This window comes from Cygnus olor, chromosome W, assembly GCF_009769625.2.
Source record: "Cygnus olor isolate bCygOlo1 chromosome W, bCygOlo1.pri.v2, whole genome shotgun sequence".
In the NCBI taxonomy this organism is placed as follows: Eukaryota; Metazoa; Chordata; class Aves; order Anseriformes; family Anatidae; genus Cygnus; species Cygnus olor.
In genome coordinates, this window is record NC_049199.1 from 1,057,785 (window position 1) to 1,129,873 (window position 72,089).

Genomic DNA, 72,089 nt, shown 5'->3' on the forward strand with positions numbered 1-72,089 from the left:
ATGCTGATGTTTTAATTGTTGCAGAGCAGTGCTTACACCAAGCCAAGGACTTTTCAGCCTCTCGCTCTGTCCTGCTAGCGAGCAGGCTAGGGGTGCAGCAGGAGCTGGGAGGGGACAGACCCAGGACAGCTGACCCAAACTGGCCAAAGGGGTATTCCATACCATCTGACGTCATGCTGAACAATATATAGGGGTGGCTAGCCGGGGTGGAGGGGGGGCCGGCTGCTCGGGGATAGGCTGGGCATCGGTCAACGGGTGGTGAGCAATTGCACTGTGCATCACTTATTTCGTACACATTATTACTATTAATACTATTATTATTATTATTTTTAATACTATTATTATTATTATTATTATTATTATTATTTTTCCTGTCTTAATAAACTGTCTTTATCTCAACTCACAGGCTTCACTTTCCCGTTTCTCTCCCCCATCCCGGAGAGGGAGGGGGGAGGGTGAGCGAACGGCTGTGTGGTGTTTGGCTGCCAGCCGGGCTAAACCACAACACCTTCATGGGACAAAACACGAGGCCTTGTCCCACATAGCTTGTCCCTTGCTCGGTATCAGTGTCTCGTAGGTAGAGACTAACCCATTGCAACAACAGAGTGAAATAACTTCCCTGACAAAAAACTCACATCCTCAATCAGATAAGACTAAGAGGGAAAAGTAAGGTGAAATAACTTGGCTAAGTTTGTAGAACAGATCAGTCTTGGAGAATGAGAGCCGATTTCCTGGTCGCCTACACCAATACTCAGCTGCCAGACTGATTCAGCTGCCCTCCAAAAATACCAAACTACTTGTGGAAGGACAGTGTGGTTTCCTGTGGTTTTTCATTTTCCTCTCCTTCTTTTCCCAACAAAAAAAAAGCCATGAATATTCTATCATTCCTGCATGTAAAATGCAGTTGCTAAAATGGTTTTGCACTTAACAGCCTCCAGTTGTAGACTAAACTGATGACACTTAAAGTGTGCCCATGAGCCACAGCAGAACAATCCAATTACACTGCTCTAGCAATGTTGTCTTGGTTTTGAAGGTTTATATAGCCCAGTTGTGAATACATTCTCCAGGCTGAAACCAGTTGCAGTGGAATTTACTCATACAGCGAATCATATGGCTTTTTCCCCCTTGTACTTCGGATCAGATTTGTTTCTGGTTCTTTTAAAAATACAACACTAAAAAAGAAGAATAAGACATCCCTCTGTTGTGATGCTATTAGGAACCATGCTGTATTTCAAGCTGGTGCTAACCTATCTCAGGTAAGGCCTATGTCACTGTAATATCTGAGTACTCCTCAGTCTTTAACGTGAAGGGTTCCTGTGCTGCTTTCCCTGCTTTACAAAGAGAGCTGAGGTCTTGAGGGAATTAAATCATGTCTACCTGTGGTAGATGGCGGGACTGGAGCAGCATCTCTGAAGGGTAAGCTGACTCAATAGACACCGAACCACTTCTCCCACCTGCTGTAAAAAACGTTCAAAGTATAGCTTGAGTGATTTCTCCCCTGCACAAGGGATTTTTTTCTTCTTCTACTGTAGTGGGTTTACGTGGCAAGGTTTTGGTAGCAGGGGGCCATAGGGGTGGCTTCTGTGAGAAGAATCTAGAAGCTGCCCCATGTTAGGTAAGGGCCCCACTAGTCATCAGAGCTGAGCCAATAAGTGATGGTATTTTGCACCTCTGTGAGAGCATATTTAAGACAGGGGAAAAAAAAAAACGCTGCACCACACACAGCAGCTGGGAGAGTGAGAGGAGTGAGGAACAGCCTTGCAGGCGCCAAGATCAGTGAAGAAGGAGGGGGAGAGGTGCTCCAGGCACCGGAGCAGAAGTCCCCTGCGGCCTGTGGTGAGGACCATGGTGAAGCAGGCTGTCCCCCTGCAGCCCATGGAATACCATGGTGGAGCAGGGTTCCATGCTGCAGCCCGTGGAGGAGACCACGGTGGAGCAGGTGGACCTGCACCGATGGAGACTGTGGCCTGTGGAAGACCCCTGCCGGAGCAGATTCCGGGCCGGACCTGTAGCCCGTGGAGAGGAGCCCACGCAGGAGCAGGTGACCTGGCAGGAGCTGCTGCCCGTGGGGAATCCAGGTTGGAGCAGTTTGCTCCTGAGGGATGGACCTCGTGGTACGGACCCATATCTGGAGCAGTTCTTGAAGAGCTGCTGCCTGTGGGAAGCCCACGCCGGATCAGTTCAGCAAGGACTGCATCCTGTGGGAGGGACCCCACAGCACAGGGGACGAGAGTGACCGAGAAGGAGCGGCAGAGAAGAAGTGCTATAGACTGACCATAACCGCCATTCCCCCATTCCCCTGCGCTGCTCAGGGGGAGGAGGTGGAAGAGGGTGGATGGGGGGGGAAGGTGCTTTTGGTTTCTTTCCTTTGTTTCTCACTTCTCTAGCTTGTTAGTAATAGGTAATAAATCTTACTATCTCCCTATGCTGAGTCTGTTTTGCCCGTCATGATAATTACTGTGTGATTTCCTTTTCCTTATCTCAAGTCATGAGCCCTTTTCATCGTATTTTCTCCCCGTTCCTCTTTGAGGAGGGGGAGTGAGAGAGCGGTTGTGGTGGAGCTCGGCCGCCCACCCAAGTAAAACCACCCCATCTACAAAGACCGCTTTGGTTATAGCTTTATTTGACAAAGTTTTCTGAGTGGCTTCTGGAAGGTATTGTTTTCAAAACTGCTTTTGATCTACATAATGAAACTTTAAACCCAAGTTATATATATACACCTTAGGCTGCTGCTGTCTCTCACCAATCCAGATGTGTACGCTCAAACAAGAAACTCACTAAATGGGATATAACAAAAAGTAGAAGGATATAACAAACAAAAGGCTGTTTAGATGGAGCAACGCAAAAAATGTTTCTATCAGTATGGTCAACTCAATAGCAGAACGGGCTCCCAAGAGAAAATCTGGAATAGCCCTCACACGAGATGCTAGAAAACTCAAGTGAACAAGTTTTGTGCGAATAACTGATGTCATAACTGGATATTTGCTGAATGCAGAACCACCATACTAGATACAATTCCAGAGAAGTGATCTGCTGAGATTTAGGACCTCAATTTCATCTTGTCTTGACATTGAATCTGGTACAATGAGAGTAAAAAGGGGGGTGCAAACTGCCACCATTCTGCTCGGGTAGCATTTTGCACCCACACTGCAATGAGCGTGAAGTGCTCCACAAAGCTGCCAGCATAATGCCCTAAGCAATGAGCAGGTCTTTCTCTCCATCTGCCACCCTCCGCGAAGCCTTTGCACTTTCCTTGCACCTCAGCCTCACAGCTCTCAGCAGCTCTGTGCAGGCCGTTCAGCTTGCATGAACCTCCAAGGAGATGAGATATGGATTCACATTGCAGCTGTCATCCTAAAGGTGGCTGACTGACACTGACCCTGCCATGGTGTCTTCACACGCTGGCATCCACTAAGGGGAAATGGGAACAAAACGGAGTGGGAAAGGCAGTAAATGCAAGCAGGGTGACAGAGAGTGACGTGGAAAGATAGTCCTGAGTCAACTGTAATCAAACGGATTGGCCCAAACCTTCACTTGCACCTTTTCCCAGTTCACCTGCCTGTGTTCCCTGCCCTGATTGCATCTCCTCTTAGCTTCTACCAGGAGGGATGGGACCACTTGGAGAGGTTCAGCAGTGCAGCCTCTCACTTCCAACTCTCTCCATCTACATCCGTATAGAGAGATCAACGAAGGCAACAAAATAGTTATTAATGCTCCCTTGGATTGCAAGCCTGAAATTACATGGAGACAGCGTTTTCTTTGGCTGCTTTAGTTCTCTTTTAGCACACTCCATGTTTGCGTTTGACAAGTATAAATGACCCTTTCACATTTCAGGATTTGAGTCTGATGATAACAATTGATAACACTAATTTTTTCGCATGTGAAGCACTTTCCATTCAGAGGGCTTTCAAATTGCTTTTCAGAACTGCATAGCTTCCCTTCAGCCACCACTGAACCGTCCCTAACTCCGAGCTGGAACAAAGGACCCATCGATGCAAGGTGGCAGTACACAGCAATTGAAGGCAGGAAGCAAAGAATAACGTATCCCACCGAAGGCACACGGTCAAGTCAAGTTGGCAAACACATTTCTTGAATTAGAACCTGGACAAAATCTCAGCGCCAGGACTCTCATACTCCAGCTCAGGCAGGAAAGTGCCATGGGGTCAGTACTCACTAGAGAAGGTCAGAGCCCTAAGTTTTACATCTCGAGCAGGGGCCGGACACTGTGTTAGAGCATGCATTCAGAACTGCCTCAGAAGGAATAAAAAGCAATTTGCTGTCTGTCATTTCTGAAGCCTTTCTTGCAAAAGGGCACTATGCATTTTTTGGTCCTCCCCCCTCCTTTCCTGTAGCAAGGAAAGGCTCTATTGAAATTCAGGCTACACTGTGCTACGCTTTACAGGAAGCCCAACCCAGTTTGAAATGAACATGAACTGTAACAGGAGACCATGAGGTAGAAAACTCTTGAACTAAGTACAAGACTATTCATAAAGTGAGTGAGAAAAGCAAATAGGTGATTATAAAAGGTCATTAGAAATGTCAGCTTACCAATGGCATTGTATGGAGGGAGGTATAACCCGCTGCAACACAAGCCTATTACGGCTGAACTTGTAAAGGACACCCATAACCTCTTTTGTTCAGAGGCTGACATTTAGGAAGTTTCTTTTATAACACTATCCCTTCAAAACCTACATAAATTTCAAGAATGGGGATTTAACCATCCAACTTCGATTTCACAACTACTTTCACTCCACACAACAGATGAATGAAAGCAAAAAACTTCCAGAGCCACCAGGAACGCAGGTGCTTAGCACTGGATCCAGCGATTACCAAAGCACAACTGCTCTGGAAATCTAGAAGGTCCAGACAAATCAGAGGTGGTGATTCAGGTGGTGAATCAGGTGATGTCCTGGTTTCAGTTAGGGCAGAGCTAATTTTCCTCCTAGTAGCTGGTAGGGAGCTATGTTTTGGATTAGGATGAGAAGAGCGCTGATAACATGCTGATGTTTTAATTGTTGTAGAGCAGTGCTTACACCAAGCCAAGGACTTTTCAGCTTCTCGCTCTGTCCTGCTAGCGAGCAGGCTAGGGATGCAGCAGGAGCTGGGAGGGGACAGACCCAGGACAGCTGACCCAAACTGGCCAAAAGGGGTATTCCATACCATCTGACGTCATGCTGAACAATATATAGGGGTGGCTAGCCGGGGTGGAGGGGGGGCCGGCTGCTCGGGGATAGGCTGGGCATCGGTCAACGGGTGGTGAGCAATTGCATTGTGCATCACTTATTTCGTACATATTATTATTATTAATACTATTATTATTATTATTATTGTTATTATTCTTTTCCCTGTCTTAATAAACTGTATCTCAACTCACAGGCTTCACTTTCCCGTTTCTCTCCCCCATCCCGGAGAGGGAGGGGGGAGGGTGAGCGAACGGCTGTGTGGTGGTTGGCTGCCAGCCGGACTAAACTACAACAGTCCTTTTGGCGCCCAACGTGGGGCACGAAGGGTTGAGATATCGACAGATTTGACCAGAGTGTGTTAAACTAAAATTGGTATAAGTATTCGACCTGCTTAATAGTTGCTAGTCACAATGTTGATTGCCTTAATCTCAAGTCTGCTGTGCCTGTTTCCCAAATTGAGTTTTATAGCAAGTTACTTTCTGTATGTGCTCCCTGTCGTGCTGTTTATCCTTTCCGGGCCCTGGTTTAAGATTGTTATGGTACTGTGTGGTGTAACGATGGCTTATGAAATGATGAGATTTCTGGTCATGACTCTAACCTGGTATTTGTACTCAGCACTGTCGTCGACTCTATACTTCGGAAACCATATCTCAGAAACTATTAGCAATTACACCTATTGCCTTTTTTCATCAGGGAGTCAGTCTCTGGAGGGGACAGGGGAAGATATTTTTTCCTACCTGTTCACTCTCCCTTCCTCCTTCACCACCCTCTTATCCCCCGAGCTAGTTACGGTAGCTCTCCAAGATGTTGAATATCCTTGGGATACTCAGACCAGCATGTTCCTGTTGTTAAGTCTCCTGAATGCGCTTCAGGTTTTGTTTAAGGTTAAACAACTACTTAGGAATCTCATCCGGAGATCTGTCTTGAGGCGGGATAGTTGCGAGTGGCAGGGAGTGTGGGAGGATATGGGCAGGTTTCTAGAGCAGTGGGCACCTCCAGTGTTTTGGACATTCACCCCTGAAGAACTGCAAAATCCTAAAAAACTGGTAGAATGCTTGAAAAAAAGGTGTCATGACTCTGGCAGTTCCAAAGTGACACAAATCACTGTGGCGTGCTGGGGTCTGGCTTGTGCCTATCGAGCTGCAATTGATGCTACTGTCAACCTAGTGACAGACCCTGCGGCCGTTCCAGTCCCGGCTCCCGCAGCCGCTCCAGCTCCAGCTCCCGCAGCCATTCCAGTTCCGGCTCCCGCAGCCGTTCCAGTTCCAGCTCCTGCAGCTGCTCCAGCTCCTGCAGCCCCTCCCACTCCTGTGGCTGGGTCAGAGAAATGAACTGTAGCAGTGCAAGTTGTCCCTGCAGAGGGTATTCCAACCCCTGTGGCAGACCCTGTGGCTGGGTCAGAGAAACGAGCCGTAGCAGTGCAAGTTGCCCCTGCAGAGGGTATTCCAACCCCTGTGGCAGACCCTGTGGCTGGGTCAGAGAAGCGAGCTGTAGCAGTGCAAGTTGCCCCTGTAGACAAGGTGAAAAAATGGTATAGAAACTCAGGTCGTTTAGAACGCAGAAAGTCTTCTGCTAGGTCTAGGTATGGAGAAGACGAGGCTGGGCCATCAAGTGTGCAGGAGGATGAAGATGAGGATGTCGAAAAATCAACAGTAACTACCCGAACCCTATACCAGCGTGAGCTACGAGATGTGCGAAAAGATTTTGGTCGCTGTATAGGTGAGCAGCTTGTCACCTGGCTGCTCCGGTGCTGGGACACTGGAGCCAATGGTGTGGAATTAGAGGGCAGGGAAGCCAGGCGGTTGGGATCCCTTGCTAGAGATGCAAGCATTGACAAAGCAATTGGAGATGGAGCACGATCTCACAGCCTCTGGAGGCGTCTCCTGTTAGCTGTGAAGGAAAGGTATCCCTTCAAGGAAGAACTTGTATGTCTACCAGTCAAGTGGACCACCATGGAGAAGGGAATTCAGTACCTGAGGGAATTAGCCGTACGGGAAGTAATTTATAAGGACCTAGACGACGCACAAATATCCACAGATCCAGATGAAGTCCAGTGTACCCGACCCATGTGGCGGAAGTTTGTACGGAATGCACCATCATCGTGGGCCAGCACATTGACAATAATAACCTGGAAAGATGGTGAAGACCCCACAGTGGGTGAAATGGCTAAACAACTCCAGGAGTACGAAGGAAATCTCTCCTCTTCCCTACAGGCCTGCGTCTCGGCTGTGGAGAAACTCTCTGAAGAGTTCCACCAACTTAAAGAGAATTTATCTTCCCCCCCACCTGAACAAACCAGTGGCCACCAACTAAAAGAGAATACTTTGGAGAAACTTTTTGAAGAGGTCCACCAACTTAAAGAGAGTTTATTTTCTTCCCCACCTGTACAAACCAGCGTCTCGGCTATTAGGGGTAAACGTGCATCCGTGCAAAGAAGACAATATGGTGGGTACACACCCCGCGCCACCCTGTGGTTTTACCTACGTGACCATGGAGAGGACATGAGAAAATGGGATGGAAAATCTACTGAGACCCTAGAGGCACGGGTACGTGAGTTGCAAAAGAAAACAATCGGGAGAAAGGGGTTCTCTGAAAAGTTTGCTGCTCCAACTTCCAGCAGGCAGTCCTTTAAACACAGAAACGAAGATTCTGACCAGGACTAGAGGGGCCCTGCCTCCAGCCAGGGGGAGGAAAGGGACAATCGAGTTTATTGGACTGTGTGGATTCGATGGCCTGGCACGTCTGACGCACAGAAGTATAAGGCTTTAGTAGACACCGGTGCACAATGTACTCTAATGCCATCAAGCTGTAAAGGGCCAGAGCCCATCTGTATTTATGGCGTGACAGGGGGATCCCAGCAGTTGACTGTATTGGAGGCTGAAGTGAGTCTAACCGGAAATGAGTGGCAAAAGCACCGTATTGTGACTGGCCCGGATGCTCCGTGCATCCCTGGCATAGACTATCTTAGAAGAGGATATTTCAAGGACCCAAAAGGGTTCCGCTGGGCTTTTGGCATAGCTGCCTTAGAGACAGAGGACATTAAACAGTTGTCTACCTTGCCCGGTCTCTCAGAGGACCCTTCTGTTGTGGGGTTGCTGAGGGTTGAAGAACAGCAAGTGCCAATCGCTACCACAACTGTGCACCGGCGGCAATATCGCACCAACCGAGACTCCCTGATTCCCATCCATAAGCTAATTCGTCAACTGGAGAGCCAAGGAGTGATCAGCAAGACCCATTCACCTTTTAATAGTCCCATATGGCCAGTGCGAAAGTCTAATGGTGAGTGGAGACTAACAGTGGACTATCGTGGCCTGAACGAAGTCACGCCACCACTGAGTGCTGCAGTGCCGGACATGCTAGAACTCCAGTACGAACTGGAATCAAAGGCAGCCAAGTGGTATGCCACAATTGATATTGCTAATGCATTTTTCTCCATCCCTCTAGCAGCAGAGTGCAGGCCACAGTTTGCTTTCACTTGGAGGGGAGTCCAATATACTTGGAATCGGCTGCCCCAGGGGTGGAAACACAGCCCTACCATTTGCCATGGACTGATCCAGTCTGCGCTGGAGCAGGGGGAGGCTCCTGAACACCTGCAGTACATCGATGACATCATTGTGTGGGGTGACACTGCAGAGGAAGTTTTCGAGAAAGGGAAGAAAATAGTCCAAATCCTTCTGAAGGCCGGTTTTGCCATAAAACAAAATAAAGTTAAAGGACCTGCACGAGAGATCCAGTTTTTAGGAATAAAATGGCAAGATGGACGTCGTCAAATCCCAATGGATGTGATCAACAAAATAACAGCTATGTCTCCACCAACTAGCAAAAAGGAAACACAAACTTTCCTAGGTGTCGTGGGGTTTTGGAGAATGCATATTCCAAATTACAGTCTGATTGTAAACCCGCTCTACCAAGTAACCCGTAAGAAGAATGCTTTTGAATGGGGCCCTGAGCAACGACAAGCCTTTGAACAAATTAAGCAGGAAATAGTTCATGCAGTAGCCCTTGGGCCAGTCCGAACAGGACCAGATGTAAAGAATGTGCTCTACACCGCAGCCGGGGAGAATGACCCCACCTGGAGCCTCTGGCAGAAAGAACCTGGGGAAACTCGAGGTCGACCCCTGGGGTTTTGGAGTCGGGGATACAGAGGATCTGAGGCCCGCTATACTCCAACCGAAAAGGAGATATTGGCAGCATATGAAGGAGTTCGATCTGCTTCGGAAGTGGTCGGTACTGAAGCGCAGCTCCTCCTGGCACCCCGACTGCCGGTACTGGGTTGGATGTTCAAAGGAAGGGTCCCCTCTACACATCATGCAACTGATTCTACATGCAGCAAGTGGGTTGCACTGATTACTCAGCGGGCTCGAATAGGAAACCCCAGTCGCCCAGGAATCCTGGAAGTGATTATGGACTGGCCAGAAGGCAAGTACTTTGGGATATCATCAGAGGAGGAGGTGGTCCGTGCTGAAGAAGCCCCACTGTACAACAAGCTACCAGAAAATGAGAAGAAATATGCCCTGTTCACTGATGGGTCCTGTCGTATTGTGGGAAAGCATCGGAGATGGAAAGCTGCTGTATGGAGTCCTACACGACGAGTTGCAGAAGCTGCTGAGGGAGAAGGTGAATCGAGTCAGTTTGCAGAAGTGAAAGCCATTCAGCTGGCCTTAGATATTGCTGAACGAGAAAAGTGGCCAGTTCTCTATCTCTATACTGATTCATGGATGGTAGCAAATGCCCTGTGGGGGTGGTTACAGCAATGGAAGCAGAACAACTGGGAACGCCGGGGCAAACCCATCTGGGCTGCTGCATTGTGGCAAGATATTGCTGCCCGGGTAGAGAACCTGGTTGTAAAGGTACGCCATGTAGACGCTCATGTGCCCAAGAATCGGGCTACTGAAGAACATCAAAACAACCAGCAGGTGGATCAGGCTGCTAAGATTGAAGTGGCTCAGGTGGACCTGGACTGGCAACATAAAGGTGAATTATTTACAGCCCGATGGGCCCATGACACCTCAGGCCATCAAGGTAGAGATGCAACATACAGATGGGCTCGTGACCGAGGGGTGGACCTGACCATGGACACTATAGCACAGGTTATTCATGACTGTGAAACATGTGCTGCAATTAAGCAAGCCAAATATGAAATACAAATATGGAGAGGCCTGGCAGATTGATTACATCACACTCCCCCAAACCCGCAACAGCAAGCGCCACGTACTTAAAATGGTGGAAGCAACCACCGGATGGCTGGAAACATATCCTGTGCCCCATGCCACCGCCCGGAACACTATCCTGGGCCTTGAAAAGCAAGTCCTATGGCGACATGGCACCCCAGAAAGAATTGAGTCAGACAATGGGACTCATTTCCGAAACAACCTTATAGACACTTGGGCCAAAGAACATGGTATTGAGTGGGTGTATCACATCCCCTATCATGCACCAGCCTCCGGGAAAGTTGAACGATACAATGGACTGTTAAAGACTACACTGAAAGCAATGGGTGCTGGGACATTCAAAAATTGGGATACACATTTGGCAAAGGCCACCTGGTTAGTCAATACTAGGGGATCTGCCAACCGAGCTGGACCTGCCCAATCAAACCTGTTACGCACTGTAGAAGGGGATAAAGTCCCTGTAGTGCACGTAAGAAACATGCTGGGTAAGGCAGTCTGGGCTACTCCTGCCTCAGGAAAAGGCAAACCCATTCGTGGGATTGCTTTTGCTCAGGGACCTGGATGCACTTGGTGGGTAATGCAAAAGAATGGGGAGGTCCGGTGTGTACCTCAAGGGGACCTAATACTGGGTGAGAATAGCCCATGAGTTGAATTGTAGTATGTTAATTATTATATAACACTGTATGTCATCGCTACCATGGTTGCTATATATCATAGATGAAAATGGTGATTAATTAGAAGGTATTGGAAAGAGTGTAACCTGAGCATGACATAAACGGTATGGAATAAGGAGTGGATATCTGTCCTGGTTTCAGGTAGGACAGAGTTAATTTTCCTCCTAGTAGCTGGCAGGGTGCTATGTTTTGGATTAGAATGAGAAGAGCGCTGATAACATGCTGATGTTTTAATTGTTGTAGAGCAGTGCTTACACCAAGCCAAGGACTTTTCAGCTTCTCGCTCTGTCCTGCTAGCGAGCAGGCTAGGGATGCAGCAGGAGCTGGGAGGGGACAGACCCAGGACAGCTGACCCAAACTGGCCAAAAGGGTATTCCATACCATCTGACGTCATGCTGAACAATATATAGGGGTGGCTAGCCGGGGTGGAGGGGGGGCCGGCTGCTCGGGGATAGGCTGGGCATCGGTCAACGGGTGGTGAGCAATTGCATTGTGCATCACTTATTTCGTACACATTATTATTAGTAATACTATTATTATTATTGTTATTATTCTTTTCCCTGTCTTAATAAACTGTCTTTATCTCAACTCACAGGCTTCACTTTCCCGTTTCTCTCCCCCATCCCAGAGAGGGAGGGGGGAGGGTGAGCGAACGGCTGTGTGGTGTTTAGCTGCCAGCCGGGCTAAACCACAACAGTCTCTCATTCAAATACCTCTCGTTTCAGGTCAGATGCCACTAAGAGGAAGAAATTATCAGTTAAAAAAATATATCTGAGTAAATTTTGTCCAGCATTTTGGTTCACCGAGTGGGCCTGTTTCCTCCCTACAGCACGGCCAGTAACAAGAGAATTGTGATGGGTGAATGGAAAAGCAAAGTCAGCCCACCTGGCTGAGACCAACGCTCACATCATTAGGGGTAAGAAGACCTAATCCAGTGGCAGGAACAAGATGCAGTGATTATGTGAGTATTTTGGAAAGTAAAAGACTAATGGTGGGATGAGGGTAATGACAGAGCTACGAGTATTACTTCTGGTAATTGCATTTTAACCAGTGCCAAAATGGATGTGTTAATCAGTGATATAATGTAGAAGTTGCCTGAGATCTCAAAGGACTGGATGATCTTGGAAAGTTTCCTATAGTCCTAAGTTCCTTATAGGATCACTTAGCCTGCTTCATTCAATAAATGAAATATTTTTAAGGGTGCTTTACTGCCCAGACACCTCAGACAATTAATGTCCTCTCTCTTTGTATTTTACTTTTTTTTTTTTCTTTTTATAACCCATGCAGAATCCAATGATTTTTCAAGCAGAGATTAAATCTCTGCCATTAACTCAGAGCAGGAGATATAGGCTTACCTTCACTCCCCTAGTTCTCTCCTTCTTTCTTCCACCTGTGTATTTCCAACTGTTAGCCAATGCTTTCATTTATTTTTATTGCTCTTATTCCTTTTAGCGGAGAGAAACATTAACCATGGGGGTGTGATCCAGACTTGCTCGGATGGAGTGTGGCGGTGGGAGCCTTTGCACTCCCTCGTTTCATGCTTCAGCACATTTCTTGCTGACAAGTGGATGAATGCAAGGCAGAGCCACTGAAGCTAAGGCAGATTCCCCAAACCTGGTCTCAGCCCTCTGCTACACCCTCAGCAGACTTGGCAGTGCCATCTGCCAAAGGAACTTAGCTCCAACACAGTTTAGGCCAGGCCAGTTAGCTATTTAAAGAGGTAGGTTTATTTATATACTTTTTACCCTCCTTTCCTCCCCTTGAGCTCCCCCCCCCATTTTTTAAGATGGGAAATTACCAGTAGCCCTGAGCACGTAAAATTTGACAGCAGTTTACCAGATAATTTTGTATTGGGCCCTTTGTCTTTGCTGTTACTTTTATTCTTCAATAAATTCCTTCAACCATTAAACAATGTTACTCCCACAACAACTTTGGCAGAGATCAAAAGAGTGTGGCAGGTTTGCTTCAAGTTCCTACTGCTACCCTCCAGGTACCAAAGAGCTAGACAGACAAAGGATGTTCTTTCCCTGCTCTCTTCTAAAGGGTTTTGTCCTGGATTTAAGAAGTAAGGCGAATTTGGGGGTATGGGGGTTGGGAAGATGATTAGTTTCAATACAATATTTCAATCATTGTCCTTTTGCTGAAATTCTGATGACAGCCACTCATAGCAGTGCCTTACCTTACTAAAAAGAACTTGTAGTGCTAGGAAAGCCAGAATAAACATGAATTAAATTACTGTCGTATATCTGACAGAGCAGATCTCTGGTGTCACGAGCAGTAAGGATGGATATATGTATCTGAACTTCTCACAGCTTTGCATCCAACATGAACCTGACCACACACCTCAACAGCGCACTGTTTCTTCAAAGAATCCAGAAATCCTCAAAAAGGTGGCTGTTTTGTGGACTGTTTGGGATGAGCGGCGTCCCAGAGCTGAAACCTGCTGCGGCCACTAGTTTAGACATTAAAATCTTATCCTTGGTAGTAGACCGCAAGGATCTGGCCTCCACATGCTTTAGGTTGCGCTGGGATCTACCCAAATTCAAAACCAAAAACAACAACAAAAATCAGAGCAGGCAAATAAAATAAAAAAACACCAGAGAGATTATTTCATCCCCAGCACTGAATTCAACCTTTGGAAGGAGGTAAACTCTCAGGAGGCTTTGAAGGAAAGGAGGACACTCAGATGAGGCAAAGAAGCCCCCAGGGGAAGTTGCCTATTTAATTTCTGGAGTGTGGGCCGGATGCAGCTATTTTTGATTTTGAACCGAGTTCCTCTGCCCCCTGCCAGCAGTCCTGAGCCCTGTGCTGGTGCAGTGAGAGCAGAGGCCCAACCATCCCCTAACAGACATTACTTCTTAATACAGAACAGCATTCGGGCAAGGGATGTGGTTACTGTCAGAGGGGTCACGATTAATAATGATTAATCTGATCCTTGCCAACACGAACTGGATCCATCATTCACTAAATAATTACTTTGCAGCATGGATACTGTTTCCAGAGGAGACATGCATTTGTCATATTAAAACCAAAAACACACAGAAAGACAAGGAGGACCCAAGCTTTCAGTAACACTTGAACTCACACAAGCCACCAGAAAAGTTAAGCAAAAAAGAAAAAAAAAAATCAAAGAATAAGAGCAGTTAAACACTGATGAGCTGCCTACAATTTGGGAGAAGCAGGGAAAAATAAATAAAAGTAAACCCCACAAAGGCAAAGCTGCATGTGTTGAGAATATGGAGCTCTTTGCTACTTCTGGTTCTCAGCCTTGTGTGTACCCTTAATATACACACTATTTGTCATGCCACACAGTTTTCCCTGTTCTTAAATGATGTTTTGCTTTCCTTAGAAAGTACAGAAGTGACACAGCCAAAATCATTCCCCAGGAACCATTTTTCCTGCTTTATGTTAATATACTGTTTAGCACAAGGAAAACCTAGCCCAGGATTGCCATTCTTATGCAACAACGCACCTCAAATAATAAGCAACAGTATAATAATTTATGGGGAGGCATAAATTACTGGGAAACTAATAATCACTCTGAAGAGCATATATGAACCTTACAATTACAGTAGGATGTCTGTGGTGCAGAGACTTGGTTCTGGGCCTTGGAGCACAGATGAATTTCACTCCCACAAAACACACAGACAACTGGAAGCGGTGCCAATGGTAGCCAAGGACACGGGGGTGTTTGCTGCCAAGAGGTAGCCTTATTTTGGGACTTCTCTCAGTCATCCCACTCCACCAACCCAATGCTTCATCAAGACCATCCATGGCACAGAAGGAAGATGGAGGACGGGAATCCAGTGCTTTAGTGTGCTCAGCTGTATTCCCTTGGAGGTTACCAAAGGTTTTGTGGTATTTATATTACACTGCTTAGCTTTTCACCTCTGCTTGTAGGGTTTCATTTGGACTGGGAGGCCATGCAACTTAGTGCGGGGGTGTGGCCATGGGGGTCGACAAGCCCCATGGCTGGTGATAACATCAGACTCTTAACGATGAGGCCATCAGGAATGTAAAGAGTTTAGAAGAAACAAAGAAGGGTGATTCAGGAGACGCCTTGTTGTCTTGGACTGCTTGTTCTCCATCCGTTAAGGCATGGAAGTTGCTGGGTGTTTGCTGTTGCCGGGCAAAGTTGTTGACCAACGAATAGTTAGTGGAAAAGTACTGCTGTGGGGCGATTGGTACAAGAAGGGAGCCTGTCCTCAATAAGGAAGATGAAGTTATGCCCTCGATAAGAGAGAGTTGAAGTTATGTCATCAATAAAGAGGTAGCAGTTACTGACCCTAAAAGAACCCTGGTGTCTATGTCATCATTACGCCACAACTTAGACCACTGGTCCCTCTCCTGCTCTGGTGAAAACCCAACTTGAGAGCTGAGCTCCTTGTGACTGTTGGGAAATCCCAGCCCCATGTGAGCCTGTTTGGGCTTCTGCCCTCCACGATGACAGGGTCGGGATTTACTCACTGGTGACTGGCACCCTGGAAACCACCATACAGATAGGTGCTTTTGGATGTCAGGCCCAGGGATGCAGACTCCAAGTCAAGGAGTTTAAGGTGTCTTCCCTTCCAGAGGCACATTGGAGAAATAGCAGTAAATGAAATCATCAGCAACAGAGCTCTCCAAAGCTTCAGCCAGAATGTAGGTGGCTAGTCCCAATTCTTTATATAGCTCATGGTATAAAAACCACACACCTGTTTATGTTTACATTCAAGAAAATGAAAATTAAGTTGCATTTTCACAGAAAGTTGCAATGGCCTTAAGAGAAAACATAAAGCAAGACAAAAAAAAAAGTAATAAAGAAAAGAAAAAGATCCCAACAACAATTATGAAGGTAAATCTTTAAAACCTGAGACTGTGGGCAGGGAGGGAAAGACCTCAGCAAACAAAACTAAATCCAGCGTAGTGTTTTTCCCCTTCACAAAGTGAAACAATCTGTTCCTAAAATAAGGCTTCCTTGATTTTCTGGCAATTAGTGCCCTGAAAGATTAGCCTACAATCGTTGGCAAGTGTTTGCCTTTCCCAGCCAATGTCACCATAAAACTCGGTGTTTACCTACAAGGCCCAGGGGATAATTTATAAGCTGAGCTGAGGTCCCGCATTCACAGACAAATGTTCCACGCTGCCACCCACCCTCCTGTACAAACTTCCTCCCCATCCACCCACCTCCTGTCCCCTGAAGTCCTGGCAGCATCCTGCTAGAGGCATGACGGATGCACTTTGCAGCCTCTGCATCAAGCGTTTGCTCAACAGTTTATGCTGATGTAGCAAAAAAAAAAAAAAAAAAAGTTACTAAAGTTACTGAGGTGGACAACACGTCATTAAGCATCTGAAGTTAGATTTCAGAAATTAACCAAATGCAAAGAGGAATTCATTACTGTCCCACAAAACATTTATGAGGCTGAGATTATTTCTCCCTTCAAAAAACTATTGCGTGCTCTATAATTAAATTATTGTGGTCAATGAGGTTTAGGTCCTATGCTCAGGATTTGTTAGAGACGGTGTTTTGTAAACCTCTCCTGCAATCAAGATGTTCCCTTCTCATTTTTAATCTCCACTGCAAGAGGTTTGAAACTAATCTAGCCCTGTTGTAAATCAAGAGTGATTCAACCAGTGTACATCAGAATGCAAAAGAGTAAAATTGGTGAAAGTGTTTCATTTCTAAATTAATTTTCTTCTTATGTATTAGAACTTCAACATGAGAATATTAAGCTTGTATTTGTGAGAGTGGGAAGTATTGCTTTAAAGAAAACTCATATGAATCCTTGTCTCGATGGTGAACTGATAGTATGGTGCATGACAATGAATTCATTATTTAAAAATACTACTAAAAAAAAAAAAAGACTCAGTCTTCCAAAGCATTTATAAGTGTGTCCAGCATTCCTCACAACACAGCCCACCGCAGGATAGACAGATCAATTCTCAGATCTTCTTAGGTATTAACAAAACGAGGCTCAGGAACACCATTATTAATTAGGGTTGAAGAACATGCATGTTGAAAATGAAACATTTTCCCTCATAAGAACTCAGCCTTTTTCCCATTGACAAATTATCTGAAGCTCCTGAAGCTTTGTGGACACCGAATTTGCTTCAGGTCTATACCTGGTCATAGTTGTTCACAAGCTGCACCAGAGACCCCACCACCAGTTACCTGATATTTGAGATCAGCTGCTTCCCTCTACCACACTGAATATTGGATGACACAGTATTTATAAAATGCTTCTGCTCAAACCACTTTTTGTTTCATCTTCGGAACAAATGATCTCTGTATTCAAACCTCTCTTTAGTTACAAAGCCAGAAGGCAATAGCCACCAAAAACTTTGACTGGGACAAAACTCAGCTGGCCTGAAGACGTGCAAACTGGTCAGAAGAGCCCATCAGTTGGCTGTCATCCAGAGCGCAGCCCACCTTGCTTCCAATGGCTGGTCCCTGCAAGTTGCCCCACTGACATCAATTAGACCAATTTTAGAATAAGGGGCCAAGTAATGAATATTGAAACCTAGCCATCAGTTTTCAGTTTGTGAACAAGTTTTTACATGTCTATCATGAATAACCTCAATAAGGAATGTTCTTTTGATGGTGTCACTTTGGAACAAAAGCATGCAACAAATGGCACGTTTCTCTAGCGCGTTCTCTGTAACAATCACACGTCCAGGCAGCTACAGTTTGAGACCAAAGGTTGCGTGCATTTAGCCAGCAAGGAAGTGCAACAGTGTTTAAGAAAGGCATTGCCTGGAGTGTATCATTATAAAGAAATAGAATTCATGAATAAACAAACCAGATGGGAATAAATCAGGCTAGGGCATTCACAGCTCCTAGTGCAATGAAACCCTGATCTTGCTCAAAAGTTTTTTCCTACAAATAACAAATGCAAAAACATTAACGTCGTATCATTGTCAACCATGCCAGAGATTCCATTTGCATCCAGAAACCCCAATATGCAATAGCACAGTTCAAATCAATCAAATATTAACATATTCTTCATATTCTTTTATTTCTCTACTAGTTAAAGTACAGATTGACTGACCTGATCCGAGTCTTTCACTTGAGCATTTTTCCCTTTTCTGCAACCACAACTCATGAGCAGTTTCACATCTCTGATGACTTTTCCCTACAAGAGAGAAGGCAAGAAAAATATCACCACAATCTGAACAACCGAAGAACAAGATGCTTTATGATGAGAAGCATGGCAAGAAAGGGCATTAGGGAAACCTGCGGACTCATCCTGCACTGCTGGGAGATCCCCTTCCATGAAACAGTAGCTCCCAAGCTGCTAAGGAGACTTCCCCAATCACTGCATCAGGGAAGTCACACAGGGGCAGAAGGAAACCAAGGTGTGTAGAAGAACATAGTGGGAATATGCACAAACCAGGCTGAAAAGGAACAGGTTATTTTAGCCCAATGTTATGTATGTTATCATAAACATACATGAACAGGAACAAATCAATCATGTTCAGGGAGCACAACTGCCAAACTGGAATGGCTTGAGGCAAAGCTCATATACCAGTATTCATGTTCCTCAGACAGTGCTAATTTGCTTCTAGTGTAGCTAGATTTGGCAAAATGAAGACCTACAGGTATAATTTACCCACATTTGGGCAACTGGTCCATATAACCACCAGCAAATACTTGCCATGAATTCAACAACCCGCCCGCAACATTTCCATCTGCATCCACAACATCCATACTGTGCTTTGTCCAGGGGAGATCTCCAGAGAAACAGAATCCCCTCAGCCTCCCTTTGCCTACAGCCAGCAGTTTGGGAAATAAGCTGAGTCCAGCCAACTCCTTTTCACTGCCAACCCATCAGGTTGATTGAGCACGGTCTGAGCAGCGGGGTCCTCACGATACCCTGGTTCTTTTCTAGTGATCATTTGGGTCACTTTAGATCTTCACCAAAGTTTTTTTGGGGCTTATCAGGACCTGATAAAACTTGATAAATCCCCATGGCAGAAAGGGGCTGGGATTCTAGGTTTGGACACAATGCTGCTTGAGCTCAAACAATAACACAGCCAATTGAGTCCCCATAAACCCATCATATTTACACACTTTCTCACAGACATGCACCAAGACATCACCTTCCCCCCCCCCCCCCAACTTTTGCTGTCTGCAGCTGAAAAATAAACACTCAGCATCTGCTGGGCAACAGAGGGAGAGTCGCAAGATTTCATCAGGATGAATTTATATGGAAAAGAAGACCACAACATTAAAGTGGTTAATGAGTTTAGCCAAGTGGAAGCATTCTGCCCTAAATGATGAGGAAGGGAAAGGGCATGATCAGAAGAAATTGCAGCCATTGCTCAAAGTCAGGGCACAGCAGAGAGCTGACCCTCAGTGGCAGGAATTACAAACAGGCAGATAAACTTCAGGACACCTTGGGAGGGCCAGGTGTGGTGGGGTCTCTCACTCGGTGACCTCTATATCCCATAAGCTCCAGGAAGACCAGATGATATGCAAAAGTTATCCTTCCTCCTCTTCCCAAAAAATACACTGAAAAATACGACACAGAAAAGGCTGTGCCTACTCCTTCGGTGATTCAGTACGAAGCATCTTAAATTCTAGAAGTGTTCTCAAGAAAGAAACAAACTAAAATTTAAAGCAATTGTATTAAATTATTACATTAGAAATGGGAAGCCAAGGTACAGGGAGAGACTCTTTTGTCTAAGCAAAGGAGCCTTTTTAGACACCTGGAGTATCTGAGACAAGTTAGAGACTTGTTAGAGACAACAGGACCTAAGGGAGACCCACACTTTTCCTGAAAGACAGCTGATAGATGGGCAGGATACCTCAGGGTGCCTACAGCAAAGCACATACCTGTGTTTAGGCACTGGATCCATACATCACTAGCTGTTGGTCACCTTGTCCTAGTACCCACTGCAAAGTCACTACACAGGAAAAGATTCTCTAGCCCTTTTTATAACATAACACAGAGAAAAAGTCCCATTTTTAGACCCTTCTCTGGCTCCTAGGATACGCACCCATCCAGCCCAATTTCATGGCAAACCAATGTTTTTCTATAAGGTTGGAAGTATCACCAGCTTTATTTAACAGAGAGAAATCGCAAGATGCTGATCACAATCACTTAGACAATCAAGACCTTAGGGGGAATATTAACCCAAAACTTGACAGTGCATTTGGATTTATTTATTTTTTCTTGACAATACAAGAATGCAGGGGCTTTTCCAGTCCCTAAAAAGCAATCAAAAACCACCACACTGGCTGAATAATCCCATCTCCTTCCCCATCTGCAGATGCACCTCTCTTAATGGGCATCGCCTGAGTTAGCTACTACCTCCACCTTTTTAGGAAAGCCTTTTATGAACAGATGCTTAATTTGGGGATAGGTGCCTAACATTAGGCAACTAAGTTGAAAGGCAACAACAACAACAAAAAAAGCATATGGACATTTGCAGCCAGTCACAACTCCATTTAAGAGCAGATGGAGGCCTTGTCATTCAGGGGTTTCCTCGCATACACCAGGCAGTTCAGTGGGGATATGGGGAAAGGAGCTTCTGTTTGGATGCTTCTGTCTGGAACCAGATTAGAAGAAATCATGCTTTCCGCAGCACGCGCCTTGTGTTACATTAAACATGCATATGCAACTTCAGCTTTTATTCAGCAGTCTGAAACAGAGCCCTCCAGGGTGCTAAGGGTCAGTGAGATTTTGTTTATTTGTGTATTATTTTATAGTTTCTAGTGCACAAGGAGTTTGTTAAGAAATTAAAACACCTCACTGGGGCTATCCTGCTGTGGTTGTTGCCTCCTAATATATCCCTCCCTGCTCTGTCCAGCAGCACAGCCCTGTGCTCCTGATGCTTGCAGGGGAGGAAAAAGAGCTTCATCTCACCAGGTGCTACAGACATTTGCTCTTAATTTATGGAGCATCATTCCCATGTTCCACGGCCTTTTAATAACAGGACTGGGGAGGAACACAATGATCTTGAAAGCTCACAGATGTATTGTTACTCCGTGTTCCTCTGCTGCTTGCTCTTAATGCGATGCTGTGGCTTAGAAGCAGGTAGGCACAATGATTTCTAGAGGAGGAGCTCGCTTTGGCTTCTGCTGGCTCCCACTTTTTAAATCAGATATCCCCTTCTCAAGGCAAGGAGCAAGAAGACTGATAGGTGAGCACAGAAGAGGAGAGCACGCGGGTCCTGTCATCCCACATTTGACAGCCCTGCCATGGGGAGACCTGCTGGCTTCACCATCCTCCTCGCACCACGGGCTCCAACAGTTGGCCAAAGTTTGCAGGGGAAAAAAAAAGGGGGGGGAAATAATAATAATAATAATAATAGGGTTAATTATCTCAGCTTCACGGGTGACGGGAACTGATCTGTCACCAGTTTTAACAGCCTGTGGTCGAGACACGCCGAACTGCGTCACCCAGAAGTGAAATGAGGGCCAGTCACAACTCGCTTCACGCCAGCGGCCCCGGAGCACACACAGCTCCCCAGCGCTGCCAGCCTCATTTAAAGGAGTCAGACACAATGAGCTTGGTTTCATTTGGTGGCAAGCACCCAGCTCACGTGCTCCAAGCCCCACAACACAAGCACCCAAAGCTGACCCTTCTGAGAGGTGACAAAGTCACACAAAGCAGGTTTTACACATCCCAAGGTTCAGCAAGCTGCATTAGGGTTGTCCTCCCACTCTCCCAAGTCTGTGGCCAGACAGGTGGGCCCAGATCAGCAGCACCATGTCACTCGCCTTGCAGCCACCAGCAAGCCTGCCTGGGCTTTACAACTATCGGGACTCTACCTACTTGGTTCACGTCAGATTTCGCTGCATTTGAGCAATGGCCACTGAAAATACTGGCAACAGCCTCACCCCCAAGGCACTAGTGCAGCCCTTCTCTTGCACCTCCAAAGACCTCTGAGCAACAAAGCTGCAAATCCTTCCAGAAGGACGGTGTCAGCAGCCGCCAAGGTCCGGCACACACAGCATCACTTTTAAATGCCCACAGCTCTGCTCCTGCCTCACCAGCCAGGGCCAGGCACACACACAGCCATGCCTCACGCTTCCCTGGAATGACATGGGGTTGGGGCTTCTCCATCTCTCCAGCTTTGCAATGCCCTCAGAACATCCCCCAGATGAAAACAGGATGTACAGCAAGGGTCACTGAGACTTGGGCCCTGGAAACCTGTGGAAGGACAAAGCTTTCAACATGGGCTTTCTTTTTATCTTCCTGCTGCAGCAGCCTTGCTCTTTGCAGAGAAGCACTTTTCTGAGAGCTCTTGGTGGAGATGAGCTCAGCAGCACTTCACAGCCTCTGTGCTGTTTTTCTTCTCCTGCCTTGCGCCACCAACACATCTTTCCCACGATACCCACGTGCCCACAGCGACTGTCATGCCTGCTCAGGGATGACAAGTATGTAAGGGAGGTGACACCATCCTTCTGACTCCTTCCCCATCCATCCAAATATCCCAGCATTTTCAGCCCAGGAGAGAGCTTTTGTGGCCACCTGTTGTGGTTTAACCCGGCCGGCAGCCAAACACCACACAGCCGTTCGCTCACCCTCCCCCCTCCCTCTCTGGGATGGGGGAGAGAAACGGGAAAGTGAAGCCTGTGAGTTGAGATAAAGACAGTTTATTAAGACAGGGAAAAGAATAATAACAATAATAATAATAGTATTACTAATAATAATGTGTACGAAATAAGTGATGCACAATGCAATTGCTCACCACCCGTTGACCGATGCCCAGCCTATCCCCGAGCAGCCGGCCCCCCCTCCACCCCGGCTAGCCACCCCTATATATTGTTTAGCATGACGTCAGATGGTATGGAATACCCCTTTGGCCAGTTTGGGTCAGCTGTCCTGGGTCTGTCCCCTCCCAGCTCCTGCTGCATCCCTAGCCTGCTCGCTAGCAGGACAGAGAGAGGCTGAAAAGTCCTTGGCTTGGTGTAAGCACTGCTCTACAACAATTAAAACATCAGCATGTTATCAGCGCTCTTCTCATCCTAATCCAAAACATAGCACCCTACTAGCTACTAGGAGGAAAATTAACTCTGTCCTAACTGAAACCAGGACACCACCTTTGCTGTCACCCTGTACAAGGTAGGGCACGCAATGCATCCTGCGGTGGTGCTGCTGAGCTTCATAGCTACTTATAAATTGAAATCACTGCTGTTTTGCACTACTTTTGCCTATTAAGTAACAAGCCCTGGGGGACATGGCAATTTTATTTTTTCTAGAGCCATAGTTCACTCTTTAACCAAGAAGAAAATGCATATAGCACCACAATGGTGAACCCTTAAAAAAAAAAAAGGAGGTGGGGGTGCATAAGTGACATTGAAAAGAACAACATATTCAGCATTTAAGGTTTTTACGCTGTTCTGTAAGTGTGATGAAAAGTCTTGAGGAAACCATGCCCAAGAGCCCACAGAGGAACGCAGTAGAGTGGGAGAGCAAAAGTGGGGAACGGAGGGAAATGGGAATTGAATCCAAGGTGGAGGCAAGCAGCAGTACAACAGACAGCTGGTGTTTGGGTGGTGGTAAATCACCCTGAAATGAGCCTCTTCCCTCAGCTCAATGAGGCCTAAACGACAAAGGAAGGCACAGCTTGCAGCCGGACAGCCTGCTAGCCAACCACAGACACACATGACAGCTTCATTCAGGAGCCTGGAGTCAATACAAAAGCTTCGAAATCAATCCGACATCCTGTGACCTCAAACAACGCACCAAATCTCAGAATTGGAGTCCCAAATGAGGGGGAGCAGCATTCAAGGGAGATCAAACCGCAGGGCTGGCACTGAAAGGGACTAAAAAGGAGAAGAATGTTCCTAGTTTATTAATGGTGAGGTCTGGCCGGCTGCATCCCAGCCGCCATAGGTTACATTCATTAAAGGGCAGCGCTTTGCACTTATTATGCAGAAACCAGCCAGTATGTGTGCCTGTATGTGCAAGCGTGCCCCTCACTTTCGAGAGATCAAGATGTGCCTTTCTGCTTAGCACTGTTGTCTTCATCATAAATTCCTCCTGTGTGAACCACAAACATGGGTTTTCCCCACTTGAGCAACTGTATGCGTCTGTGTATGTGACACAGACGCACGCACGCCCTCGCACATATGTACGCTCGCTCTCAGCCTTGAGCCTGAAAAGCATAAAAGAACACAGGCAGGCTCTTTCCCAGGAAAAAAAAAAAAGCCCGGCCTTTCCCATCTGAGTAATCCCCCTTCCCTCCTGGCCATGCTTTCAGCTCTCACACACACAATCTACTACAAAAGGCTGAAGAATTACAGATGGTTGCCACTGCAGACAGAGTTGATTGCTCCATAAACACTTGCACGCACTTAGGAGCCGTAAAGGACCTGGTCCCACATCACAGCAAAGCCCCAAAGTACAGAAATAGAAAAAAGAAGGACTTCAGTCCCATGAGCTGCCCCCTCCGGATGGCACTGGCCCCTCTAGGGTAATTTCACCTGCAACATCTGTCTCGCAGCACCGCATACAACCGGCACCCTTACCCCATGCATGTGGCACCAGCAACAAAAAGGCCAAACAAATCCTTTTTATCAGCTTCCCTTTGAAGGCAGGTGGAGATGTAGAATATAGACACAGACACAAAAAGAGAAAAGGATAAATACCATTTGCAAAAATACCGTTTGGATTTCCCTGTCCTAATTATCTTCTTTTCAGCTGCCACATATTTGAAAGAGTCAGACCTTGCAAGTTTTCTCCTCCTCAGCTGCAGAGCCCAAGACAGAGCACTTGCATTAGGAGGTCAGACTTGAAAAACACTCCCTTTTTGTGCTGAAATGGGAGTAGATGAAGAGAAAGGGCTGAATTTTTCAAAGCTGTCTATGGATTTTGATGCATATTTCCCATGTGTTTTCACTGAAGAAGTGTTGAAGTCCAATCAATTTTGCTTTTAAAGTGTCACACTGATCTCATCAAGAATAGATACGGTTGTAGGAGCTAGTAATCTCTATCAGATCTGGAGAAACTTAGGTGTACAGAAACTGAAAACAATAAACATTCCCTAGGACCTGATTTCAACAGATTTTTTTCCTCAAAAGATGGAGAACTTAGTACTAAGGCTCCACAAAAAAAAAAAAAAAAAAAAAAAAAAAAACACACACTAAGACAAGATGAGGTTATATTCAAACCCCTTCAAACCCCATGCAGGAAGACCGGAGAGGTCCCCACCTGTTTTAACAGCAAAACAAAAAGCCTCTCCATTATCATTCATATAAAGAGGAAAACTGCAGCCAGCTTGGGCAGGTGCTGTGCTGGGTCGGGCTGGGATGGAGTTAACTTTCCCTGCAGCAGCCCACACAGTGCTGTGCTCTGCACTTGTAGCTGGAACAGTACTGGTATCACTCCAGTGTTGTGTCTATTGCTGCACAATGTTGGCACATTGCTGCCAGGGCAGCTGACCTAAACCGACCAAAGGGATATTCCATACCATATGATGTCACACTCAGCAATAAAAAGTGGAAAAGGGAAAGGGTCTCTCATGGTGGAAGCGTCTGTCCTCCCAAACAACCGCTACGCGTATTGAGGCCCTGCTTCCCAAGACATGGCCAAACATCGCTCATTGATGAGAAGTAGAGAGTAACTGCCTTTTTTTTCTCCTCTGTGCTTCTGCACAGCCTTTGCTATTTTTTTTCCCTCTTTTTTTTTTTTCTCCCTCTCCCTTTTCCCTTTAATTAAATCATCCTTATCTCAAACCTTGGGCTCTCTGTGTCATATTTTCTCTACCTTCCTCTTTGAGGAGGGGGAGTGAGAGAGCAGCCGTGGCAGAACTCGGCTGCCCACCTGAGTAAAACCACCACAGGTGCCCAAAGATGTGGTAGTTGAGAGGCCGGAAATGATGGAAGGCTGCAGCAATTTGTAGCAATGCCAAAGGAACAGAGTCTGCAGGGATCAGATGGTGAAAGATTCAAGGTTAAGTTTGATGGTGGGAAAAGGCTGAAGTCTTTCATTTTCAAATGTGTTTTTCTTCTCATTGAAATAGCCCTTTTGGTTTCAGCTATCCAGTAAGCGCAAATATAAGTTCTTCAAATTCAGGTAAGCCAAGCTCTTATTTGGATGATTTCTTTCTTTTTGTCTTCCCTGCCTACTTTAAACTCTGCTATTTGAATAATTTAACAATCTATCTTAAATATTTCACTAATAAATCATAGGCTGGTGTTTCTATTCATGTTAGAACTAATCAGTGGAGGAATGCCTAAGCTAGAAGTTAAAATTCTGCTCCACCAATTTGGCGATGCATAATCATTTCTCTGCAGACTCTCCAGCGAATAAAAGCTTCTCTGCAGAATTGATGTCATATAAAAAGTTCTTCGTGCAGACGTGGAGCACAACCGTGGTCCAGGGCTGTCTGTATTCTGCCAACAGGGCTTGATATTTCCAGACCTAATTGGTTTGTAGAGGTTTCCAACCCCACCAAGGGCGAGCATGGAGCTCACAGCTGAATCCCATCCACGGGCACGCAGAGCCAGGGTCCCACTCCACCACTCAGGATGCTGACAGGACAGTTTTCAGAGATGGAAGCAGGTACCAAGGAACCCCAAACTCCACTGAACATCAACAGGAATAAAACTTGGAGTTCCCAAACACATTTGGCAACTACATCTCAATGCACTTTTGATGCAAAATTAACACATTTATAAAAACTAAGAAAAATCAACCACCCTCAGCCCATCTCCAAAACTCACAATTCATCAAAATGAAGCCAGTAAGCCTCACACAAACACAATTTAGTTCAATTAAGTCTAATTTTGTCCCTAAATCACTGAGATACATTCAGGGCAAGGCCCACTGTGGTGTCCCTCAGCAAAACCCAAAGTGCATGACCTGTGTGAACAGACAGCAAGAAGTTCATAGCTAACATTTTGAATTCCAAAAGTAAAACAGGAGTAAACAAACACCAAAAGAGGAGGGAAAGTGAACAACTGTAAAATACATCACTACTAAGCTGACTTTCATTTTGTTTTGTGTCAATTTACTTGGTTTTGTAACAGAACCTACAGAGCAACGCCTTTTCCCCCAAAGAAGTCCACAGTGATCTGCCATCAGCAATGTATGAGCACAACGCACCTGCAGATGCACGCACACTCCTGCATGCCTACACAAACAGATGCACAAAGAAAAACCACCATGGCCGATGTGATTCCTCTCCTGCAGCTGGGAGGACTTCTCCCTGTCCCACCGCCCAGCAGCAGTGAGCTTGCCTGCGGGAGGGCGGCGAGGTGGAAATCGGACCCACCTCCTCCTCCTCGTTTAAGGACAGACATCTCTATCTTTCCTCCCTGTCTGCAGCTGAAAAGACTTCCTAGACAAGCTAACACGGAAACAGCTAATGTACGGCTTTGTATCAGGAATGTGGCCAGGGCTTCAAGTCCTCTGCACCCCAACTCCCTCAGCTGGGCTGCTTCATCCCCAAAAGGGTCGCCCCTTCCTCCTGCTCCTCCCCTCCTACTCCTCCTACTCCTCCTCTCCTGCTTTTGTAACTTATCTCCCTGCAAGCGACTTCCCAACAGGAGCTGAAATTAAACAGGCTGCCCATATGCCACAGCTCACTTGTTGTCTGTTCCCCTCGCTGCCATCTGGCCTATTTGCTCAGCCGGGGGGGGGGGGAAGGAAGGGGAGTAGGAAAAAAAATAACGTGTAGGGGGGAAGAAGAAGAGGGATAAAGCCAGATACAATGAGAATGAGGAGGGAGGTGATGATACTATCTCTCACATCTGCTCCTTGGCCAGACTCCCAGATAGATCAGTAATGGAGAGCAGCAGAACCAGTGACAATTAACCGAAACACACTCCTGTTTATTTAACCTGTTCAGAGGGATCAGCTCGTGCTGCTCCCCTGGCAAGGAGGCACCGCGCTCCAGCAAGGAGCTTCCCACTGAGAAACCCCAGCCAGAGGAGGCAAATGGAGAGCTGCTCTCCAGACCCAGGCTGGAGAAGAAGAAAAAAAATAAAAAGAAAAAAAACTGCAGAATACAATTGTGCTGAGGCTTTCCTTAACTCTCCAAATCACTTTTTTTTTTCTTTCAATACAGCAACACAAGCAGATAAGCAAGGATGTAACTGGGTGTGGGAGGAGTTGCAGGTCTGCCCTGGTTTTGATACATACCAGTATCAAAATCAGAAGAAAAAAGAGATACCAAAAAAGAAAAATCAAAATGATCCTGAAACACCCAGTTATTTCTGCATTGCTTTCCTAAACACACACAAGTTTCAAACCTTACAAATTGTTGAGTGCAGAGATTATTTTAGAAGGAAAAAGTAAAGAGGAAAGCTCAAGAAACTGCATGGCCAACCATCAAAGATTTGTGCCAGGCTGGGGAGAAAGCAAAGCTGTGGGAATAGCAGAAATTTCATGTTTTCCAAGCAGAAATGACAACCTCGAGATTAAAAAGGACAAAATTTAACTCGGAAAATAATTTTTAAAAATGAAAACTGCAAAGCTATTTTCTGAAAAGGGAGTAAGAAAACTGCATTTTCAACCCCTTTTACTGCTATTTTTTCTTAATTTGCAATGACACATTGCTTACCCTTGAAAAGGCTGGTGCATGCGGTGATAAGGAATTTAATTGCATTCCAGTCCTTTTACCAAGTTGCATGTATATTTACCTACAAGAAACAGAAGCAGAATTCAGCTTGTGTTTGTCTGCAGAGTGCAAACTGCGGGTAGTAGAGAAGAGTGTGCGAAAACACGTGCCTCTCACTGAGACAGGTATCAAAAGCCATATGCTTGGTTCATCTCAAGGCAGGCACCACTGAGCCATGAGATGATGATAATTACCATTATTGCTCCATGAGATCATGGTGGGGAAGCCCCTCCGGGGAGAGGCAGCTGGGAAGGAAGAGCAGACCTCCTCTTCCCGAGGCAGCAGGGTTTGCATGCAGGCACAGAGAAGCCCCAGGTGCTTCCCAGAAGGAAAGGTGTCACTGCAGAAACCATTAGGGAAAGAGCCCTTCCATTAGCAGTGTGCCTACACCTGAGTCCTCCACAGAGGAGGAGAGATGCTCCTGCCTGCTGATGGTACCTTCTGATTCATGCTTACATTTTCACATTGCAGCCTGACTCTACAGCTGAGCAGGGTGATTTTTTTTCCATCTGTGATCATTCCTCTGCCTGCAACTATTGAACAAAAAGAGCCTGTCTTAGGCTCCTCATTTTTCTACTTCATCTGCACATGTATGTAGGTAACATGCATAGTGTGGCACCAGGTGCTCCAAAGCAAAGGCTACACTGATTTTTCCAGCAATTGCGTTTGTGGTTCCTACTAATACAAAATGATTCTTTCCTCATCCAAGAAGCCTACTTGCAGCTTTTAAAAAGGAAAAGATGTTTTGTGAATGCAAAATGCTTTGTGATAGTGGAAATAGAAAGCAGAAGATTGCCTAAAACTGAAACACAGCAATGTTTCTGTCTTTAACACTGCTGCAGCCACTCCACAGCAGGGCCTCCAGCTTTGGGAACCAATCCATTAAAAGCAGCAGCAACAACAGTCAGAGAAGTCCTCTCCCACCCCAGAGAGGGATTCCGCTGCAGGTTTCGGCTGACATCACCAGCTGATCCACATGCTGCTCCTGTGGTTTATGACCTCACCACGAAGCACCTCCATGGACTCATTCCCTTGTACCTTAATGCATCCTCTACCTAATTGCTTCCACAGTGTGGCTGCAAAAGAAATTCCTCCTACAGCTGAACATTCGTATTCCCAAGAGTTGGCACCTGCCACCAGGTCAAGTTCCAAAGTCTTTACATTTGATTTTACTATAGAGCGGGAAGATGTTTCAGTGAACAGAAAAGCGCACAGAGCCAGCAATTAATCTGATTCCTCCACTGGATTTTCTTTTAAACAAAAGGGGACTTGCCAAAGATCATCTCACATTATTCTGTGAAAACAGCATGGAAGGAAAGGAGAATGGTGTCAAGCACAATCTGTCCAATATACCATTAAATCAGAATTCCCCAGTTAATAACAACAGTGAACTGAAATGTTCATGAACTGGTGTGTCTGGCTGGCCAAGGAAGCCCAACCACACGGCCAGTACAATGCATGAAAGATGTGAGAGCAGCCTGAAGGCCCGAGTCCCTCTGCCCTGTGAGTCCCACCTGACTGCCACCATGCCCCCAGGCACTGGGGCTTGGCAGCAGCACTCACCTGAGCCAGCAGATCTCATTTTACTCCCTTAGGCAGTTTGAAGGCCCTTTGTCCTACCTCAAATCCTTGTAACAGCTGCTCCGGCATCCAGTTTGGAAATTCAGAGGGAAAAATAAATAAACAAGGCTTTGAGTTGCAGTAGGCTGCAAATCCAATGTGAGAAGTGGCCAGCCAGGACCTGAGCCTCCACGCCAGCAGTGAATGGCAAGAAAAGCCACAGGACTTTTGCCTCATATCTCCACAAGAGCCAGACCTAAAACTACCAGAATTAGGGCAATTATAGGCAAGTCAGTGGCAAGTGTGCATAGAAGGCCAGCAGTCAGCCTAGCTTGTGGCAACAGAGACCAATCACGGCTAAAAGTCCCTGAATCCCTGGGGGGGTGGGGGGCAGCCATTACGGTTAGGCCTGCCCCTTGGGCCTGCCCCAGGCTTCAAAGGCCCGAGTCAAACCCACCAGAGGAATCCAAACCCTTATAAATCTTCCGTTTGGACTGGGTTTCCAGTGCTGTTGGTTAAAAAAAAATAAAAAAAATACCCTATGCTCACTCAGATCTAGCCAAAAAAAAAAAGCTACTTTATTTTCATATGAAATTTCTGAAAGTAATGTAGATTTTCCTGTGGATGTCCAATGCCTGAAAAACGCTCTGATTTCTGCACTTTTCATTTTTTGTAAAAAGAATTATACTTTTTTTGGGAAGACAGGGATGACTTCTTTCATTCAAAGTCTGGGGGAGATCTTCCCAACCAAACTTCAAACTTTTCCTTTCCTTCAATTGCTGCCCATGTTACTTCACTCTATTTTTAATGTGTGATATTCACCTACACTCTTCCATCATATTTGCCTCACATGTTACAAATACCACGGGGGAAGGATAAAGCATATTTACAGTTTCTAAAATATCCCAAATAAACGTCCTGTAGGAAACAGGAATGGATAAGCCACTACTCTAGCTGCAAAAAGCTACAGAAATGGGCAAGCAACTGAATTAATAATATCACAGTACATATCCCTTACTGTAAAACACCATCCCTCCTTTTGGCCCCAGATGTTAGAAACTCTACTTCTTTGAACTGTTATCACCTGTTCCTCCCACCCACCCACTCATTTGAAAAGATAAAAATCTGATAAAAAAAGTCTGAGCTGCTGAGTCAGGTTACAAACACCCAAACAAGATGTTTACTCAGACTTGTTTTCAGTCACTTCTTTACTGAAACTCTGTATTGTGGGTCTGGCAGAAGGATTTGTTAACCTCCTCCTAAGAAATGAGCCACTGAGAACCAGAAACCATGCAGAACAAGGGGAAAAAACTAAGATTTCCTTTGTGAACTGGGTGAGTTTTAAAACTTCTGGTCAGAAGCTGGTTCTTCTCAACACAAAATCCTGAGTGACTGGGTAAAAGACCCTGGATAATAGCACTAGCCTGTAAATTGTGAAATTTAAGCTTTTTGAAACAACAATATACTGTACAAATAGCCTCTAGAAACTCAGGTTAAAGCTCTGAGCCTCAGTTTCCCCTGAGACTGATTTCCAGAGTGGTCTGGCTCTCCACACAAAAAACTCTGAGAAAATATATTGATATTATGGGTGTCATTTTAGAAATCAAAACCTTTGATGGGGAGCAGACTTACCATTCCCCTGAGGAAGGCTCTTCTGTTTCTGCTGCATGAAGTACAGTTCTCCACACCAGGTTTAGCTCAAGCTTCATATCGTCACAGCTGAAGGCACCCCAGCAAAGCTCAGACTTTCCATTTGTCTTGGGCTTCTTCAAGTCTCCTTTTTAGTTTCAATTTGTATTTCCTGTTTCCCTCCCCCCCCCTTCTTTCATTTTGGGTCCTCAAATTCAAACAAAAACCAAAAGCATCGCTGACTCAAGATCCTTTGGTCCGCTCTAGTTTCTAGTCAAAACTAGAGAAATACAAACAAAATGAAACAAGACATCACTTCAGTGTTCAAAGTGATTGTAGATCTTAGAAACTACCTCCTTTTTCATAGAAGATGACCTGTGCTGTCATATCCCTGATTTGCAGAGAAGGAAATCAAAACAGAGGAACTTTAATGGCTTAATATTTTCAATTTAAGCACAAAACCCATATGTTTTCGGTTTTATGGTTTGCATACTGGATGCACATGGGCTTTGAGGTCCCTTTGGAGTTTAAGATCCACACCTTCATGCAAATATAATGCAGCGTGCACAAAAAAAAAAAGCTGGTTTTTTTTTGTTAGCTAATTTTGATTGACTTTTCATCTTCCTGCTCATTTTTTTTTCCCTTGCTCTTTAGCAATTGCAACTAGAGATATTAAAGCTCTCTTGCTCCCTACTCCATGAGGAGCACAGAGGAGTGCTCTCATTTCTCCTAATTTCAGCACCTAGGAATTATTCCCTGTATCCTGCAATTTTGACCTCTTTTCCTTTCAGTGCCACTTGCACTCAGAAAGCAAAATTCAGTCCCAGGAGAATATACAGGATGTTTTCACAGGACAACACTTTCAGCACTTTGTTTTGGGACTGAAAAAGCAGGCAAGACAATCACCTGCTAGAGTGAGCTCTTTGGATGAGGCAAACAAGTATCACTTTGTTCTCACTTGTGCAACCCGGGCAGCAACCAAGAGGGGTACAGGAAGGTCAAGACAGACCCACGATTTAAAGGCAAGAGGATGGCATGGCTGGGTAACTGAACGAGCTGGGGCTTCGCTTTCAGCTCTTGTTGATACAGAGATTTACATAGAGAGAGGCTTTTTAGTGCCTCAGTTTCTCTACCATGAGGTGGTGAACATGCTGCCTACTCCCATCACAAGGCTCCTAATAAAGGACTCCCAAAACAAGACACAGGACTGCAATGCTGAACATCCAATACTCCAGCCACTTTGTGGCTGTGCAAGCTGGAAATGTTCCTTGACTTGTCCCAGGAGCAGCAATATTACTCCAACCAGGTCATCCACACTCCAGGTGTAAGGCAAAGCCAGTAGAAGGGAATCAGACCTCAGCATACCCCCATTTGAAGATGATCCATAAAGCAAGGCAAGCTTTCTTTCCATTTGCTTAACAACAGACAAGTTTTGGACCTGTTGATGAATGTTAACATCTGTAACCAAGCCCATACTGACTATAAAAAAAAAGCTTACGAACTTCTCTTGGGTATCTTTAAGGAGCATAAGCCTTTGAGGGACCAAATGCAACATAACTTGCTGGCCACAAATAGAATACGGCCCTGCCAAAATCTTCCTCAGCTGCAGCTTGTATTAGCAGCTATGGCATTTTCAAAAAAAAAAAAATTAAAAGCCCATCTCTGAGTTTTATGGCATAAGCATATAGAAAGAAATGTAAACTCTGCTGACCCTCATGCTGCTTTTTGGCTCAAAGAACTTCTTTCTACATCTTTCCCTTCTGCTCACCTCCTTAACTAACCACAGATTTCTAAGTAAAAGGAAATGATGTTAATTGAAACCTTCTCAGGACATCATCAGCTTTAGCAGGAGCATTTGAGTAATGGTGAGGCAGAAGGCTTAGGGCAGAGGGGATGTGAGTGATTAAATAGCCCCTTGGAGAAAGATGTCAGGGTGTGAAATGCCAATGGGGTACCTTTGGTCAAATCAGCCCACACCTGGATAGAATTCCTTTCTCCCAAGTGCCACCAAAGCCTCCCATGTCTGAGAGCAAGCAAGAGAGACTGCAGTGCTGAGCTGAAGCAGGAGTTGGTTCAGCTGATCTGTGACGCACCAAACAAAATTTCTCTCTTCGCTTGGACTCAGTTTCCTGCTGCAGAGCAACGTGTTGGCTGTGCCACGCTTTCACAATGACTATGATGACTGTGCCCATGTGCAGGCATCATGCAAGTGCTGCTACAGGGCCCCTCACCACTAATGGCAAAAAGCAAGTCAGTGCATCTCCGTCAGCACCAGCTTTGACTTTATGACTGTATAAGCAACAGCTGAAACTGATGCCACCACCCTTACCAACACAAGAAACACAACTGAGGGATACGGTCACCATGAAGTCCCTTTGGTTCCACCTTGAGCTACCCCTAAGGACAAATGCTGCTCCCAATCCCTTTCTCCCTGCGTAATCTCATTTCAAATTGAGAAAGTTATTGAAGAATGTTTCATTTTTCTGACTTCAATAATGTCTACATGGAATGGATGTATTCAAGGGTTAAATGATTGTCATGTTTTACTGACACAATTAGATCTCATCCACATTGTTGTGGTGGTTTTACTCAGGTGGGCACCCGAGTTCGACCACAACCGCTCCCTCACTCCCCTCTGCTCAAAGAGGAAGGGGGAGAAAACACGACACAAAGAGCTCAAAGTTTGAGATCAAAATGATTTAATTAAAGGGAAAGGGAATGGAGAGAAGAAAATAAAAACAAAAAGAGCAAGGCCACGCGGAAGCACAGAAAGAAAGGAAAAAAAAAGGTTATTCTCTACTTCCCATCAATGAGCGATGTTCGGCCACGTCCTGGGAAGCAGGGCCTCAAAACACGTAACGGGGTTGTTTGGGAGGACAGCCCCCTCCCCCACAAGAGCCCCCCTTTTAATTGCTGAGTGTGACATCATGTGTTATGGAATAACCCTTTGAGTGGTTTAGGTCAGCTGCCCTGGCTATGTCCCCTCCCCCTCACTTGCCCACCCCCAGCCTGCTGGCTCTTGGGGGCTTGGAGGGAGGTGTGGTGGGTTTACATGGCAAGGTTGTGGTAGCAGAGGGCCATAGGGGTGGCTTCTGTGAGAAGGATCTAGAAGCTGCCCCATGTTAGGTAAGGGCCCCACTAGTCATCAGAGCTGAGCCAATAAGTGATGGTATTTTGCACCTCTGTGAGAGCATATTTAAGACAGGGAAAAAAAAAAAAACGCTGCACCACACACAGCAGCTGGGAGAGTGAGAGGAGTGAGGAACAGCCTTGCAGGCACCAAGGTCAGTGAAGAAGGAGGGGGAGAGGTGCTCCAGGCACCGGAGCAGAAGTCCCCTGCGGCCTGTGGTGAGGACCATGGTGAAGCAGGCTGTCCCCCTGCAGCCCATGGAATACCATGGTGGAGCAGGGTTCCATGCTGCAGCCCGTGGAGGAGACCACGGTGGAGCAGGTGGACCTGCACCGATGGAGACTGTGGCCTGTGGAAGACCCCTGCCGGAGCAGATTCCGGGCCGGACCTGTAGCCCGTGGAGAGGAGCCCACGCAGGAGCAGGTGACCTGGCAGGAGCTGCTGCCCGTGGGGAATCCAGGTTGGAGCAGTTTGCTCCTGAGGGATGGACCTCGTGGTACGGACCCATATCTGGAGCAGTTCTTGAAGAGCTGCTGCCTGTGGGAAGCCCACGCCGGATCAGTTCAGCAAGGACTGCATCCTGTGGGAGGGACCCCACAGCACAGGGGACGAGAGTGACCGAGAAGGAGCGGCAGAGAAGAAGTGCTATAGACTGACCATAACCCCCATTCTCCCATTCCCCTGCGCTGCTCAGGGGGAGGAGGTGAAAGAGGGTGGATGGGGGGGGAAGGTGCTTTTGGTTTCTTTCCTTTGTTTCTCACTTCTCTAGCTTGTTAGTAATAAGTAATAAATCTTACTATCTCCCTATGCTGAGTCTGTTTTGCCCATCACAGTAATTACTGTGTGATCTCCTTGTCCTTATCTCAACCCCTGAGCCCTTTTCATCGTATTTTCTCCCCAATTCCTCTTTGAGGAGGGGGAGTGAGAGAGCGGTTGTGGTGGAGCTCAGCCACCCACCCGAGTAAAACCACCACAGGAGTCCTGATGCGGTGCCAGTACTATGCAGCAATAGACACAACACTGGAGTGATACCAGTGCTGTTCCAGCTACAAGTGCAGAGCACAGCACTGTGTGGGCTGCTGCAGGGAAAGGTGACTCCATCCCAGACAGACCCAGCTCAATTGTGCACTGAAACAACTCGTTTACTTTCTGACCAACAGATGATAGCCAGATCCTCAACAACACCCCAATTTTTTCATGCAGACACCTCTAATACCAATATTGTGAGCAGTACAAACCATGCAAAAAGCTAGACTTACAAAGCAAGTCTTCTGTGACAGCAAAATAAAATCAGAAAGGGGTCAAATTCTCCTAGGGAGACCTTTTGAGTTCACAGTAGCAGTATTTTGACATTGCAATCACAGGAAAAATGACCAAGCAAACTGCAAGCATCGGGCTCCAGGGATTTCCATAAGCATAAGCAAAAAGTTTCTGGAAACAGGTTCAGCTGGAGTGGTGTTTCGACAAGTGTCCTCCCCTCCTCTCCCTCCTGTATGGACCAGCTGGCTGACTTTCCCAGAGTCTCATTTTGCAGTCTGACTGAATACCACTCAAAATATTTTCTCAATTAGAGTAGAAAACAGGAATTTGCCACTTGTCTGCCTCTATTCTGTTGCCTGTCAGCATTCAGCAGATATTTCAGTCACAGCCCTTTGCATGCTGCTAGCCCCACTCATTTGACCTTTGGCCCTTCCCTAGGCTAATCCATCAGCCTTTACCTTCAAATCTTTACAGCCAAGGGCTGACTGTGGGACAGGCTTGCAGGGAGGGGAGGATGAAAGGAAGGATAACTTATGACAGGCTCCAATACTGCAATTGGGGAGGGGGGGGAGAGGGTGCAAACCCCTGACCATGCTCCTTGAAGAATTCAACCCCCTTTACGTACTGGCAGCTGGGATTTGTGCTTCCACATCTAGAAGGTGATGAGAGTAATTAACATATTTAAAAAAAGGGGGGGGGGAAGCCTCCTTCATCTCATCCCTCCTCCACACGGCCCACAGCATCCCAAGGCAGGTATCCAATAATCTCCAGAGCCTTTGCTCTGCTTTTCCCACCTCGACCGCTCTTCTCCGCATCTTGTGTGTCACCGAGATTAATAGCTAACAATCCCGCTGTCAAAAGCGCATGTGATGAAAATAATGCCCAGAGCACAGCCTGTCAGCCTCAAAAGCGCCTGCTCAACTTTGACAGCAAAGCTGCGGACAGCCCAGAAAGCCCATGCCAGCCCTGCTGCCCCCCCCAAGCATCCTGCACCGCTCTCCTGGGACCATACCCAGCTGCCCACTCTGTGAGAAACCGCTGACCCTTCCATCACATGGGTGCTTTAATTGTTCACATCAGTATTTTATTTCTCCCTACTGTAAACAGTTTGCTGTCTTATCTGTCTTTCATACGTAATTAATTGTGTTGTCTCTCGGCTCATTAGAAACAGGCCCCTCTCTTCTCCTCCCCCAGCCAAGTCACAGTGTGCATTACTTAGGTTAAATCATGTTTAAGTAACTACATAAATAGTAGGTCTAGTTTGCCTTTTGTCTAGGCTGCGGCTGTAGCTTGGCTCTCTTCTCAGCGTGCCAGATCAGGAAAGCCCTTATCGCTCAAAGCTCCCCAAAGGGAAGCCCTGCCGGGGACTGCGAGCGCAGCACAGGGGAAGGCAGCGCCATCTGCCCACCAAAAAGAAGGCTGGGGCAGTGGGTAGCAAGAGTGAGCTGCCAAACTTTATAAGGCAGACATACAAGTCAGTGCCACAGAGCAAAATCCTGCAAAATCCAGTGAAATGTGCTTCAAATGACATCACACATCTTGGGTCACCTGCTACCATACTATCCATGCAGACCTCTCCTGCAGCTAGCACTGAAACTCAGATGCGATGCAACTGGCAGACTTCTGAGTTTTTACTCAATTAAAAATGAAATGAGACTGTCTGAAGTGGGTTCCCTCTGTGCACTGGTTAACAGAAAATAATTGAGGATGTGGGTATACAGGTTCAAGCAACCTAAAAACCAACATGAATCATCACCTTGAACTCAAAACCTGAACCAAACTGTCTTACAGGGTCAGGGTAGTTCAGCTAAGCCTGAGAAGTTCACTTGCTCACATTTCTGCACTTCCTAGGCCAAAACTCAAAATCCTTGTAGAGGATCTTCCTGTGCAAAAACATACTAATATCAGCTGATGTAAAGATTTAAGAATTTAAATATCTGCTTCTAGCTAGGAATAACCACTGACAGAACGAGCATGGGAAAGCTTATTTCCATGAGATTTCCAGCTTAGTTGAAGAGATTTAATCATCTGGATGAGCTTCAGGCGAATCACCTGAATTTTTAGGTACTGATTCCAGCCAAGACCTCCCATCTTCTTTGTGTATGCACATCCTCACTGATAGACCAGGGCTAGCCAAGTGCTTTAACTGACTGGACCAGGTTCAGTTTTGCTGGATTGCCTGCACAAAGGTTGTGAAGGGCTTCGGTGAAGGTTTCCATATGAAAAGCTCTACAGACATATCCAACGGTATTATATTAAGCTAAATTACTGCTTGAGAAAATTGCTTATACCAGGAATGCAAGGCAATGAAGTTCTCTCTTCCCAGCACAATCTAGGCACAGACGATAGTAGAACAAAAGCCTTCCACACTGCCTAAGACCAACAAATCTCACCAGTGACATGGGAAGACCACCACGAAGAGCCAGGGCATAGTTCAGTTTTCCAGTCTATCTACAACCGGCCCTCTCCACCAAAAGGGCTTAAAGACCACAGAGGTCATAAGCACATGTCACGCAAGTCACTAAAGTTGTTTTTGTCAAAGACCCTCAATCTAAACTTTCTGCCTGGGCTTGATGCAGCTGCCAATCTACCAGGAAAAAGTGCTGCTATTAAGCTGAACCCACCAAAACAGCAGCCTTGCTTTCCATCCCTACCCAAATTGCCCTACCAATGCAGCTTCAGGAAGAGGCAGCCCCCCCGCAACTTTTTCCGAGTATAGGGAGACAGTAAGAAGATGCCCACAGTTTAGTATGTCAGAAACACACGTAGCTTTCAGAGGATGCTGTATTATTAACATATGCTTTTTAAAAAACGTTCTCAAGAAGGAAGGGGGAAAGGAAGAAAAACATACACGAGTACGGAGGGAGGGAAAACAGACAGTCTGAGACTTTCAATGGGAATGTCCAAGACAGACAACAATCTGAGACTTTCAATGGGAATGTCCAAAAATAACACAAACAGGATCTCCCCTGCCATCTGCTCCAATCCTCTCTGAATGGCTTTCAAAGCAAAAAGCCTTGCCAAAACCTGACAAAGCACCAAGCTTCAGTTTTAATGGAATACCAATACAGTGTCCCCCCCCCCCACATATACACACACCTTCCACACCCCTCCAGTTGCCAAATAAGTGACACCATGCAAAAAAATTTGCTTCAGTTACGAAACTGAATAAACAAGGAATAATTTTGCAAGTGTTCCCATATGTCCCTGCTTACAATGGACACTAATAAGATCTGCCATAACTAATTAATTCTTTCACACCATTACCCTATTCTCTATCTTAAAAAATTAAATTCTGCCTATCCCATGTCCATTTTTCTACAACTTTCACACAGTTGAAACACAAGCATTTCAGTAGCAGAGCCCACCCATCACAGAGCAGACATTTGCAACTTAGTTTAGCCCCCCCCCCCAGGAAGGTTTAAAGGCACATTTTACTGAAGCTAAAGAAATAGGAAAAGTGTTGGTTACTTTTTCTTTAGTATTTTGTTCCCATTTAAAAAAAAAAACAACACAAAAAAAAACAGTTTAATGAAACTGATGGGGAATCAGAAGGCATAGGAGAGCTATTTCAACAGCAAAGTTGGTGTGCTAGTACACCAAGTAGAAAGTCTCTACTCCAAAGGCAATGTGCTAGTGCATATAAAGAAGAAAGGGAGAATCATTAGCTGGAAAAGACAGCAATTCCCCTATGCTTCACCTTGGCCTGACTGCACAAAGCAAACGCAAAGCAAACACAGCAGCAACACCCAAGGAATTGACGCAGCCTCCACCCCGGGGCTCCGGATTTAGTCTGTTGCAGACACCAACTGCATACAGGCAAGATCTCTAAAGTGTAGAAATCATTTTTATTGTCTGCTGTGTTGTTTTGTTTAAAAAATGTTTGAATTCACACTTCTCCATTTCACTTTGTTCCCTCTGCTATTGAGATTTCTGTGTACCAGAAGCACACCTTTATCAGGGGCTGATCAAGAATGTTTTAGTGTTATTTATTTAAAACCAAAAAGAATAATAAAAAACATCCGAGGTCTAAATTATTTGAACAAACAAAAGAGCTTTCCCTCCCTCCCCCCCCACTACCAACACCCCTTCCCAGTGCCAGATCTGCCCCTCCTCCTCCAGCACACAAATGGCCTCACACCAGACAGGATGGAGGGAGGGAAATTACGCTTCTTTATTAACAAGGGGCCACGGCAGGGAAGGGGGGGGGCGCGGCGCACCCAGCGGCTGCCGGCTCCTTCCCACTACCCAAAACAGGGAGCAGAGGTTGTGGGTAATCTGCTGGGAAGGGGCTCGCGTGGCATAAGCTTTCAGCCACCTGCCAGCCCTCCCCTTGTCCCCAGGATGCAGCCCCTCCCCATGACACCCTATTTCAGAGGGAGGACCCTTGGGGCACCCACCCAGTTGGTCCTTGTGGCCCCATCGCTGGGGAGAGCTGGACAGTGGTGGGAACCTGATGGATGCACCAAGCCACAGGGGTCGGCACGTGAAATTGGAGCAGCAGAAGGTGGAATGGCGCTGCTGCAGCCCTGGGCAAGACACCTCTCTCTACCTCAGTTTTCCACTCGCAAAATGGAACACACACTTATGGAGACACTGAAAACCTATGCTGTTTGGCAATGTTCAGACATGATGGTTGTAGGATGATGGATGGTAGTGCCCAACTCCTTTCTCCCTATCTCTATGGACTTTTTTTAGCTGTTGTTATGATAGGAAAGATAGGAGGATATTTTTGAGAAAAAGCAGCAGTCAAAATCATTTTTTCCCCTTTTTCTCCCCTTTCAACCTCAGAACACCCTTTATGTTCACCCTTCAAAGCTGTGGCATCACACCTACTAATAAACATCCTTTCTGAGCTTCTCAGGCCTCTGATTTACCCATCACTACTGATTTTCACCCATTACACCTTCCTGGTGCTGCCTGCATGGCTGTTTACATCTGGCAGAGCCCAAATCCTCCTTTCTCCTTACCTCACTGTTTAAATTCCTCTCCCACTGGGCTGCCAGCTTTTCCTTGGGAACAAAGCACAGCCCCAGTGAGCAAACATATCCATCCATCTGTGTCAGCAGCCACAAGAGAAACTGCTCCCCTTACTTGCAAAGCCCCCCCATAATTTTATCCCAGACCTCACAACACACTCGACATCCTTTCCGACTCCTTCCTCATGCTCAAAAACTAGCTGTGCTTTGGTTGCTTTGGCCAGTCTTTGGGTTTATTTGTTTATGGAGCTTTATGCTGCCCATGCTCCTTATTGGAGTTGTTTAGTGAGCATGCTATCTGAATTTTCACGTCGTACATAAAAGTGACTTTTATACCTGTTACTCCCCCCCCCCAGTCAATCTCTCAGGCTCTCTCAGTCTGTCCCTATAACACCTCTTAGCTGCACAACATGACCTGAAAGGCAGGTAGTGCATTTGTACCGTTAGCAACTACATGGTCCCAGGTACTTGCAATTTACTAAGAGACTGGGCTTAAAATACAGTGATTACCCAAACAAAGTGCAAGGACCATAGGCAGGCAGCAAAGCTGCAGGAGAGCAAAAGCACAGGGGACTGGAAGGGGAACATAAAGCACTTGTGCTTTTTCTAACCAAGGATTAACACAGGTTTTAAACAAGGGGACTCCCTTCCCAGCTGACAGCAGCAGCTGCAGCTTCTGACTTGCTTGCAGAGTGGCAGGGAATCGAATCAAAGACAAAAGAAGAAAGAGGACAACCCTTACTTGGGGAATAAGAAACACAATATGAGCTATTCTAAAACCCCTGCAAACAGTGACTTGGTTTTAGGTCAGGCTCTCCTTCCCCCTTCTGTCCTGTTACCCTCCCCTCCTCTTGGAACAAAGGGAAATAGGTATTTTTCAAAATTCTTCTGAAAGCCAACCCGGCAGATGGTTCTTTCCACGCTGGGAAGGGAACAAAAAGAAAAACCTGCCAAGATACACATCACCGCGATGTGACAAAGATGGGCATGGTGGATGGCCTCTGACCCATGGATTTCACGGAGACCTATTAAACCATGTGGCCAAGATGGACTGAGTCAACTTGTATCTCCAGCACACAGCTGCCATACCCCACAGGCTCATGCGAAGTTTTATTAGCTGAAGCCAGGCTAGATAAACAGAAAAATAACAGGGTGTTTTTAGATTTCCATCCCACCTTTTCAGCACTTCATGATGGTCCCACGCACCAACGTTTTAGCAGGTGGAAGTGAAGTTCAGCAGCCAAATTCACAATAAAATAGTAAAAGGCTTATTTAGACAGTAATTAGCATCTGTGCTACTTCCTCATTTTGCTGCAAAGAGATTCACAACTCAAAACCTGTGCAAAATCTTATGTACACATCAGCAATAGGAACACCTGCAGATGCAAAAAAAAAAAAAAAAAAAAACAAAAAACAAGGGTAAGTCACTCTCTTGCACTTGGGCTGAGGACTTGGCTGTCCATCACAAGCTAACCTCCCATTTCTTTGAAACCTTCTCTGCCTTCTAGGTGACATCAACAGCCAAATTCCCATTATTTTCAATGGTGACCCAATCAGAACCAAGGGCTCCTCATCCAAGCACCCAAGCCTTGCGTTGCCTCCAAGGATGAAGCACGACTTTGTCACGTGCCATGTCTGCCAACCAAAGCATGGGGAACAGTAAAGGACATGCTGCCCTCCCATGGAGCTGCCCCACGCCTCCCAAATTCCCATGAAGCATGTTGGCAATTGCTGTCCCTGAGTGGCTAATAGCAGCTCCTGCCCATGCCCCGAGTCAGTGACCTAAGGACAGATCAATCCCTCCCATCACACTCTTCTTCTTGTGACTGTTTTGCCATAGTCACAGAAGGAAACAGGCTCTCCCCCCCCCCCCCCTTCAAATCAGGAATGTAGTTACAAATAATGCAATGGAATTAAGACGAGAGAAAATGCTGGAGGGAATTCATCCTAATGATTACATGAATTATTGAAGGAAAGTATTCCAGGAAAAGCAAGAGGCTGTCTTTGGAAAGAGTCAGCTGAGCACTGGGGAAAGCAGTGTCAGCAAACAGGCAAGACGTTAATTATCCCCATTTAACCTGCACATACATGGGCTATAAGTAGTAAAGCACATCATCAATTCAGTAGCATCAGTTCCCTTAGAAGATGAGGCAAAAACAAGTGCCTTCAAGCTCCCCACTAATACACCCTACACAGGATACCAATTTAGGGATTTTCCCTACAGATGAAAAGATTTTGGTAGGAGGCAGAAATGACAGCTGATCAAGCCTCTGATAGCGTTGCTGCTCCCCAGTGGGAAAATATCTGCTTCAGGTCTATTTTTATTAGCCTTAAGAGTGAGTTTTTAGTAAGTTACCCACCTGGAAATACATCAAGTGAAGCTACCTGAGCCAGGACAATATTTTAGCGTATACTGGGATGCAAGGAAGACTAACAACAACAAGTAAGTTTAGGAATTAGTGTTGACTCTGCATCAAAAGTATGAGGAAACCATTTCTCACATATCCTCCTTGGAAGTGTTTGCCAAGTGTGTTACAGAAGCACCTCTGCACAGAAACACGTGGTTGGGAACAAGCAGCATTGCCCCCACAGTAAAGCAAGAGCATGATCGTCGGTGACACATCTAAGCATCCACTGCTTGGCCCTCTCCTCATCAGACAGAGCCGAGCAGCCATCAAGGAGAGCTGGCTGTGGCCTCTGGCATGGCTGCTTGTGCCACCACATTCCTCCCAGGAGCATTGGGCAAGGGAAAATTACCCGCAAACCCCCTTGGGGCTGATTCTCATCTTTCAGTGTGTGGATCAAGAGCAGCTCACACAAAGCTACAAGGCTGTGAAGCACTGAAATTCCTCAGTGAACCACCCAGGTTTACAGTGATGGAGTTGCTGTAACACCGATGTCAATAAAAGATACCATCTCTCCCTAAAAACCTCGCCACTCAGGTGAGACAGAGAGCCATGAGAAACTGATGAGAAGATATGGAATATTTACTGGAGGACTTGTTTACTCTTACCACATTTTAGGGTTGAGAGACCAGAAATAACCATTAAGAGCATCTAGATTGACCGACTGCAGACAAGCCTCAAAATTTCAATCCTCCCATTTCCACACCAAGCCCTAACTCTTCTTTGTGATAAATTTTTATCATTAAGCTACCAAAGATGCAGAGAGTTGATTTTGAAACAAATTCCCCATGTCATTAACAAGATGACGACTGGCTCCCAGAAGTCAGCACTCTAAGATCAGACCACCATCTGGGAGACTCAGTTGTGTTATGGTTAAGCAACCACAGTACAATGAAGAAGGGCTAAATGTTACCCCAGCCTGTGACAGATTCCTTGACTGAGTCATTAATCTGATTAGTCTCTTTCACATACTGTACTAAGAGACAAGATGTTTTTATTTCTCCTGCTTTAATTTTCACAGAGTTTGTGGGTTTCTTGCAGGAGGACAGTCTCTTCTGCTGCCTTCGTACAGGGCCCACCATAGTAGACTGATTTACAAGAGGAATACGATGCATCATCTTGAAACAAGCCTGGCAGAGACACACTTAGCTCTGCAAACGCAGCTGCAATTGACTGTTCATCTTGAATGACCACATCCTCATCTTCAGCAACTCTGGCTTCCACAAAGCCATAGTCCAGGCCACATCTTAAATAGGCAACCTCATTTCTGTAGTAAGACACCCACCCCAGCCCTTCTGCTGGCCCTTTCTGCAAGCCCATAGCTCTGGGGGTTGGTTTTGGGTGATACTACCCCAAAACAGCAGAACTTTTCCCAGGTCGAGCAGCCTACTCAAAAGCAATATTCTGCTACTGGTGTGCACACCAGAGCTTGAGAATCCCTATCCTGATAGCAACCGCCTGCAGCCCAGACTCCAAATATAATCACAATGTACAAATAGCACTCCGTGTCCTGAGATGAAGGAGACAAGTGCCAATGGTCTAATTCACATTAGAGGTCATTGTAAGAAATGGAAAATAATGCTCTTATGAAAATACAGCTAACTGGACTTGTCCTCTGGGGTCACATATCAAATGGAATCATTTTTAAGTCTCAAGAGTTGGAAGTGTCTCAGAGTTAAAAGAAAAAAAACAATGCGTGTTTACTCTGGATATTTTTAGACTGGTTTCCTAAGAAAACAAGTCCAATGTGATCACACTGTTTTTGTGTATGCAAATGGACACAGACTCCTTGGCCTGACTATATGACCCTCTCCTCAATGTTTTTAGGGTATTTTGACCAATTTTGATCAAGTTCAACAAAAATCTTTAAGATATAATATTCCAAGAAGTTTTGTTCAAATTATCTGGACAGAAGAAAAGGACCTCTGAGGGGCTCCCGAAGAGGGAATAGCCAATAAGTTCACTCATCATTAGACACCATAGAAGCCATAGAAAAGGAATGTGGTTAGAAACCAGCTTTCACTAATTTCAATGCTCACAGGAGAGGAAAAAAAAAAGCTGAGAGCATCAAGTGAAGCCCCTCTTCTCCATTCAAATGAACTCAAGATGAGTCCATCATGCAGTCCCACTGACTATGCAGGGGGACATAGGCAGCAAGAAGCCCAGCTGGGAATGAAGCATGTGAAGGATTAGACCTGACCTGAGGGTGAATAGCTGGGCGTGCAAGCGTGTGAAAAAGAAAGTAAAGATGACAAAAGCTGGAGGTAAATCAGAAGGTATTTGTGGTCAGGCATGCCTGGAAGGAGAGGAGGGGAGCACTGCATGCAAAAGGAGATGCTGGAGGAACATGAATGAATGCATGAAGGCCTGACACTCCTGTGCATCCCATCCCCAAACCTCAGCAAATGAAGACACAAGCAGCACAGAGATTCACTGCTCTGGATGCATGTGCCAGTATGTCACGTCTCCAGCACATCTCTTTTAGCCTGGAGGCCCTGGTGCTTTCAGAACACAACCAGCTTGCACTGACTTGGCCAGGCCTTTATGAGGCTGCTGGGAGCAGCACCCATCCAGTCCTGCAGTTCAGCATGGGGGGAGCACAGGACCTCCAGCTGCCCTTCTTTGGTTCTTGTTCCTTCCCCACCAAAGCCCTGCAGCATCTCCTCAGTCCCCAAACCAGCAGAGGGGACATTTTTGTCATGGTTTGAAGAGAGAGGCACAGCATGAGGGAACAAGGAAATGTCACAGAGGGCCAGCAAAACCCTCCCGTGGGAGGGACTGCTACAAAACAAAACTGGTCCTTGACAGAGACAGCCTCCACGAGCCACGGTCATGTGGCAGCTAATCAAATACAGCAACTCTTCCTCATTTGGCACTCTGTTAGGCGGTAAAAGTCGCTCAGATTTCCCCAACCCATCCCTTTGCTGCCAGATGCATGCTTCTTAAAGAAATACTTGGCTACATGCAAAAAGAGTCACAATTCTTTGGGAACAGACAGACAGTGAAGGATAGGGATCAGCTGGCTCAGGCAGAACACCAAGTTGGAAGAAAAATTCTGCTTTATTACTGTCACAAGATATGAATGACATGATGTGAGGCGGACACTGCTTCAACAGGCTTTGGAGAAGGACTGGTGAGAGCTGGGATCCAGCACTCCCACACTTCACAGTGAGGGCTGAACCATCTTCGTGTGGACTAGCCTCCCCTATTTGACTACACAAAGGCCCAAGAAGACTCAGTTCCTAATCCAGGCATCTCAGGAATCTTCAAGGACCGAGATGAACCTGAGTGGTTTTCAGCTCACGGTGAAAGAGGCCTCCTAAACTCTGAAGTTTCTGCTAAGAAATTCATTCCTACTCTCTTTTGGGGAAGGAGCCTGGGGTGGTTGTGGTGGGAGGGCACCAAATCACAGGTGTTTCATTTGTGCCTTCAACAGCATGGTAGAAAGAAGCTGGCCAAAAAGAAACCTGGGATCAAAGAGCTGAGTTTGTGTAACTCTGCACCCCAATGCTTGTATAGGAAGATTAAAACCACCAGGTGCCTCATGCCTGTTAGAGCAACTCTGAAGTGGTCTCTCCCCTGCTCAAAAGCCAGTTTCCCCTAAACACAACTTACAGAAGACTTCCCTACTGTGCTGGCATTTCTGGGGCTCTCCTACTAGCCCATGACCAGGGCAGAGGCCGAGATCCACACCCCTACTCCTCACCTCCCACTGCTGCTGTGCACCTCAGAGACCTGCCACCAGCATCATTTAGAGCAGCCTCAAGGTTTCCCTATGCAAGGGTGGGAACCAACCCAGCACAGAAATACAAAGTGGCTACAGGGGCTTCATCCCTTGGAAAACAAAGAAAAAAAGCCATAAAATCAAATCCTAGCACTTCAAGCAGATGCACAAGTGCCTTCTCCTCCATGCTAAGCCCTTTGCAGCGCAGGGAGCAAGTACTTACACCAACTCCCCAAGCCACATTCAGTTTGCAATAGGAAGAGCTGACTCATGCAGGGATGCCCTTAGCAAAGGGAAAATAACCATGCACTTTGAGCAACTGGATGATCATGCACACAAGTCACCGGGGAGAGGAGTACAGCACGGGGGTTATCCAGCAAGAGATGCAGATGCACACAAGAACCTGGAGGGAAAGTGCAATGTGCAGTCAGCAATGCAAAGAAGGGGAAGGAAGCAGAGGTGGAAGTGGTCATGATCTTATGGAAGAAGGAGGGGCACAAAGGGGAAAAAAAAAAACAACACATGGGAGTCCTCAAGGAGGGGGAACTGGAGGAGAAAGTTACCTGTGTGAGGCTAAGCAGAGGAAAGGAAGAGGATGAATAGAATTTCAAGGGAAAAGAATTTCAAGGGAAAAGGTGCTAGAACTGCTTCCTGTGGAGAAAATGCATATACCTGCAGGCACGCAACTGGGGGGATTGCAAGAAAATCCAAGGACAGAGCTTCTTCTAACTGCCCACAAGGAAGCTTTACTTCCAACTGACTTGCTGCCACTTGTTTCTCAGCAACGAAATGCATTCACCCATCCCAAGCTCTCCAAAAATAAAGTTCAATAATAAATGAGTTAATATCCCCTGGAGCAGGACATTGCACGTATGATGGAAGCTCCAAAGAAACTTTATCAGGTTATGTTTAAAGAAAGGAGTGAGGTATGAGGGTGGGAAATGAAGTGTTTGCAGACACAGAAAACTAGACAGGGTAGCAAATGAAGGGGGGGGGGATAAAAACAAAACCCGGGAACCACTACTCATCTGGGGCTTGTTAAACACTACATGACAAGCAGGGAATGCTGATGGATTGCTTCTTTGCATTTGGTGCCACGCTTTCAGTGGCGTTCCGAACTGACAGCATGTTTGCCCTTATCCAAAGGAAAGGGCACTTCTAGGGATGCCAAGGGCTTTGGGCTTGAGCAACCCTGCTGGAGGCAGGAAGAAAACAGCACCAAGAGCAGTGCCTGCAGGGCTCACAGCAGGCAGGCAGGTTATCCTTTGGGCTCTTGGCTTCCCCCTCACCAGAATGAAACAGAGCCTTTTGCCAGTCTAGAAGCAGCCATGGTTCAGCCCACTCCATCCCCAGGTGCAGAACAGTTGAAATCAGAGCAAACACTTGCAAACACCTCCACGCTTTGCAATCACTGCGCAAGCAACGGCACGGACAGCCCAAGCTGCAATTCACCCACCGAGCAGCCCTGGAAGAGGGGTAGGAAGCTACCTTTGCTCTTATCTTCAAGAGGGGAAAGCTGATGTGAAACTTAGCAAGGCCACAATGTAAAAACCAAGAGTTCTTGGGTTGTGGCCAAGCCTTGAAAACAGCGGAGCAGAGGCTCCCAGCACTGGAGCTCTCCCATCCCGCTCAGGACCAGGGCAACTACACCCAGCCCCATCCTCTCCTCAAGCACCTCCCCTCCCGTTCACCATCACGTAACATCCCCAGGGCAATTGCTCACACAGAAAAGCAACGTAAGTATATTAAAAGATGTAAACGTACATTAAATAGTGTAGCGGCTAGAATCAAAGGAGGGGAAAAAAAAAAAATCAGGCCCCAGCACATGAGCAGCGCAGCTCTGCAGAGCCCCCTTCTAGTCATCACCGCACCCCATACCACAGTTTTAGAAATCAGGCTTTGGCCCCTATTGCCTAATTAGCAGAACAGTGCAAAGCTTCAGAACAGGCGTATCTTCTTCCTCCTTAAGTGGCCACTGAATAAATACTATATCCCCAATTCACAGCCCCTTTTTACATTGCTGACATTACCAGTCCTTCGCGTACCCACACGCTGTTACTTAAATTGCTTGCATGTTTTCATTACTTGCCCTCTGCGCTGTGTGTATTGAAACTCCTGCAAGAATGCTGAAGCGGTGTTTCAAAGCACTGGGGACTACTGGAGATGTGGCTGAAATTATTATGCAAGCTTAAGTGATTTTTCAAGTCCTAGTAGAGTTTGCTCCTCCTTACAGAGGATAGTTTCACTGTAGGACAAGCCATCCCCAAGACATGAGCATGGTCGTTGGGGAGCTGAGTGTAATCCAAGCTGCATCCCATCCATAAGCAAGGAGATAAACTCAAATAATGACACTGTGCCCATGTACAAGGGAAATATATACATAGGGCCAAACTCTCATGGCAAAAATCCAGAGGACAGTAGAACAATGGCAGCTGCATATCTGCCCCACCAGTTTAAGTGTTGTCCCCTGCTGCTGCAAAGTAGTTGGGTTTTTTGACTTTTTTTTTCCTGGAGTTTGTGTTGATTAAAGCAACAGGCAAACAGCCTAACTCTGGAGGAGCACACGTGACTGCAAGATCAAAACCACCAGAATCATTTAAATGTGACAATTACATTGTAACCACTACCACAGCTTTCAGCATTTCTGCAAGTATCTGCAGAAGCTACCTGCATGCTCCTCTCTCAGGAAAGCCCACAGATGGGCATTTCGAGTTGCAACTTGCTGCTTCCTCTGAACTCTATCTTCACAAAAAATCTCTGTAACCGCCATGAGACACACAGCAGCCATTAGAGCAGTCATGCTGCCAGTGCTTGAGCCCTTCTCCAACCAATTTCCAGCTTGCCTCCCGTACAGTGCCTTCCACCACCCCTTGATGCAAGATGCTCATCCTATAACCCAAGCGCTAAGAGCCAACTGCATGCAAAATCCTGTCTGGTACAGGATGCTCACCACCCCAGGGATGCTAGGTACAGGTCTCTAGGCATCAAACCCCTCAAGATCACAGCTCCATGGTCCTCCAAATCCCTTCTGGGGACTCCTCTCTGCCACATTGCCTCCAGCCCGCCCAGCCCCAGCTCAGCAGCTGCCATGCGGCAGCCGTTGGGTATTATGCTAATCGATTCACTGGTGCAGTGGGCCTCTCCCCATCTGCTCAGAGGATCCACCTGCTGTGTTTTCTCTATTTTTATTTTTTAAATGGTCAGATTAGGCCAGTGCTGCCCTAAGCGCTCCCAGCCTGAGAGCATAGCACAAGCCAGCTCGGACCTCACAGCACAAGCACGGGCTGGATGCAACCACACGTGGACCGTGATCCACCTCTTTCCAACTCCTTATCTTTCAGCAATTAAAGTCTCACCCTAAACATCACCACACTACCCCCCCCCCCCCCATTTCATTACGGCTAGCTTTATTTTAACCTTTTTGAATAGCCACAACAAAAAATGAACATGCCTTCCACAGCCATCTAACTGAGAAATACACAGAAATGAAAGGTCTGATTTCTAAGCATCCATGTTCTTCACAGTCCATGCGCAGTACGCAATGGTTAGCAAATCTTTTTCTCCCTGCTTGGCCATAGAGGGATTGCTTGCAACACCTTTGCTGTCTCTGAGCGGAGTCTCACACAACCACCGTTTCCCTTGAGACTGCTGCAAGTATTCAGGGGGGATAAGGAAATAGAAATAAGACACTGCTCAGTGCTAAGAATGCAGCCCACCCTTCTCAGTAGGTGGGAAAAATCTATTCCCGGTGTATTACTGGACCAAAACTCCACTGTGCTATTTTTGATGTGCAAGGAGTATGCCATTTACCAGGGTTCTAAGAAAAATTCCCCTTGATTTCTCCCCCACACAAGTTCAGCTTCCAAGCCAAGTATCCTCAGTGAGTAACGTTAACCTCCCTGGGCTCTGCCTCACATCAGTGGGAAATGTTGCTGCTTCAGAAAGCGATTTAGAGTTGTCAACAGACTTTTGGTAAAGGTCAGCCTGTGAAGGACACTGTCTCCTGAGAGGGCCACTGGCAAGTAGCCTCCTCCAGGCTTAAAGTAGCCCTTTGAGTACCCATCATGGGTATGAGGTACAGGAGAAGTGGGGACCTTCTGTACAGCAAGGGATCAAAGTTACATTGAACAGCGAGGCCAAGTCATCCCCTAAGCTCTACATTGGTGCAAGCCTATATCCCAGATCCATTTGTCCAGGTTTTAGAGATATTTGAGTCTTTCATCAGACATGGACTCCTGTCTGAACTCATCACAAAATCTACATGTTGCTTAAGAGGCGGAAGTGAAGTATTTGTATTGTGATAAAGCCTCAACCTGACCAAGGCTCCTTTGTCTGATTCCTAGGACAAAAAGCACTCCTACACCCAAAATAACATGAGTAGTCACAAGGTTTCATCCCCCCACCCACCCTCAGTGCTGCCTCAGAATTTAATTTATTCTAAAATCTAAGCATGGGCACATTACTGAAAATTAAACCAACAAGAAAACAAAAAGAGTTCTCCTGAAATCAGATCATATAAAGAAAATCTTTTCTTTATACCCTGTTCCCCTTCTTGACTGAATCACACACACACACCAAAAAGAAGAAAAATAATTTTTACCCTAGCTTAAGCTACCAAAGAATTCTCTCCAGAAGAATATTTCAAGAAAATGATAAGCATCTGGAAGAATGAGACTTATAATGGAAGTATTTTCTGAAGCATAACTATAGTGTTGCTAGCACAATGCTGTAATCAAGAATAATGGAGCCATTCGCTTGGTATACAGGAATGGATTCAATTGTTCTCTATGCACATACCTGTATTTTAAAAATGTAATTGAAAGCTTTAACTGCCAAAAGGCTCAAGCATTAGTGCTCAGACACAAAGCAGTTTAGAAGTGGGCTCCTTCATTTATCATTCATGTAAAGATGAATCTTAAATCTCAATTATGCACAAAAAGAGAAGAGGCTCGGCTGAACTTTTGATCCCTTCCGAACTAGTGCACCTGAAGGACAGCTCAAGATCACCTTTGCAGCTCTTGCAGCACCACAGGATGATACCAGCATGGTTTTGTCTCCTCTGTAGCCAAACAGGGTCTCATAAACTGCCTGAAGGTTGCGTCTCAGACACAAAGCACCCTCTCCCTCTGCCATCTGGTTCAAGGGGAAATACAGGAAAGCATAGGACTTACCTTCTTTTTGGAGCGTGCTCTGTCCTCCTCCTTCGCTGCTTTGCTATTTTTCCCAGCTCTGGAAAGCTTCTGCTCCCCAGACTGCTTGATGGTGATTTTGATCTCAGGAGGGCAAATATAGTTCTCCAAGTTCTTTGGGGGCTTCTTAGCTCTCTTGGTGGTCTGGATCTTCAGTTTTAAACTCCCCTCTGTGAAGTTAGCTTCCTTGATGGAAAACTCTTGCTCTTCCAGCCCATCTCCTGCCACCCATTTCTCGCTGTCTGCATTAGAAGTGGAATCCACATCTCTCCCATAACCCAGCTCATCCTCTTCTTCGGGCTCCATCCGCTTTCCGCTCACCAGGATCCCTTTCCCTGAGCCTGCCGTGGGCAGCATCGTTTCTCCTGCACAGCCAGAGGCAGGTGGAGGCTTTGCGGAAGCAACAGTGGCCAGCAGAAAATCCACCTCGCCTCCCTTTTGCCGGGAGCTGCCCAAAGTCTCCCTGGGCTCCATAGCAGTACCGCAATGCACTGGAGTTTTATCAGAGGGAAGGAGAGCGCAGGAGGGGAGGGGGAGAGAAAGGGCAGGTAGGATCCCAGGGAACGAATTGCAGCTGTCTGCCGAGTTCAACGTCCCAGTCACCCAGAGGCTGCAAGGAGCTCAGAAGAGATCAGATCTGCCACTGTCAAAAGAAAGGAGAAGAAAAAAGGAAGTTAGCACAAGCATATGTATTGAATGCAAGTGTGGAAATGACTGAAACACAGAACGGTTGGGCTTCCCCTGCAACATTTCAAGGGCATTCCCTGATGCAAAGCAGGAACCAGCATTTCTGAGGGCTGGGTCTGGTACCCTAGAGCAGCCAAGCTGAGGAACTATAGACACGTGCATCACTAAACTGATAAAAATGGATGATTAAGAACACCTCTTATTTCACAGTGTACCCTGTCATTGTTCTTTTTTTTTTTTTTTTTAAAAAAAGAAAAAAAATAGAGAGAGGCAGACACTTGCCTTGGGTTAAACAACAACCCAGTGATCAGAGCACAGAAAACACAGTGTTGCCCTACGAGTGAGGCAGGAGAGCTTCAAACTCCCTATCTCCCCACTTTGCAGGCAAGAGAAACGCACTCAGCTGCCGGCTGTTGCATGGGGCACTCTGCTTCGGATGAATTATTCAACACTCTCCAGGCCAGGCACACGCTGTCTGGAGCCTGAGATGTTCCCTGGGATGCTGCACATTGTAGGAGGCTCCACCTGGGTCCCTTTCAGGGCACATCAGGGACCTAAGTACTGAGACTGATGGAGGAAAGATAAATTCAATAAGTCAATATTTTCCTCGTGCCCTTGTGTACCACTGCTCTGTAGCAAAGGCTTGGGCCAACTGAGGCAGGAACTGTGCTCTCACCCTTTCCAACGTGAGCTTTCTTTGAAGCACCACAGATCAAATCCCTCTGGCTGAGAGCACTCAGCTTATAGAGTCTTGGCAAAAGTTACTGGGAGACACTGGGAATATTCAGCTGAGACAAAAGATGTGCCACCCAATGGCATAAAGAGACTAAACCAAATACCAAGCATTTCGTTCGGAGAAAAAAAAAAATTACACTGGGAGCATTCTTGAAGGTGTGGAAGGTTTTTTTGTACTCTGTCCCTAAAACCCCCTAAGTAATCCCCTACCTCTCTACCCACCATGGCAAGCCACTTTAGGCTAAAAGTTAGCAGAAGGATATCTCAGAGTGAAATTTGCTGCTACTTCACTACCCTGAAACAGCTCCCTGGTGGGTCAGAAGAATATCCCTTCTAACACAGGGAAAAGGAAACAAGAAGGCACTGCCAGGAGTCAGTGCTGGGGGCACAGACCTACTCTCACAGCAGCAGCTCCCTACTAGATAAGCTCTGCTACACTGCCAAACCCCACCCCTTAACCAACTGCAGGCAAGATCTGAGAACAACCAGGGATTTCCCAGGCCATTTTTAGTAGCAATAAACTGTAAAGGAGAAATAAAGAACTTGCTACCTATCACCAAATCATAACATATGCTTAAGATGCACATCTGGCAACAGGGAAGAGGCTCATTTCCCAGAGCTGCTGTCACTCTGGCCTCATTTAAGGTGATCTTGAAGAACTAACAGAGCCACAGTCTCTCACATGCCTGCCCTGACTCACCCTGTGGTCAGCAATTCTCTCACTTTTACCACCAATGAAAGGATGATAATGCCTACCTTGTTCAGACCCATTGTAGGGTGGGTTAGTTAATGCCCCTACACAGTTCTGAACCTAAGTGTTTACCACGTGGTACTCGCTAATTACTAACACAATTAATACATTAAAGCCACCCAGTTGCAAGGAGCTGCTCCACCTAATTGACCGACCTTGCACCTTGCCTCTCCTTTGTGCCTATGGAAGTGACAGGAGTCAGGGTTACCTTCCTCTTCCAACTGGTCCAATCAAAAAAAAAGGCCGTCCTATTTATGTGCCAGTTCACATTGCTAATCTCCTTGGAGATGGACACAACGTACACACGCTCCTGTGCTGCAACACAAACACAAGGTGGTAAAAGCTCAGCTGTGCAGAATTCCAGGGAGTTACTGCTCTGGTATGCACAAATGTACAACGGACACTCTGTGCTGACCTCTGCCTACAGGCTTTTAACCTCTCTCGATGCTGGTAAAAAAGAGCAGGCTTCTCGCAGGTAGCATCTGCCTCAGCAGGATGCGGCCACCACACCCTCAGCCACCAAGGGTGTAGAGAAAGGACCACGGGCTATGACATAAAGAACAAATCCTCTTGGGACCTTATGTCAAATGGGACATGAGATAAAGCTCCTGACTCTGTGCCCAAAACACCCTTCCCAGCTCAGTGTTTTACGGAGGCCTCATCCAAAGCCAGGCTCCTGCCCCAAGGGGTCTCAGCACCTCAGGGTCAGTAGAAACCAGCAACATCTGAATAAAGGCACCACATTACACCAGCGTCAGATAGGTTCACACTAAAGCCAGCTTTAAAATCCTGCTTTAAAATACTGGCCTCCTGTCATGCCAAGAGCCAGCAAATGATGATGTCACCAGACCCACAGGTAGCAACAAAGAACCCTGCACTCAAACACTACACTGAATTAACCGGGTCATTGTTTTAGGTATCTCCTTACTCTCCTTCAGGGTTAATAGTTAAATGACTCAGGTGCAGGGACACTATACTCATCTTTCTTGTTTGGGCAGGCTACAAGCACTTTGACTAATTAGGCAATCTCACTTCAGGCTCCTGAAGAAGTAACCTCCTGGGCGAAGTCCTGACCTCCCCTTTCCTCAGCTTGGGGCACTCTGCAGCTCTGCAGTTGTTGTTGTTCAGCCCTGTGCTTTCAACTGCAGTAGCAATAGCTTTTTTCTAGCGCCTCCCCCCAAAGATATAGGGGTCTGAGCTTCAGAACTGGGGAAAATCAATCCCCAAACTGCCCCTGCTCAAGTCACTGGGAAAACCTCAGGTTCTGATTCAGCTGCAGTCTCCTGGACTTCTCCCTCTTCCTCAGGTCCTGTATCTCCCCAGCTCTGGGCTGGCCTACAAGCATAAGCACTAAGGGGGAGGCAACAAACACTTGTCCTCCAGCAGCATTTCTGCTTTAGCTAGCAAAGTACAGACCTGGAAACAAGAATGCTGATTTTTTTCAAGCTTCCTAGCTCTATTTTAAACACCTAAGAGATGGGGGCTGCCGAGGCTTTTAAATACCTACCCAAACTGCCCTCTCCCAGGCTCACAAGCATCAATTCCTGTTCAATAAGCAACTGCAGAGGTACTTCACCAACCAAATTAAGATCCCAGAGGAAAGCGTTACTACTAGCAAGCTTCCTGCAGTCAAGTTAAATTTGAGGAGGATAATTCACAGGTGAATGACAACAAATTTCACAGAAGTTGGCATTAGCTCTTAATTAGGGAGAAATTCATGCTTCCTTTGATAAGTACTGAGAAATAATCAAACGCCTGTGTGCTCAGCCTAGCTGCTCATATGTCTCTTATCGGCACCTCAAACATGCTCCTAGAGGCAAAGGCATGAAGGAGAAGACCTCCCTTAAGGTCATACTAGATGCCTGCCATTAAGGGCTCCAAATACACTCCTTTCTCCTGCCTCAGGCAACTGCTCACACTTGTAAGTATTCAGATATCACGGCCGTTAAGTGATTAAACTGAAAATTTGCTAAGGATAAAAACAAAAAGTGAGAGCCCACTGCCTTGCTGGAAGTTGGGGGGGGAGAAAGCCACCTGTTTGGGATTTTCCATGAAATGAAAGCAGGCATAATACTTGGCACAGCTTTTGCCTTGTGCCCAGTAACAATCGTGTTTGTAATAAGCAAACAGAGGTGCAGAGGCACCACTGCTTAGGCAAACACAAGCAAGCCAGGTTCAGCTGCCCAGCCTTTGTGCTGCTGCTCTGGTTGATTTGCTCAAACACGTGAGCACCAGCAGAGAGCTCAGAGCAATTTTAAAAGATGTTGCCCAGATCCCAGAGTACACTAATCTCAGGTATGACTGTAGCTACAGAGATTACTTTTGTTTTAGCTACAGAGTCCAAAATGCCTTGCGAAGAAAATGAAAAAAAAAAATCTATTGAACAGGTTCCATTCAAACAAGGGGAAACCGAGGCACAAGTCTGAGAGCATCATACCAAAAGTGAAGTGGAGCCCCACATCTGTCTTGTTGTCTTGGGCTCTCACATTCTGTCATGCAAAATACAGTTACAAAATCCCTAATCTAATATCAGAAATCCTGGAAGCCTCTTTATGCACCATCATTTTAAAACCATTCACCACAAAGCACTGGAGACTATACAGCAATATTTAATTATGACATATCACCTTTCACTCCAAAGACTCCTGGGTTGCTTCCTCGATTATATATGCCACTGCTGAAACGCAGCTGCCTCTGGGGCAGAGGTCAGCGGACAACCCACATTACACCCAAGGGAAAGTTTTGGTCAGAAACCTGCTTTTATGAGAAGTGTTAGTGAAACTTCAGAACCCATCATGGGAGATTAAAAAAAAAAAAAAAAAACAGCCTGGCATGCAGCAAGCTGTTCTGAACTCAGTTAACCTGCATTAGGAATACAAAAAGAGCCCCAACCTATTTCATCATTATTGCTTTGCAAAAAATCTACGAATTTCAAGCACAGTGCTGTGACCACACAGCTTATGGTGCAGGGTCTGCGCACTGCCAGATTACCCAGCAGCACAAATTTGATGCAGACCAGGCACAGGAGCGCGATCACACTTTTATCAAATGGACCGGAGTGCACAAGATGGAGGTTAAGGCTTCCTTTGTGCAAATTTAAAAGCAGACCCAGAGGATGGGGACAACTTGTGAGTCATAAAGCCAGCATGGTGCAGGCAGGTGACAGAGTCTGATGTGGTACAAAGCCTGCTGGGATAAAATTAAGCCACCGCAATTTATTTATTCATGTATTTATTTATTTATTTAGTTAGCAGATTTGAACCAGGCAAATGAGTTTATACAGGATCATTATCATGCACCAGCAGCGTGTTTAATCTGCTGCTCAGAGCCTTGGGGCTAGATTTATCGCATCTTTGAACCTCAGCCTTAGTTACTTCCTGCGCCCCTGATACTCTGCAAGAGCAACCCAGCTTTGGCAGGGAGCTGGAGAAATGACTGTGGCAGCTATTTTCCATCCACACTGTAGATCCCACAGAAAACACCCTCTCTCTTGCACCTGCCTCATGTCAGTCTGTACAGAAACAAGGCGGAAAGACTTCCCCTTCAAGAAGAAAAAAAAAAACAAACAATCTCTTATCAAAAAATTGGAGATGGTCTGGTGATGTTCAAATCCCAACCAAGCACAGCCCTGAGCATCCTGTCCTAGGTGACCCTGCGCTGAGCAGCACAGTAGACTGGACAATCTCCAAAGGTCTTTCCAACCTCAGCCATTCTGTGCTTCCATGATATATTTTTTGCCCTTCATCTCCAACACTGGGCAAATTGGACTCATTACTGCATAACAATTTTAAATACACTGCTAAAACTCCCATCTATATGATAAGCTATCCATCTATGGATATAGACATGCATAAAATGTATGTGGATATACACCAGATACTGTACGAGATTCTCAACTCATAGGGATAATTGTGTTCAGAATGACCATATGTGAAGGCCTGTAATCCACAGATTATCTACAAAGCCAACTAACTAACTAGGGCATGTGATTCATTAATGGGGCGAGTTGATGCAGAGGGGGTTACACAGAAGAAAGGTGACTGCTCTCCATGCAGTCCCCTGCTCTCCATAGCATCCGCTGCTTTTGTTCCAGTCCTTCCACCTCTGCCTCTGATTTCTCGTTGGTTATGTGAGGGTTATTTCTGAAAGGGTGCAAGCTATCTCAGGTGTGGTCTATCCACATGAAAATAAGGTGCAAAGATTAATGACAGCTACCAGAACAACAGCAGAAATATAATCTCCACTCATTTCCTTTGGATTGCCCTGAGTCTAAATGCTACCAGCCCTCTGCACCTCCACCAGCACGAACGAATAAAACTGACTGATGGTTCTGTTTCAGTGTGTCCAAACCCAGGAAAGGGAGCCAGGAAAAGCCACACTGGAGGGGAAAAGACAAGATAATCTGAAGATTTCTCACAGCCAGATGAGGCTGCAAGCATCTCTCCCCAAGATAGAGAAATAAATGAGAGCCCAAGCATATCCATAATTACGGAGGTATGTAAGTGTGCACATTACACATGTGTGTATCTGTCTTCTCAACATAGAGACATTAAGAGTAGATTATGGAATCATATTTGACTCCATAACTAGGTTTGAGAGTCCATAATTAGATCAGATAGTCACCTTTCTACGTAAGTAACTAACTATCGTGCCGCGCTGAAGGGAGGGCCAACTGAATGATTAAACAACTGACACAGCCATAAATCATGAGGCCCATAAAAGCAATACTGCCCAAGGTACAGCTGTGGCAACAGCCAGCGTAGCAAAGCACCCATCTGCGGTAGGAGGAGAGATGCCCATCATGTTGCTCAAGGACTTTTACAAGCTCCTGCCTAAGAACCGTGCCAAGGTTTTATAAATCTACTCACTCACAACCTAGAGCTACATCTGGGTGTGAGGGAAGGGAGTGTGGTCATCAGACCTGTAAACACCTCCTGCTGCTCACTACTGGTCTCTGAAGGACAAACCTCATCCCACTTGTGCCCTCTGAGGCCAACGCTGCTGCACAGCTGCTGTAAAGCTGGGCTCAATTCACTGGATTTACACCTCTGAATCAAGGGATAGTGATGTCAGAGAGCATGTCATTTTTACCCATCACCCTTGTTAAGATTAGGCCTCCGGGACACTAAAAAGTAGAATGAAATGCCAACTGCGCTCCAGCTCATTACAACACAAAGAGCCAAGCCAGGAGATTTGCCTACATGGGGTCAACACCAGGTTGCTGAGCCTCCAGACTACGCATCATCACTCTCGGCATGATGTATATCCCAAGGTAGCTCCCGAGATTAACCAGCAGAATATCCTGAGCACTCTGCTGGGTGCAGCAGTGTGTGCTGCTAAAAGGACAAAGCTTATTCCATTAACAAGAGCCATAAAACTTGTTGAGAAAAAGTGGCAACATGCACAAGAAGGGGACTTCAAGTGCTATCTCCATTCTACCCAGCTCTTGCCAAGTGCACCATCCTGGAGGCAGTGGAAGCCACTCCAAGCTACAAATTGAAAGTTTTATGGGTATTTAGGGAAAGGATATTAGCACAGAGACCAGCCACAGAAAGCAAAACCCTGTACAATTCCATCATCTGTGTTACCAAGCTTTCCTAGATTGCTTCTGCTCTTGGAAAGCTGCCATCAGACACAGTAGCCTCCTTCTAACACCATCATGGTAGGGCAGTAATCTCCCCTTCTCCCTCTGTTCTCTGAAATGTGTTGAAAATGATTCCTCTATATAAATCATTAACAAAAGCTTTGTTTTTATTTACTGCCACTATCACGGGACTCCTTCCTCTTCTGTTTTTTCCCCTCCTCCATTATTTCATTTTCGCTTGCACAAGTGCCAAATACACCAGCTTTCCCTCCCTTCAGGAAAAACAAAGAAATAAATAAAATGAAACAACACATCTGATAGGGGATGCACCAGATCTTGGCTCAGCATCCATTCCTCAGAGCTGTAAGTGATGGCACAAGGAGGACCAAAAAGGCTTTGGTCCAGGATCTATCCTGTGCCCAGTCTAGAGGCTGTACAAACAACACATCCCATGTTACCCAATTCTGCATGCTTCAGATGAGGCTAGAAATAAGGAAGGTTGGATTTTGTCCACGGACGCTTGCACTGCAGGTTTCTGTGATAAGTAAGAAGTGGTATCTTGCTTGGTGCTGTAAAATGTACCAAGAATCCCCAGCATCAAGAGGGGAGTGTGGGAAAACAGAGCACATAAAGGGCATGCAAGAGGAAGAGCAATAATTTGGGGTATTTAGAGGAGGGCACTGAGACTGCTTCCTTTCCTTGCAGAACATATCAGTCCTTTGGCTTTGAGGGAAGAGAGGATGTCTGGGCCAGGAAAACAAGAAAGTCCCTTAGAGCCTCATGAACTGCAGGAGGCAAACGCAGAGCAGGACACAAGTGGACGTGGCTGGATGTGCACAAGGCAAAGAGCAGCCCACAGTGCCAGGACAGAGGAGTCAAGAGGCGTAAATGTTAGACAGAGTGTGCCAGTGGAAGACCCGAGGACAGGAATAAAGGCAAGATAGCTGGCAGCTGCTGTGGGCAAAGGAAAGGAGTAGCCTCTATTGAGGTTGAAGAGGAAACAGTTACAGAAGTGCTGGGAGAAGTTGAGTCAGAGGGGAGATAAGAGCCTGCTGAGTACCTGCACGCCCCAAAGGCCTCTCCAGCTGAGCTACTTCATTGTGCTCTTTGAGAGGTGTTGCACACGTCTGGGTCCGGCTCCATCCAAGGAGGCAAACAGGCAGGAAGCACTCAAATCCCCATCTGAGCAGGGACAGGACTTTGGGTTGTTACTCCCTTGTAACACCACAGACTTCAGGAAGATATTAAGGGTCAGGATGGGGTCAGAATTTGGGGGTCAGCTCAGTTCTGGGTGCCCACTCTCTCCACTAATGACCTACAGGTCCCCGTGCTCCCAGTCCAAGTCCTTCGCTTAGGACTCTCGGGGCCTGAAGGGAGACATCCCTACCACTGCACTCTCCTGTGGCAGAGGGGTGCCAGGAGACAGATGCAGGTTTGCATAGGGTCCCAGTCCCCACCTTGGACTATGCTGCAGCTAATTGTTATTGTAATATTATATTATTTTTTGTTAGAGGTTTTCCTTTAGGCCCTGGAAGGTCTGAGCGAGGCCTTAACAAAATATTCTGGCCTGAAAGCCATGTGTGAAAGTTAGGATGTTTTAAGAGCAGATGTGTCTTCAACTCTGATAAAAGGATGGAGGAGCAGGATCAGTGTTTCTGTGACTACCTCAATGACACAAAATTGGGATCTAATGTAAACCAGTGACATTTATGGCACTTATCCAGCAGGATTTGTAAGGAAGGTGCCTCACTGTTAAAGCCAACAGACTAAAAGATCTTGATTGACTTTAGGATGTCCACAATGACACTTTTAAATTGTCATAGCTTCAGAAGCCATGACCTTCATTTTTTTTGTTACCCTCACACACTAAAAGAAGACAGGGGCCTTCAACAAGCCCTATGTTTATATCCATTTATCAGCTCAAAGTGCAGCAGGTTAGACTGTTGCCCTGTTTAAAAGCGTATGGTTAGAATAATTTAAAAGAGAAAAGTGTTTCCCCTTCTTCACTTTTTCTGAATAAATTGGAAAAAAGAAAAAAAAGGAACAACTGACAGCTGGAGGGAATTTATTCAACCTTTCAGGAAGAAAATTGCCGTCAAGCAAAGAGAAAGTATGACATTTTTCAGCCCATTAGGTGAAGGTTTATGGAAGTTACAAGGACGTGAATATATGGGTTAATATTTTAAATTGTTTTGCAACCTTGGGAATAATGGGCATGTATAATAACACTTTGCCCAGATGCCTGTTATAATACTTTGCATGTATACAATCCTGTTCAAACACTTACTAAACTCCCCTAGTTAAGCTTCACGTCTCTGATCCCTTCTGAAAAAGAACTGAAGAATTCAGCAAAGAATTATTTCCCTGTACAAAATACTATTGAATCCACACTATAGAGCTCCATAGGAAGGTTTTAGAGAAAAAGAAAAAAAAAAAAGAAGAAAAAAAAGAAAGAAAAGGAAAAGGAAAAGGAAAAAAGAAACTACAGGAAGGATTTCCTTTTCTAGCAAAATAATAGAATTTCAGAGGTGTTTCCAGTGGAAACCCCATTGCATTCTCCAAAGCCAAAAATTTAGCAAGACTCAAGGAGAGGTGGGTATGGATCACAGCATCACTCCAGAACACGCTGGGTCTGGAAACACACAGGGAAGTTAGGCCAGTGTCCAAGTCTTAGAAATCACATCAGTAGGATACTCAGGATACGTGGATGCGTATGGAGGAAAGACATGCTTATAACACCTTGTAGCTTGACCTCTGGTTTGAGTATCATCATTTTCTCCCTTCCACCTTAAAACCAGCTTCCCCATTTGCTAAAATACTGGGACAGGAACAGAATGATTCATTGTATACATATGTAGCTCTCAGTTTTAAAGGTTAAGGCTAACAAAAATTTCAAAGTAACATAAAACCTCAGGCTTCCGATCTTTAACCCATCTCTAATTTTGAGGTATTCAAGTGAGTCCTGGGTTACCCCATGCCTGCCTACCACACATTCTTCTGAACAGCTTTCCCAAGCACTATTACAGGAGATACTGTACTAGAGTAGAGGAAACTGCTCTCATTCACTGCCGCATTCATATGGTCCTTAACCACTCAGGACCGCACAGCAATGGGAACAGCATCCCACTACTTTGGAGAAAGTGAGAGGCTGACTAAGGGTCTCCCCAGCCACAGCGTTTAGCCTCAACCCCAGTACCCCTCTCCACCAGGCATTTCCATCCCAGTATCTGACAGACTGCAGAGCAGAGCATTTGCCCACCCCATGCTCCTGTATTCACCAGGGCAGGTCAGGGCCTCCCCACCACCTTTTGACCTCAGGTTTGTACAGAAATTGGTCACCTCCTGCATGGCTTTTCCACACACTGAGCTTGCTTTCAGAAAAGTACATCAGACTCATGAGCCCTGCATGGGGAAGGCAACTCAGGCTCATCCTCATTACTTGCACAAGCCCTTGTTTCCACACAAGACCCCTGTGCTGGATGCACACGTACAAGAGCCCCACCACTGTCACTGCTATTAAACAAGAGTATCTGGTTTGTGAGCAACACCAGTGACTGAGTACTTCTCTGGTGTCTTCCTGTTTTGTCACCTGTGCTTCAGCCCCATCACTTTCCCCTTCATATCTCAAGTCAACAGGGTCATCGTCACACACTGACAACAGCACACAGGTTCAGAGGACAGGCAACTGGTCAAAGATCATAGAGATACAGAGGTCTGGGACCTTGCAAAGTTCCCCAGCTGGGAAGTAAACTAGAGACAGAAAGATCAAAAACAAACCTGGATCAAGTCCTTTCTGTCTCCGAGGTGTCTGAGGTCCAGAGTTTCAATTTGGCCTTTTGTAGAGAGAGTTGACTAATCTGAGAACTCTTTGAAATGTTCAATTTCATAAAAGACAACAAAAGCCTAAATGAAATAATGTCAGAAGATTGCTTTTCATATCCAGCTGCCCCACAGCTTACAGTAAAAGCTCATCATTGTGTTTGGACAATCTGTGCTGCAAAGTAAATCCATCTCCAAAAGGGAAAAATAGCCCCGAACTCTGCTCACTCTCAAGAGCTGATAAACAGAAATCACCACCCCCTACTTCCTTCACACATTTCCCCAGCTCTGAAGGACAAGACGTCAAATTCTCCGACTGCTTTTATTCAGTTTAAGGAATGATGTAGCCTTCCTTTTTCAGCCCCAACTATGTATTCCCCTCGCCTTGCTCTCCCTACCAGTTAAACATGACCGCAGAACCCAGGGGGCTATGGGGGGAGCCGCGCTTGTTCACAGCACCTGATTGCTGAGCAGGTCTGAAGGTGCAATGAACTTTTGAAGCCACATCAAGTGAAGCTTTTACATGGGAGAAGGAGAAAGAAGCCATCTCTAAGGGTTTGAGAACATCTCAAAAGCAACTGTGCTAACAACACACACTTGCAATGTGATTTCATATGAGAAGGCAAAGCAATCCCAACCTTGAAAGTTTGGAAATCATTTTCAGATCTGACAGTCCCCCCCAGGCTAAAACCTGGAGTTGAGGGGTTTTAAAGCCTATCTTTAATCAAGATGACAATTTCCTACAAGGATGAGTCATTTCATTTCCTCAACAATAATAACAGGAAAGGAAACATCTTTTTTTTCAAGTTGAAAAGAGAGAAAGTAACAAGAGCAGAACCTATAACAGCGGCAAAACCAGTCCCAGTAGAAACCACAAGCCCTGCAGCAAAACATTGGGAACCTTCTCTGCTGAAGTTGTCCCACAGATTCCCGCCTTTCTTGCTAGGCTTTGGACTAGCTCTAAACCTTGGATCGCCGATGCCCTAAAATCGCCTGGATTTCCCAGCAACAAGTCAGCTGAGGCTAGGTTTTGCAGTGGATTTCATCTGACCACCCATTTCTTCTCCGTGCATAACCTTGCAGCACTTCTCCCCTTGTCAAACGCATGTTTAATTGCAGCACTTAAATGCTCAAAACCCAGCGTGCTCACATGTTATGGTAGGCAAAAATGACAGGCTGAACTTTCTGAACGTGGCTTAAATCCATGCATCACAGAGCACATTTTGGCAGGCATTAATGCTTTTTTTCAACATCGTTGCAGATACACAGGTAACAGATACTCCAGAGATAGGTAGTTAAGGGGCAGCAAGAAAGATGCCTGGGCATATGGTTAAACAAATCAGTCATCAATTCACTGTGAGAGCTTTCATTTCCAGCACAGCAATCTGTTGGATCCCAGAACTGTTTTTACGTGGTTCATTAGACAATAGCCTTTCTTGCTACTAGTTGGGTCAAGAGTCAAAATTGCTGTGTAATTGCAAGTCTCCAAGCACAAGGCAAGAGTTTTTCAGTCCTGGAGGGTGTTGTCCAAAGGGGAAAGAAAACAGAAGGGAAAGATTATGTGTGAGCAATTGAGCCCTACTGAGAGGGCAAAAAAAGTCACTGAAACTGGGATTAGCCAAATCTTGTAATGGAAAACAAGTCTCCTGTTGGTAAGCTGGCACTTACACCTAAGAGACGTGTGCTGGGGAAAGGAGCTCAAAGGATGGGTTCAAAACAGACCAGAAGAGGAGATTAAGCAGCATCTGAAGCCAAAAAATGGTCGGACCTTTTCAAGCATTTAACTTCTTGAGTTAATTGAGCATGTGGCCATAGCAGTTATTAAAGAACAGTTCCCAACTTAATCAAAGTACATTATTGAAAATGATACTGAGAAACCTCAGTAGAGAAACCCAGCAAGTATCAAGTCAAGCTAAATAGTTCAGTTACGATTATTATTAATAATAAATCATGGCCACTGTTTATTTTATTTGCCAACAACTAGCATAGTTTATGGCTCTGCACTAACCTAACACACTATTTTATTGCATTTCAGAGAGTGCATCCTCCTAAAATGATAATGTGTTAATAATCTATGCTGGGCTTTTTGACAGGAACCAAAGAGCTCAAACAACTTGAAATAATATCAGCAAAAAAATTATTTATTCCCCATCCCTAGTTGCAGAGAAAACAGAGGTTTTCTTGGCTCAGTTACTTCTCAATAGATTTCTGGTTTCAATTAAAACTTTGAGTCTGAGAAGTTAAAAAAAAAAAAAAAAAAAAAGGCCAATAAGAGATGGAAGAGTTGTCTCTATTCACTGTGTGTTTCTGCTTCCCCCCCTCTGCTTTTACATAACCCTTCCGAGCTAAGAGCAGAGGCTAAAGCACAACTACATTGTTTGGAGGGTTTTTCTCCTTTCGGCTAAAAAGCAAATGGCCAAAAATGAATTAAAAAAAAAAAAACATTAAAAAAAAACATGGGTGTCTCCCTTCACGCAGAAGGCTGGTGTGGGGGTTTGCACCCCGAGGTGTTTTCCCCCTGTGTTTCTGCAGGTTTGGGGCAATGCTCCCCAATCGTCCCGGCCTGAGGCAGGCGGGTCGAGGGCTGCTGCCGCTTGGGGCCATGGCCCCCAACAGTCCTGTTCCCACAGAGAGCCGCTGTCTGTCGCTGCTGAGGGTTGGTGATATGCTCCCTGGCAGTGGAGGGCTGGCAGCTCAGTGCCTCGCACACCTGACAGGCGGACATTTCAGGCGGAGCCCCAACACCTCAGCCCCAGCAGCACCCCGGGGTGGGGGCACCCCGTTGTTGTGTCACACCCCCCAGCATCACCCCGGGGACCCAGAGGGGCCGGGGGACCCTGTCCCCCCCAGCCCCGGGGCCACTGCCGGTGGCGAGGTGCCCTTGGAGCATCAGGCCCAAGATTATCAGCAGCATTTATTGGAAGCGGAAATGAATCGGAAATCCTTCTCTCAGCGACCTTTGTAGGGACAGGAATACGCGCAGGCAATGGCAAGCTGCACCAAACACAGTGGGGCAGACGGTGCTGGGGTGCTGCACGAACACACGGACACTCACACTCACCAAATCCCACACTCACCCGCACACTCACTCGCACACCGCACCCTGTGAGCAGGGCAGGAGGCAGCCACTGCTTCGCCTCAGGGACCTGATTTCCCCATGTCTGTGGTGCGGGGGGACTGTGAGAAGGGGTGTGAGTGTGTGTGTCTGTGAGTGTGTGAGAGAGTGTGTGTATGTGAGGGAGTGTGTGTGAGAGCATGTGTGCATTTGTGTGCATGCGGGTGTGAGTGCATGTGTGTGAGGGTAGGGTGTAAGAGCGTGTGTACGTGAGTGTGTGTGTGTGCATGCAGTTGTGCATGTGGGTATGTGCATGCGTGCGAGTGTGTGTACACAAGTGTGCATGCATGACCGTGTGGTGTGTGTGTGCATGTGAGCATGTGTACATGTATAAGTGTGTGTATATGAGTGTCTCTGTGTGCATGTACACGTAAGTGTGCACGCATGTGTGTGTGAAAGAGTGTCAGTGTGTGTGTGTCTGTGTATGATGTGTGTGTGCCCAGGACTGGGCAGGGAGCCTTGCACCAGGGCTGGGGTTGACAACAGCTACCCTCAGCTGCAGCCTGGGTTGTGCCCCCACCCCGGCACACACACACATGCACAAACATACACACACTCACACTTACACTCACGCACACTCACACAGACACACACACTCTCCCACACACACAGATACACATTTACACACACTCACACTTGCATACTCGCTCACACACACACTCACCCCCCCCACACCCACTCAGTCACACACACTCATACATACCCATACACGCAAACACACACATACACTCATACTCATATAAACTCACACAAATACTTGCAAACATAGACACACACACTCACACGCTTGCACACTCACCCCCCCCAGCTCCTCACCCCCCCTCCCCGAGCTCACTGGGGGCCAACCGGAGGCCCCGGGGCGGCACGCAGGGACTAATTACCCCCAATTAACAACACACCTCGCTCCGGCAACGAGCAGGGGATCCCACACCTCTAAACACCCCCAGCCCCGCTCCTGCCGCGTCCTTCCCAATGTCAGAGGGGTAGCGGCGCCCCCCCCCAGCGGGCAGCGCCGAGCCCCGGGGGGGTGCACGCCCACCCGCTCACACTCACACGCACGGATCCCAAAAAGGTTACAGAGTTGCTCTCTAGCTCCACTTAACCTGCAATTTACGAAGCCAGGGGGACTCTCCCCCCTGCTTTCCCCACGCAGAGCTGCCACCTCCCCGCGGCCCCGCTGGGGGAACACATACAGGCTAGCAAATTTAGGGGGGGGGAGGGGAGGTAAAAGGGGGCGACACATTATGCAAGCTCCTAAAAAAATTGCAACCCCTTCCCAGCAGCACGCTCGTAACCCCCCCCCCACCCCCCTCAAAACGCGCCCATGCAACCCCCCACAAAGCATGGGGAGGGAAGGGGTCGGGGGTAGAGGGCTCGCAGGCATCCCAGCCCCCCCATAAATAAAGCCCTTTCCGCGCCATTGCAAAGTCACAACATGAAAATAAAAGGAGACGACATTAACTTTTGCATGCGGAGGGGAAAAAGGGGGGGGGGTGAGGGTGAGTGAAAGAAGCGAGTGGATGAGACCCTCCCGCAATCCGGATCGGCAAGACAGAGCTTTCCTCGATGCCTCCCGGTTTTTGTCGCTTTTTTTTTTTTTTTTTACTAACCCATATCCCCCCAATAAACGGCAGCGGGGGCTTCTTAGCAGCTTCCTCTTCTTCTTCTTCTTTCTTCCTCCTCCTCCTCCTCCTCCCTCGGCTTTCCCCCCTTCTTGTCTCTTCTCTTTTAGATCCCGGTTTCGAGCCCGCGCCACAGCCCCCAAAGGTGCTTTTGCTTGTGTTGCGGCAAACCCATGGCGGTGTTCATCTGTCAGATTAGGGGAGCGCACGGCCGCGCAGCACACGCAGAGGGAAGAGGGCGGGGGGAGGAGGGAAGGCACCCGGGGCGAGGGAGATGGACGGACAGCCAGCCAGCTGAAGAGCTCGCTAGACAAATGATAGATAGATAAATAGAGCGAGGGAGAGTGAGAAAGGGGGGAAAATGGCGTCTTGGAAGCCCGAATCCTGGAGTAAATCAAATTAACATGCAACACCCAGAGAGCAGTCCCGGCTAAATTTAGCAGGATCCAAAATAAAATGGAAAGGAAAAGGGGGGTGGGAAGGGGGAGAAGGAGGATGGGGGGGTGAAAGTTAGGAGGAGGAGGGGAAGGAGGCCAAAAAAAAAAAAAGGAGAGCAAAAATAAAAAAAAATAAATTAATGCACTGGATAAAATCCTGGATTTGAAATCGATGGAGCTTGTTTCTGTCTCTCTCGCTTTTCCTTTTCTTTTCCTTTTTTTTTTTTTTTGAGCGGGGGCTTTTTTTTATTTTTATTTTTTTGCTGCCTGTTTGTTGTTGCTAGTTGTTTTGGGGCCTCTTGCAGGGGGACGCAGGGAGGGGAAGCGTTTTTGCTTTTGCTTTTTTCCCGGCGAGGAGTTGAAAAAAAAGAGAGGAAAAAAAACGAGAAAAAGGCTGCTTTTTTTTTTTTTTTTTTTTTTTTTGGCGGCGAGGAAGCTGTTCCCTTTATTCCTGCTCTCTTTTCCAGAGCGGGCCCGGGTGCTGGTGGCGGAGGGCCGCACTGCCCCGCACTGGGCCGGGGGAGGGCAAAGGGGAGGCGGGGGGATCCCCTCCAACACCCCGGGTCTTTAATGGGTGCACACCCGTCCCCACCTCCCGGCTCGGCAAGGGGGTGTTTTTTGGGGCCGCTTTTTACTCCCCGCTGATTTTTTTTTCCCTTTCTCTGTCTTGTATTTTGTCTTTGGGTCTGGGTTCCCCCCCTCCCTCCCTCTCCCTCCCTGCGGGGGGCAGTGATTTGATTTGTTTAAGCAGATCTGGGGGCTGCTGGCTTCGGCTCTCTTTCCCCGGTTTCTGTCGCTCCCGGAGTCCTGCAGCACTGCCGGAGGGGGGGGGAATAAATGGCACGCAAACACACACACGCTCACACTCGGTGTGGCTGCAATGCTCAGCCCTGGGTTAATGTACTCAACAGTGCCACTACCTGACACAACAGCAGCACTGATGGGGGGCAGGGGAGAAAAGGCAGAGAAGGTGAGAGACTGGGCTCAGAGCTGCTCAGCCCACCCCAAAGTCTCCCCTCCCACTCCCCCCTGCACATACCCTTGTGACACTGCAGCCCCTGCGGGCTCTTGCCCTGGGCAGGAGATTTTTAGGGTCCACTGACTACTGCTCAGACCTGATGTGGGGCTGGAGGAGGCAAGCAAAGACCTCGACAGCTTTGTGAAGGTGAGGATGAAATCTCCCCCTGTATTAATCAGTAGTTGTGCCCAAAATGTGCCCTGGGCCAGGGGATGCGAAGGCAGAAGCCGTGCAAAATCCAAACCCTTGGGTTTTTGCTTTCCCAGCCTTTCTCTTCCAGCAGTCTGGATGCCACTGCGGTTTGGGCTGCCAGCTTGGCAAACCGTTACTCACAGGTGTAAATTGTTGGCTTGCCCGACTAATCATGAGGGTGACAAGGAGGAACCTCCAGAAAAGGAAGGGTTGTGGGATGGAGCCGTGCAAGTGTACTTACAGGTGGAGGTGACGTTGGGAGGACCCTGCATGGGTCCCTCTGCACATTTGATCCCTGGCAGTGATGGTGCTGCTGCCTCCCAGCCCCAGAGAGTTTCAGGAGGCTCAAAGCACACAGAGTTTCTCCCCTTTGCTCTGGTACAAACGGTAACCACAGGCCGTCATCTGAGTGACCTGAATTCAGGGCCTGATGCAAGGACTACCTGGGTTGACCCTCACCAGCCATGAAGGCAAATTCATATGCCACAGCCCCTTAAATGTGTTGCAAGTCCTTCTACATGTCCTTCAACATGTCCTTCTACAACATAGGTCCCAGTGTAGCTCCAGCTGGGTAGGAGGGCTCTGTATGGCCCAGGAGATGCCAGCATATACCTCACCACCCCTCAGGAGACTCAACTAAATGGATAAGTATGTGCCCTTAGCCCCACTGTGCTTTCTGGGAAAATGCTTTCTGGAAAAATCTCATAGATAAAAACCACCCTGAGCCATTTTTCCCTTTAGATCTCTCCATATGACTCACCTCTGCCATGCTGCTTGCAAATCCCAAACTGATGAGGTTGGTTAGAGGCAACAGGCTGTGTCCGTCCTTCTCCTGTGGTCCTGTCCTCCCGCTTCTCTCCACCAACAGCAGAACACAAATAAAGAAATCAATAAAATACACAAAAAACTATGACCAACAGATCAGCCCCACCTCCATCCCAAACAAATATGCAACCCAAAAACTTTTGAATCGGAAATGTCACACTGAAAATGTTGACATTTCTGATTGAAGCCAAACAAGAATTGTCATTTCAAATCAGCACTTTGACATGGAGTGGAGGCTTGTTTGTTTAAATCAAATCACCCAACTGGAGCTACGTTTTGTCATTTTCTATCTGAACACAATGAAGAGAAATAGTTTCAACGTTTCTTGGCAGAGCTGTGACATTTTCCTGAAGAATTTTTTTCCTGAATAATTTTAGTTTCGAAAACGTTTGGCAGGTAAATCTTCTGCACTGACCATTATCTTCCTCCTTGGAAGAAGCCAACACACAAGATTAGGAAATAATTGGCTTGATTGAATTAATGCAGAAAATCAAACTCTGGACCAAAATACTCCAACAAGAAAAAGAACAACAACATCAATTTTGATTTTCCTTTGTTAGAAAATTCTGTTTTGTTTATATTTAAGAAGTTTTGGATTAAAAAAAAATCTCTTGAACCTTTGCTCTTTTTATCTTGTTTTTCTTTTCTTCTTGAGACTATACATATACATATGCATTTAAGCAGCCCCATTTAAATAATTTCAAACTGAGAAGTTCAATTTGGAAAGCAATCTAGATAATGACTTATTTAATGATCACTTGCTTTGAAGACATGGGGGAGTCTAAAACTAAAATGAAAAAAAAAAAAGCTTCAAAACCGTTACAGGAACTTTTTGATTGATCCA

The 72,089-nt window shown here is 46.4% G+C and overlaps 1 protein-coding gene across 1 annotated transcript; it reads right to left on the minus strand.

Annotated features, from left to right (window-relative positions):
- Nucleotides 1–11,731: 11,731 nt before the first annotated feature.
- On the minus strand, nucleotides 11,732–59,639 carry LOC121062418 (SET-binding protein-like). Its single transcript, XM_040542408.1, has 4 exons — nucleotides 59,555–59,639; nucleotides 52,443–53,103; nucleotides 18,057–18,140; nucleotides 11,732–15,722 (listed from the first exon to the last, which is right to left on the minus strand). Exons 2-4 carry the CDS (start codon nucleotides 52,932–52,934, stop codon nucleotides 15,678–15,680), a joined length of 621 nt encoding a protein of 206 aa, XP_040398342.1. The 5' UTR covers nucleotides 52,935–53,103; nucleotides 59,555–59,639; the 3' UTR covers nucleotides 11,732–15,677.
- Nucleotides 59,640–72,089: the final 12,450 nt, after the last annotated feature.

Coding starts and splice junctions, on each gene's coding strand:
- LOC121062418 (XM_040542408.1), bottom strand. CDS start 52,934: ATGGAGCCCAGGGAGACTTTGGGCAGCTCCCGGCAAAAGGGAGGCGAG. Junction 18,141..52,442: donor GAGCACGCTCCAAAAAGAAG/GTAAGTCCTATG, acceptor TCTCTCTTGTAG/GGAAAAGTCATCAGAGATGT. Junction 15,723..18,056: donor AAGTGAAAGACTCGGATCAG/GTCAGTCAATCT, acceptor AAACATAAACAG/GTGTGTGGTTTTTATACCAT.